Here is a 70773-nt window from a genome sequence, read left to right as displayed (position 1 = left end):
CTAAACACACACACACACACACACACACACCACTTATGTATGCACACACAGAGACATGGGCAGACACACACAGACACACATACACACATGCACATGCACACTCAAGCACACAGACATATGAACATGCACATACATGCTTATGCACTTGCACACATAAATACACATGCACATATACGTACACACAGACACACATGCACACAATGCACATGCACATACTTGCACACACATGCATATGCACATGCGCACGCACACACATGCGCACACACAGACATGCAAAGGCACACACCTGCAGTCTGCCAGGCAGTGAGTCAGCCAGGGCGGGCAGTGCTGTGAGAAGTGGCAACCCGGTGGCAGCAGGTGGCAGCAGAGGGACAGGGCGGGAGCAGCTGCTGTGGGGGCCCCTCCCCCGCCCTTCCTCTCCTACTCCTTGTGGGGGTGGGGGGGCTGGGCCTTGCCTCGGATGGGTTTTCCCCACCTGGGTCTCAGGAGAACCCACATAAGTCAGGACCCGCAGGGCAGCCAGGAGAGGAGAGGAGAGGAGAGGAGAGGAGAGGAGAGAGAGAGAGATAGACAGAGAGACAGAGACAGAGAGAGAGAGACAGAGACAGAGACAGAGACAGAGAGACAGAGGCAGAGACAGAGACAGAGACAGAGAGACAGAGAGTGAGACAGAGAGAGGCAGAGAGAGAGAGAGAGAGAGAGAGACAGAGAGAGAGAGAGTCCCCTCTGCATCCTGCCCTTTTGCTCCTCCCCTTCCCGAGCCCTGTCCCTCGCCAGGCCACATCCTTCATGTGGAGGGAAGAATGCAAAGCTTAAAAAGCAGGGGTGGGCAAGAATTGTAGAAACAACTACCAGGAGGTTGACTCCATGGCTAGGAGGCTGGCCTCACATTCTGGGGAAAAGGCAACTCAGAGAAGGGATCACCAACTATAATGTAGTCGAAGGCCATGTGGGAGAAGGGAGTTGCGGGCTGAATGAGGGCTAGAGACTGAGCACAGTGGCCACTCAACACCTTTATTGCAAACCACAATAGCTAATTAGAGGGAGAGAACAGAAGGGAATGCCCTGCCACAGTGACAGGGTGGGGTGGGGGGGAGATGGGATTGGGGAGGATGGGAGGGATGCTGAGTTTACTGGTGGTGGAATATGGGCACTGGTGAAGGGATGGGTTCCCGAACTTTGTATGGGGGAAGCATAAGCACAGATGTGTATAAATCCGTAACTGTACCCTCATGGTGATTCATTAATTAAAAATAAATAAATTAAAAAAAAAAAGCAGGGGTGGGGCAGTAGGGCAGCAGGTACAGCGCGGAGGGCGCCTGCCTGGGACGTAGCTGACCAGGGTTTGATCCCCAACCCTGCACGGTTCCCCAAGGTCTACCCCTGAGTGCAGAGCCAGGAGTCAGCCCAGAAACAGCACCCAGAAATGGATCTGCCAAGGCTTTCGGGTTAGGGGGACAGTGGTGGATGGGAGGGGGGGACAGGAAGGAACGCTGTATGCCTGAAACCTTTGCCCACTACTTTGTAAGTCACAGGGGCTCAACGAAACAGATCGACAGCTGAACACAAGCACAGACATGGACCCCACCCAGCAGCCTCAGGGCTGACTCTGGCTCTGCACTCAGGAATCACTCCTGGCGCTGCTCAGGGAAGCAGAGGGGCTGCCGGGGATCGAACCCGGGTCAGCTGTGTGCAAGGCAAGTGCCCTCCCTGCTGTCTTATCACTCCGGCCCCAACGACCAGGGGCTTTCTTGTCATCGGAACAGGGACAGAGGACAAAGAGGTGCTGGGGCAGGTCATCGGGGCACTGTGGGTGCCCATGGCATGGCAGCACACTTGGGGCTGTGCTGCTGGTCAGACTTGGCTCTTGCGTGCGTCTGCCTCCCAGCATTCCAGAGCCCCACTGCAAGGTTGCTGTGTTCACGTCGGACTCTGCCCCACGGGAACTTCTCTTTGTGCCCCAAGTCCTCATTTCTGGGGTCAGCATTTTGACCCACGTCCTTCCCCGTTTACTTGTGATCGGAATGAAGCTTCTGGTCTGCAAGACTTGGGGGGGCGAAGTGGAGAGGGGGGCTAGGGCCATCAGGAAGGGTGCCGGGAGGTCATCCTATCCTTTCTATTTATTAAAAATATTGGGGGGAAGGCCATACAACCAGCGATGCTCAGGAGTTACTCCTGGCTCTGCACCCCGAAATCACTCCTGGCAGCTTTCAGGGGACCCTGTGGGATGCTGGGGATCAAACCAAGGTTGGCCACATGCAAGGCAAATACCCTCCCCACTGTCCTATCACTCTGGTCCCACTCACTCTATCCTTGAGACTCTTTTGTTTGTTACTGAACTATACCTGGCAGTGCTCAAGGGTTACCCTCATCTCAGGTGCTCAGGGATCTTACCTGGTTGTGATCAAGGGACCTTGAGGTGCAGAGGCCAAATCCCAGGCCCCAGGCCCATGCAAATCCTATGTTTCACCCTTTGAGACATCTCCCTCATCCACAAAGGCCCTTTCCCTTTCTTAACTGACTTCTCATTGTGACTGGAATATAAAATCTCTCCTGAAGAAATGTGCAGGGCACCATTTTACAATGGGGAGATATTCAGAGTTTTAAGTCAGATTCCCATTTCAATAAAAAGAAAAGAAAAGAGAGAGAAAGAAAGAGAGAGGGGGAGGAGGAAGGAAGGAAGGAAGGAAGGAAGGAAGGAAGGAAGGAAGGAAGGAAGGAAGGAAGGAAGGAAGGAAGGAAGGAAGGGGGAAGAAAGGAGGGAAAAGGGAGAAAGAGAATGAAATAAAGAAAAAGAAAGAATGAAAAAAAGAAAAGGAAGGAAGGAAGAAAGAAAGAAAGAAAAAGAAAGAAAGGAAGGAAGGAAGGAAGGAAGGAAGGAAGGAAGGAAGGAAGAAAGAAAGGAAAGCGAGAGAGAGAAAGAAAGGAAGGGAGAAAGAAAGGAAGAATGGAAGAAAGAAAGAAAGAAAGAAAGAAAGAAAGAAAGAAAGAAAGAAAGAAAGAAAGAAAGAAAGAAAGAAAGAAAGAAAGAAAGAAAGAAAGAAAGAAAGAAAGAAAGAAAGAAAGAGGGACATCTGTGGAATATAAAATAACATAGTGGGAGACTAACACTCAGGAATTGTAGAGATAAGGATCAGGAGGTCTGCCCCACAGCTTGGAAACTGGCCTCACATGCTAGGGGAAAGGGCAGCTCAGATAGAGAAGGGAACACCAAGTAGAGGATGTTGGGAGGACCCATTCCAGTTGGTAGATTCGAGCTGAAAGTAGACTATAGACCGGACATGATAGCCACTCAATGCCTCTATTGCAAACTACAACACCCAAAAGGAGAGAGAACAAAGGGGAATGCCCTGCCACAGAGGCAGGGTGGGGTGGTGGGGAATGGGGTAGGGATGGTGAGAGGGATACTGAGATCATTAGTGGAGGTGAATGGGCACTGGTGGAGAGATGGGTAAATGATCACTGTATGAATAAAATGCAAACACAAAAGTTCATAAGTTTGTAACTGTACATCACAGTGATTCTCTAATAAAAAAATTTAAAAAAAAACAATAAAAAAGAAAAAGAAAGAGAGAGGGAGAGAAGAAGAAAGGAAGAAAAAGGGAAGAGAGGAAGGAAGGAAGAATGAAAGAAATAAGGGAAGAAAGAGAAGGAAGGAAGGAGAGAAAGGAAGGAATGAAGGGAGAGAAAGGAAGAGAGAGAGAAAGAAAGAAAGAAAGAAAGAAAGAAAGAGAGAAGAGAGAGAAAGAGAGAAAGAAAGAAGAAAGAAATAAATAAAGAGAAAGAAAGGAAGGAGGAAAAAAAGAAAAATAAAAAAAGCATCAGTTCTCCCCGAGTGGCATGTGGCGTCCGGATGCACAGCCCAGAGTGCTCCTCCGACTCCTCTGTCGTGCCAGCTGTAGGCGGTGGCACAGCTGGCCTGACCGGGACTCTGAGTTGACACCTGACATATTCGAGCACCGGGCACTCTGCAGGTCCTGGGGACGAGGAGGGAGTTTGGTTAATAATGAGTGGCAGATCCCATAAAATACCGCCACCCCACGCTCAGGGCCCAGGAATGGTGACATAATTATTCGGCGACAGGGAGATTAAGATATCATTTTGAAAAACATGACAGGGGAGGGTGTCATTGGGGTGACCGGAACACACACAGGAAGTTGGTAATTGACATGTCAAAATACCCTTTTCATGTTTTGATTGGATCAGACGGCGCCTTTCCACTCCATTTCCCCCCTCTTCCATTTGAGGTGGCCCAGATGACACCCCACGTCCCTCGCGGCTCATGGGGCTGGGGCTAATGGTGACCGACGGTGCAGAGGAGGGGGTAAAGGGGAGTGGGGCTCCCCTTTGGCCTGCGTTCCTCACTTAAGCCCCAATTTGTTTCCAGACAAGTTTGCCACTCAGGCCAGTGTGTGTGTGGGTGGGGGGGGTGGGTGGGTGGAGGTGTCTTCTGAGCAAAACCAGGTATGGCCCCTAAACAAAAATAAATGAGTAAAAGGACGCCTAAGTGATAGTATGGCAGGTAGGGTGTTTGTCTGAGCTCAGAACCACAAGTAATCCCTGAGCATTTGCTGAGTGTGGCCCCGAAAACCAAACAAAGAAATGAAAATGAAAAATAAAAGGGTGGAGAGAGAGAGAGAGAGAGAGAGAGAGAGAGAGAGAGAGAGAGAGAGAGAGAGAGAGAGAGAGAGAGAGAGAGAGAGAGAGAGAGAAGAAAAGTCCCTGCCATAGAGGCAGGCTGGGGCGGAGGTGGGGGTGGGGGATAGAGGGAGGGAAACTGGGGACATTGGTGGTGGGCAATGGGTGTTGGGGGAGGGACGGGTATCGGAACATTGTATGACTGAAACCCCATCAGAAACAACTTCATAACTGTATATCTCTTGAGATTTAATAAAAAATAAATAAAAGTAAAAGAGTGTTCAGGGGCTGAGGAGAAACGGCCAGCAGGGGCGCGTGCCTTGGGTGTCTCGGGGCTGGAGTTTGCTCCCCTGCATTGTGTGGTCCCATCCAGTATATCCCAGGTGAGCCCTACTCCCTCCGCCCCTCCCCCCAGCGCTGACCAGTCCCTTTTGGCTGAATCGAGTCTCCCTGGGAGTGATCGATCCCCTGATCACTGTTTGGGAGGCCCTTATACCCCCACATAATGTTAGAACAGCCTCTAACTTTTTTTTTTTCTGTTAACTGGCCATCTGTATTTCTCTCTGGGGTCATATGCACCCTATGTCTATGTTTGTTTTGGGTCACACCCAGCGATGCTCAGCGATGCTCCTGGCTCTGCTCTCGGGAATCACTCCTGGTGGTGCTCTGGGGACCCTGTGGGCTGCCAGGGATCCAACCTGGGTTGGCCGAGTGCAAAGGAAATGCCCTCCCCTCTGTCCTATTGCTTTGGCCCCCTATACCTTGTTTTATTTAAAAAATATTTTTTTAGGGGGCTGTAGCAATAGCACAGCAGGTAGGGCGTTTGCCTTGCACGCGGCCGACCCGGGTTCGATTCCCAGCATCCCATATGGTCCCCTGAGCACCACCAGGAGTAATTCCTGAGAGCAGAGCCAGGAGTAACCCCTGTGCATCGCTGGGTGTGACCCAAAAACAAAACAAAACAAAAATTGTTTTTAATAGCAGGTTGTTGCTTCCCCCATCCCATAAGCCTGTGGGGTGGCCCTTGAGGAGTGCAGGCCCCTCAGACACCCTCAGCCTGGGCGTGGGGACCCGTGCAGAGTCTGATGCAATGTGTGTCCCCGGGGTTGGCCTTTCTAGATCTTTCTTCTAGGGCCTGCCCATCTTTTCCCAGGTGAGACCTTTAGTCAGGCTCCCGGGAGGCAGGGGTCTGGATGTGGGCCCCCTGGGCTTGTGGGGGTGGAAGGGCGGGAAGCCGGGCCCTGCTGATGGCCAGGGGGGCTCTCAGACCTGGCACCCAGGAGTAGTGGCGGTGGAGGCACCTCTGGGTGTCATACTTGACAGGCTGCTCTGGGGTCCGTGTTCTGGGCTGGCGTCAGCCGTGGCCTCCAGAGGAGACTCACACAGAGGCCAGCCAGCCCCACGCCAGGGTGGACCTGAGAACAGGAGCATTTAGTTTAGGCGTCACACCCAACAGTTCAGTTCAGGTGGGGTTTCCTTAAAAAACAAAACAACACAAAGAGGGGCCAGAGCAATAGCACAGTGGGGAGGGCACATGCCTTGCACATGGCTGACCCGATTTCGATCCCCGGCATCCCATGACTCTGAGCACTGCCAGGCATGATCCCTGAGTTCAGAGCCAGGGGTGACCCCTGAGCAATGCCAGGTGTGACCCCCAAACCCAAAACAAATAAACTCTATCTCTCTATCTATCTATCTATCTATCTATCTATCTATCTATCTACCTGTTCTAGGCCTCAGTCACCCTCCAATAAATATTCTTTTTGTTTACTTGTTTGGGGCCACACCTGGTAGTGCTCGGGGCTGAGTCCTGGCTCTGCACTTTGGGGACCCTATGGGGTGCGAGGGATGGAGCCTGGGTGGTTAGGTGCAAGGCAAGCAAGCACCCTCCCTGCTGTACTATTGCTCTGCTCCCCCAATAAATACTCTTTTTTTTGCCATGCCTGGTGGTGCTCAGGGTTTACTCCTGGCTCTGTGCTCAAGAACTACTCCTGGCAGTACTACTCCCGGAGGACCCTGTGGGGTGCCAGGGATCAGACACATGCAAGGCAAATCCCCTTCCCACCATACTATCACTCCAGCACCCTCCTCATTCCCCGCCCCCCCAACTCAATAAACACTCTTAACTGCTCCCCCAGACATGGGCCCACTCCACTGGCACCATCACCATTGAGGCCAGTGGCTTCCAGATATGGACGCAGAGACCTGTTCCCCGGGGCTCAGCGTTGCCGGGGCCCTAAACTGCTCCCATCCTATCAGAGGAGCACCTTCGAGATCTGCCCCACCTCTCCGTGCCAGCCCCCAGGGGCACAGGCTGAACGGGGACCAGGGCAGCCTCCCCCAACTTGGCCTCCCCGAACAACAACTTAGGGCATCTGTGGCGAGAGGGGCACCGGGTCCCTGTCCAGCACCAAGACAGCCGGCAGGCCCAGGCCCTGTCTCTAGGGAAAGTGTGTGGCGGGGAACAGAGGTAAGGCGCCGGGGGTCCACAGCTGGCCCTTCTTAGACGTGCAGCCAGCCCGAAAGGCCCTCGAATGAGAAGTCACAGCCCTGAGTTTGAGAGGCGGATTCTCTTTCTCTCTCCCCTGCATGTCTCCTTCCTGGCAGCTCTGCAGAGACTCTTCAGTGAGGGCCACCGGGGTCCCTTAACCAAGCCTGAGCAGCCGCGACATCTCCGTGGCCCGCGTGGGGTGTGCAGGGGCGGGCGGGAGCGTGCCGTGGGAGCCGAGGTTCCACCACGGAGCAGCTTAATGAACCCATTAACGACTGAGCCTCCGCCGCCCCCGCCCCCGCCCGCCCCGCGAGCCTACCGCACCGTGTATAACATCGCGCCCTGAGATCTGCTTTATTATTTCTGTCTTCAATCAATGCATACCTAAGTTATTTGTGTCAAAACTCATTTATTTTCTCACTAACTGTGCTCCGTCGCACCTGACACCTCGCTAATAACACTCGGCGCATTTCCATATTCAAAGATGTCCCTACAGGAAGTGGGGGAGGGGAGGGCGCGCAGAGTCACCCCGCCCTGCGCGCTGGGCCCCCTACCCCCAGTGTTTTGTGCATTATCTGGGTTGCCCCCACCCTCCCCCCCGGAGCCCCGTGCCACAAATGATGCGCTGTGGATGCACACGAAGGGAGAAGGTCCTTCTGCACAGGAGCGTTGTCGGGGTGCTACCAGGGAGGAGATGGTTTCTCTTTTCCGTGGTGGGGGGGGCACCAAATCCATTTTGGGTTTCCCTGGGTTTATTCCTTTTCCCTTGCTGCCATCACAAATGATCAACGGGGCCGCAGCGGTTGGATGGCTGGGAGGACGCTTGCCTTGTAGGCAGCTGACCTGGGTTTGATCCTCAGGGGGCATCCCATATGGCCCCCTGAGCCCTGCCAGGAGTGATCCCTGAGCACAGAGCTGGGAGTCAGCCCTGAGCACACTGCTGGTTGTGGCCCCCCAGCCCCCCTCCGCGATGGTCAGATACCTGCAAACGCAGATGCATTGTCTGTGATTCTGGGGGTCTGAAGCCCCAACAGGCCTGGCATGGGGGTGACTGGGGGGTCTGGAGGACGTCACATGTTTTTTTCTGAGGCTCCCTGGGGTGCATCTGTGCCCCCCTACTACCTCTAGCTTCTCCAGGCCTCGCTCTCACTCTTGGGAAGAGACCCCAGATTCAGACGCAAGCAGGAGGCATCGAATCCCCACTGCCCGCCCCCGTCTCTCTGTGACCTCAGCCCCGGAAGAGATTCTTTGCTATTGCAAACTTGGGGTCCACTGTGACCACTGGATAATGCCTGGACCAGGGGCCTCAACTTGAATGGCATCTTCAAGATCCTCTTGGCCACGCAAGACAGCCTCCAGGCAAAGCAAAGGGTTCTGCTGTTAGCACCCGAGAGGACAAGAAAGGGGTGGGGGGGGGAGATAAGGAGCTTATTTGCTTATTTCTCCTTCACCCCATCATTCCACCCAGCCCAGGCCAAGCCAGATATTGAGCAGAAACCAGTGGGGTAATCCCTCATTTCCCCCTTTTCATTTTATCTCCAGGTCCCTTTGTTTGTTTGCTTTATGTTTGGGGCCACATCTGGCAGTGCTCAGGGCTTACTCTGCTCTGGGATCACTCCCGGCAGTGCTCAGGGCTTACTCTGCTCTGGGATCACTCCCGGCAGTGCTCAGGGCTTACTCTGTGCTCTGGGATCACTCCTGGCAGTGCTCAGGGCTTACTCTGTGCTCAGAGATCACTCCTGACAGTACTCAGGGCTTACTCTGTCCTCTGGGATCACTCCTGGCAGTGCTCAGGGCTTACTCCGTGCTCAGAGATCACTCCTGGCAGTAGTGCTCAGGGCTTACCCTTGATTCTGCTCTCAGAGATCACTCCTGCAGGGTTAAGTGTGGCTCTAGGGACCAAACCTGGTTAGCTGTGTGCAAGCAAGCTCCTCCCCCCCCACCACTGCACTGTTCCTTGGACACCCAAGATTCTTTTCTTTATCCCCTCCCCCCTCCTTCACTCACTCCCTCTCCTCTTACTCTACTGGGTTTTCCAGAAGATTGTCGGCATCTCTCACTCTCTGCCCCAGGATGTCTGTGTGCCCCGTCCCTCTCCTGCCCTCACCTATAAAACCTCTGCACCACTGGCCCTGTTGCACGTCCAGCGAAGGTCATTCATATCTAGGGGCACACGAGCAGGATCCGGGGAGGAAGATCCTGACAGAGCCCTTTGCTGTCCTGCCGTGCTCACATATGTCCCCTCTGCTCTTGCACGCATTTGCCTGAGAGTTTTGGCGGGGCCAGGAGCAGAAGGGGGTGGGCAGCACCAGGGAGCGGATGCCCCCACCAGCCTACGTCACCAGTTGGTGAACCAACACCCCAACTTGCTCAGTCTCCAAGGAGATGATTAGCCAGCGCCTGGCACTCCAGTGTGGGTTGAACCTCACCGGCCCGGGGTTGGAGGTCAAGCTGCTTCCCTTTCTGTTTCTGCTGCCCCTGCTCCCCCACCCCACCCCCAGCCCCCTGGGTGCTGCACGGGGTCCCAGTGTTCATAAGCGATTCGTTCATCTTCTGCTCTGGGGTCTGGTGTGGGGCGATCCTGAGGGGAAAGATGGGGTTCAAGTCTTGGGCAGAAGCTGACACCCCCAGACTCCAGCTGGCTGTGGTGTTTCCAGGATGAGCTCTGGGCGGCGGATGGGGGTGTGTGTGCCGGGCTGCAGGTCGATCAATTGGCAGCCCTGGGGGCTGGTGGGGTTTCAGTGTGTGTGTGGGGCGCTGTGAACCTCCAGCATAGGTGATAGGATCCATAGCAGGGGGCATGCCAGCAGGATGGGTGCTGTCTCTGGCCCCGCCTCACAGACGGGGCTGAGGAAACTGCCCAGGAGGAGCCGGAATGGGGCTAAGGTAGGGAAAGAAGTTGGGGCGTGTGGGGCTTCAGCAGAGGCCAAGAAGATGGGCCTCAGGGAGCGTTTACTAGCCTGGTGCCACCCCTTGCAGCACCATTGGCTGCAGCCCCACCCCCTGCAGCACCCGAGCCTGACACAGCCCTCCATGCCCCTCGCCATGCATGCAGCCGCGCACCGGGCCACTCTCCTCGCCTCGGCCTCCGTGGGCCTGTTAGAGCCACTCTCCCCCCACGTGGCCCCTGGGTCCTCTCTCTGCACGGTGGCCTGGGGTAGGTGGGCTTTGCTGTCCCCATGGGGCAGAGGGTAAAGCCGTCTGCCAGAAGCCCACCTAGACCACAGGAGCGAGGCTGGGGAGGACACGTAAAGCCTGTCTGTCCATCTCATCCACCGGCCCCGGTGATCCGCAGGGAGGTGGGTGCGGTCTGGAGCCCGGACGCGCTGATGGCCGTGGGGCCCTGGGTCACCACGTGGGAAGATGCATGAGCAGCCAGGGCTCACAGATGCCGCCTCCCACCAGGACGGGTCAGGAGAGGGTCCCAAGAAAGACTCTGCTGATGTCCTGCTGGGGGGATGGGACGCGGATGTCACAGTGCAGCAGCGGCGGGACAGAGATCCGTCTCGGAACCCAGGGATGGTGCTGATGGCGGGGACGAGTTTCCCCTTCCTTCCTTCCTTCCTTCCTTGCTTCCTTCCTTCCTTCCTTCCTTCCTTGCTTCCTTCTTTCCTTCCCTCCCCTTCCTTCCTTCCTTCCTTCCTTCCTTCCTTCCTTCCTTCCTTCCTTCCTTCCTTCCTTCCCTCCCTCCCTCCCTCCCTCCCTCCCTCCCTCCCTCCCTCCCTCCCTCCCTCCCTCCTTCCTTCCTTCCTTCCTTCCTTCCTTCCTTCCTTCCTTCCTTCCTTCCTTCCTTCCTTCCTCCCTCCCTCCCTCCCTCCCTCCCTCCCTCCCTCTCCCTTTCCCCATCACTTTGTAGGTCGTCATGAGGCAGGAGGAGATGTATCGAGTTGTCACAAGCATGCTCAGTGCTGAGGTTCGGTGCCGCTCAGTGTGGCACATCTCCTCCAGTTCCCCTGACATCTGTCTCCTCCCTACCAGGTCAAGAGGCCGGCTTCTACCCTGCGGTGCATAGAATGATGTGTTGACATCCCAGAGGGGAGGAGCGATGGACCTGCCCTCTCTTCAGGAGGCGCTCATACAGAGGAGGGAGTGTGTCCAGCACGTGGCTGACCCGGGTTCAATCCCCGGCATCCCCTAGGGTCCCCCAATCCCCGCCAGGAGTGATTCCTGTGTGCAGAGCCACGAGTAAGCCCTGGGCATCACCAGGTGTGGCCCCCAAAAGTAAAAAAAAAACAAAACAAAACACCAAGAGCTGCTCCAGGTAAAATCTTCAGCCTGTGATCAGGAAGTGTTTGATGACTAAGCTGGCAGACAGAGGTTCTAGAATGTTCTCAGGGGTGGCTGTAAAGCTCCCAAGTTCTTGCAGGAATGGTGTGAGTTTCCTCTCTGCCTTGTGTGGACTCCTCTGCAGCCTGCAGCTTGCCTGCGGGTTTTGGCGAAACCGCTTTTCTGTCTAATTATCCGCGGTGCGCTGCCTCGAGGGAGGGAACCAGGTGTCTCTGGATGTGTTTGCGTGGTGAGCTTTGAGCACGGCCTCAGAACATGCTGGCATGTCCATCTCAGCCTGTCCTGGCAACCTTGGGACGGGAAACAGGCCCGGGGTAAGTCCCCCCGGGAGTGGGCGGCCGGGAGCACCTGCCGCGCGCCCGTGCGTGAGGATTTACCTCGCGTCGTCGGGGTGGGTGTCACGGGGGTCCCCAGGTCTCCTGCCCTGAAATCCTGCTGGCGCGGAGAGAGGCCAGGGATGGGGTGCAGGGAACTTCAGGGACTGCGGATGCTGAGGGCGCCCCCCCAAGAGGAAGGACAGCCGGCGCGGGTAGGGGCGGGGGTGGGGCCTGGAGTTGGCGACCCCCCTCACCGCTCACTGGACCCTGGCGTGTCCTGCGGGTGCAACAGCCGCGCTGTGCCGATGAATCCTCCAGGGGGCGCCGTCGGGGCTTTTCTCAGCAGCCTCCTCAGCTGCGGCTGCCCTGGGGATCGGGATCCCTTTTCTAAGGTCTAGACAAGGCCTACCCCCGCGGGGTGCGCGAGCTCGCTGATTGTTGTCGTCCTGTGTGCGTGGATGTGCACCGCCCGGGCCCCTTGTCCGGAGCGTGGGCGCAGCGCAGGGGCGCCCGGGAGCGTGGAGGACCGGGATGCACAGAAGCACAAGTTTCCTACCCTCGGCGGGGAAGCCCCCCGCCTGCCCCCCACTCCCCAGTAGCCTGGCTACCCCAGGCCTGGCCCCCTCACTCCTCCCCGCCCCACCCGACGACAGGAGGGCACCAGGAGGGCACAAGACGAGGGGTCTCACACTCCAGCTGCAGGGCCTGGCGCTGTGACCACCAGTGACCACAGCAGCCAGGGCCAGCGTGAGTGCGGGGACCCCATCCCAGGCAGAGTAAGGGCTGGTGCCTTCTGAGATCAGCTTCTTATGGTTTTTGCGTGACGGGGAGTGACACAGTCTCTTCTCCCGACAACAGTGTCCCCAGGGAAGGGAGTCCCCCTCCACCAGCCTGCTGTCCCTGTACCAAATAAGGCCCCATGGACCAAGACGGAGTGTGGGTTTGTGCAGAGAACCCCAAGCACAAGTGCTTTTACTGGTACCCCCAAATAGGCCACACAGATGCCCGCCTCCAGCCTGCTCTTTCAGCCATAGCAGAAAATCAAAGACAAAGCAATTGATCAGGGTTTGAGTGTATGCTCAGCATGTGTGCACACATACACACACATGCGTGCACACACACAAACTTGCACGTGTACACACAGAAGCTATAGACATAGCCAACAGGTGTGTTTTAATTCTTAAATCTCAAATACAAAGAAACACACAGGACATGTGTGTGTGTGTGTGTGTGTGTGTGTGTGTGTGTGTGTGTGTTTCCCAGCTCAGATTTTGAAATTGACCATCATGCAAATGAACTGTTGGCAACAAGGGCCTGGGTCCCAGGTGGGAAGTACTGGAAATACCCAGGTATGTGTTGGGGAGTCTTCCTCCCTTCCCACTGGGTATCTTGAGCAAATGCCCCTTGCCTCTTGGCTTTGCCTGGGTAGAAGCAGGCAGAGCAGCGCCCATCAGTCTGGGTTGAATTCACGTGACAGGGGGTGATGCAGCTCAAGGCTGCTTCTGTCACCTCTAGGGTCACTGCCCAGGCGCTAGAGATAGCACAGGGTTAAGCACTGGCTTTGCCGGAAGCTACCTCCATTTGATTCCCTGAGCACCTCTCTTGGTGTGGTCCAGCCACCTCCTCCCCCTCCCACACAACTAGATCAAGGACGGTATTGGCCTGCATGATGCATCTCGGCCATCGAAGGGGGTGCCAGTGAATCAGCACCTCTCCCCACCCCCGCCACCCCAGTGTCTGTCTTCTGGAAAGCTGCGGGACAGTAGACAGGACAGCAAAGCTGCTATCACTGCTGGGCCCCTGGAGGAAGTTCGGGAAACGGGGGTGGGGGTCTGAGCCCTCCAGAGGATGTGGGGTCCAGAGAGGCCTCCCCAGGGCTGGGTTTCTGGAGAAGCCCCTGGGACAGACAGTCGGTCCTTGTTGTCCTTCCCCTCTGCCGAGTCACTCCTGTACCCCTCCTATTGGCAAGGAGGGTCCTGGGGGCCCAGAAAATACTTCTGGAAACTCTGCCCCAAAGGAAAAAGTGACCTGGAATGAGGCCAAGGTAAGGAAGAAAGTTGGGTGGTGGGGGGTTTCATCAGAGGCACTCAGGCACCCCTCTCCCTGCCCCCTCTGCTCCCCTAGAGATGAATGCTGTGTTCGCTGGTGCTCTGATGTGTGCAGTGCTGCGGGCTGACCACTGGGATGGAAACAATAATTACATTTTATCGTTTCATAGTATCTTCCCAGGGGACCACGGGGCTGGGTACCCAGGAAGGTAATTTTCACATGCAAATGCAGGTGGGTACAAAGGAGCTGCGCTGGAGCAGGCTGGGGGTGGGTGGAGACCAGGACTGGTCCCCAATCCATCAATGGGGCTGGGGGTGCCAGGGAGCAGCACAGCTCCCCAGGAAGGAAGGTTCTGACCCCTGGGCACCTTTGCCTCACCTCCCCCCACCGTGCCTGCTCCCAGGGATCGAAGATTCTTATCTTCCAACCCAGGGGCCACCCATGGTGCACAGACGCCTGAGGGGGACCTGGAGGTGGCACGTGGGGGTTCTGTGCCCAGGTGTCCCACACACCACAGGGAGAAGCCTCCAGTCTGACCCCAGCACTTTCCCAGTGAGTCCTTCGTCCAGGTCTTTCCTCCTCAGACTTCAGAAAGACTCTGGACTGGGATGCTGAGTTCAGCCTTCTGGCCTACCCTGCTGCCCCCCCCTCCCCTCCGACACCCCCTACCCCCCAGCCTTCTTTTTTTTAAAAATAACTTCTTTCTTCCTTCCTTTCTTTCTTTCTTTCTTTCTTTCTTTCTTTCTTTCTTTCTTTCTTTCTTTCTTTCTTTCTTTCTTTCTTTCTTTCTTTTTCTTTCTTTCTTTCTTTCTTTCTTTCTTTCTTTCTTTCTTTCTTTCTTTCTTTCTTTCTTTCTTTCTTTCTTTCTTCCTTTCTTTCTTTCTTTCTTTCTTTCTTTCTTTCTTTCTTTCTTTCTTTCTTTCTTATTTTATAAAGCAATTCAGCAATATTTGATTACATTTAATATTCAATCACCAATCCCACCACCATTACAACTTCCCACCATCATATTTCGGATGTTTCCATCCCGAACCTTGTTCCCTACCCCAAAACAGAACTGAAATAATATAATAATCTCCCTCTAAGTTTGGTTGCCTCCTATTTTGAATCCCATCAAATGTGGTGTGGTACTCTTGGAGTATAGGTAGGGTGTGTCCTATAAAGTGTCTGGTGGCTAAAAATGCAGCTGCGCAGCCCCTAGCCTTCTGTTTTACCTGGCTGGCCCCCAGCCTTCTGGTCTACCCTGCTGGCCACCCCCAGCCTTCCTGAAACTGTGAAAATTTCCAGGAGCCAAGCATTTCCCAGAGGGACCTTAGGCACACACCTACCTCCTTCCTTCCTCCCTCCTTCCCTCCCTTCCTCCCTCCATCCCTCCCTCCCCTCTTTTCCCCCTCCCCAACTTTTTTTTTCTTTTTTGGGTCACACCTGGTGATGCACAGGGGTTACTCCTGGCTCTACACTCAGAAATTACCCCTGGAGGTGCTCAGGGGACCATATGGGATGCTGGGAATCGAACCCGGGTCGGCCGCGTGCAAGGCAAACGCCCTACCCGCTGTGCTATTGCTCCAGCCCCCCAACCTTTTTTTTAAGCTTTCCAATGATCTGACAAAACTCCAAGTTAATCACCTAAGTCCAATTGGTGCCCCTAAATCCACATCTGCCCCCCATCCCCTTTTCCTTGAGATGAAGTGGTAAAACCAAATATGGGAGGGTCTTTAAGAAGCCTGAAAGTGGCCTCAGCTGCCATCTTGCCACGCTCAGCAGTGAAGAAACCCAGCGGGCACCACAACACCAGAGAGTCCTCTGGGCCCCATACCAAGCCAATATCTCCGGGATGCCCCAGATGGAGCAGGTGCAGCCTCCCAGCCTTCTCCAGATGGAATCCCAGCCACCAAGAGCTTCTACAATCATGGCTCCGGTATGTGGTTATCAGGACTATTCCTTTTTATTTTTTTTCTTTTTGGGTCACAACCGGCGATGCACAGGGGTTACTCCTGGCTCCTGCACTCAGGAATTACTCCTGGTGGTGCTTGGGAGAACCATATGATTGCTGGGAATTGAACCTGGTCCGTCTTGTGCAAGGCAAACGCCTACCCACTGTGCAATCTCTACAGCCCAGGACTATTCCTTTGATATGCAAAGTGATCTAGCATCTGCCCCTGCCCCAAACTAGAGAGAGAGTGGTGACATGCAGGACCTCACGGGGCAGGGGTGTGTGTGAACCGGCCCCTCTTCCCGCCACAACGAGGACCTGAGTTCATGAACGGCTCCTGGCTCCTGAACGGCCATGATCCCAGAGGCACACAGACCAATCTCGGAACCCAGCGGCTTTTGGCAGAAATGCATCTGGACTGAGCATTAAACTGTGGTGCTGTTCACCCCAGGTGGGGAAAGGTGTTTGTCCCTTCCACCTTTTCTCCCCAGCAGCACAGTGGCTGCCACCTTTTCAGAGCCTATTGGATAGCCAGGTATGAGACTGCAGTGACGTGACACGTGGGGCCTTACGGGATGGGGGGTGGAACCGGCCCCTGTCTCCGCCCTGACGAGGCCCTGATGTGCTGCCCACAAATGGCTCCTGGCTCCTGAAAGGCCACGATCCCAGAGGCACACAAACCAATCTCAGAATCCCGAGGCTTTTGACAGAAATCCCTCCAGACTTATTACTAAAATATCAGAAGTCCAAAATCGCGTGAATGCTTTGTGGCCACGTGACATCATATGTTCTTCATAATCAGCAATAGAAAACAAATTATCTAATGATGACTTTTTGGCAGCTCTGATTGTTGGGAAAAATTTCAAATAATAATGGTGGGTCTTTTGTCGAAATATTGAATGTGATCAAAGTGCAGAGACTGTAAAGTGGAAATCATCTGCCACATAGGCAGAAGGAGGGGTAAACTGGGATTCTTGGTGGTGGAAAATGTGCAATGGTGAAGGGATGGGTGTCTGATCATTGTATGACTGAGACTTAAATTGGACAGCTTTGTAACTGTTCTCATGGTGATTAAAAAATTAAAATATCCTCAATAATAGTTGAACTAATAAATTTTTTTTCTTTTTTTTGGGGGGTCACACCCGGTGATGTACAGGGGTTACTCCTGGCTCTGCACTCAGGAATCACCCCTGGCGGTGCTCAGGGGACCATATGGGATGCTGAGAATCGAACCCAGGTCGGCCGCGTGCAAGGCAAATGCCCTACACGCTGTGCTATTGCTCCAGCCCCTTACCTTTTTTTTTTAACTAATAAATGTTTATAAAAATATGAAATACATAGGGAAAAGCCTGAAAGCATTTCCAGTGTCCCAGCCATGCCTTTTGCCCTCCCCACGCCTTCCTCCCCAGCCACAGTCAGAAATCACCTCATTTGAAAATGCCTGGTGTGTATGAGACATCTGACACGTGTGATCGGCACAGAATTAATTCCTATTGGGGAAGCATTACTGCCCTCCTAATGAGGGGTGTGTGTGTGTGTGTGTGTGTGTGTGTGTGTGTGTGTTGTGGTGGTGGTGATGGTGGTGGTGGTGGTGGTGGTGGTGGTAGGATGTCCTGAGGATGTGAGAGATTCCTCTTCCTCTTCTTTTAACTCCATTGCAATGTGTGTGTGTGTGTGTGTGTGTGTGTGTGTGTGTGTGTGTGTGAGGGAGGGAGGGATGGTTATTGATTTTTCTACCCAGAGCTCAGGTGTCTATTGGTGATTTCTGTGAGGTGCAATTCTCCCAATGATCTGAAGGTTTGAACCTTTTTCAGCAAATGCCCATGGGTCTGGTGCATTTTCTTGATCTCCTTTTAATTGGAAATCCTGGGTGCTTGACAGCAACAACAACAACTTTAACCCCTCTAAATTACATGCCTTGTTTTGGTTTGGTTTGGTTTTGGAAGCCACACCTGGCAGTACTCAGGGCTTACTCTTGGCTCTGTGCTCAGAGATAACTCCTGGCGGTTCTCAGGGGACCTCATGTGGGGCTAGGGATAAAACTGGACTCAGCTGTGTCCAAGGCAAATGCCTTCACCCCGTCCTATCCTCCACTCCCTGAGCTAGAAATTTTCTCCTTCCTCCAGTGTATAGCCTTAAGTGGAAAAGGAATAACAGATGGAAATGGCTTGTTTCAGTTAATGAAAAATAGCCACTCACAACCACTCGCACCCCTGCGGTATATGGCGCATTTGCTAGGTGACGTGTTTCCTCTTTGGCTTTCTTTGTACAGACATGCAACTTTTCTTTCGTTAAAATCCTGCACGCCGGGGGCTGGAGTGATAGCACAGCAGGTAAGGCATTTGCCTTGCACGCAGCTGACCTGGGTTCTATTCCCAGCATCCCATATGGTCCCCTGAGCACCGCCAGGAGTAATTCCTGAGTGCAAAGGCAGGAGTAACCCCTGAGCATCGCAGGTGTGACCCAAAAAGAAATAAAGAAAAAAAAATCCTGCACGCTGTCCAATGTCTGCTTCTTGTTTTCTCTGTAGAAGAATAAAATTAGTATTTTTCCTCATTCAAGAGCATCGTGTTAAATGCTTCCACAAGATTGTCTTGTGTGAGTTGCCGTAACTTACGCACCACTTTCTCAGGGACTTGGATACTCGTTTCCCGCGTGCTGTCTGTGCTCTGCTTGCCTGTTCCTCAGGTTCCTAATATTGGGAGCAACTTTGTCCAAGCAAGTTTCAGATACATTTTAGGGTCCAGATAAAGATATTGATGCATAGGCTTTCTCAGGGCTAACAGAATTTGTCCAGGAAAAAACCAAATTCTTTAAAAATGAAGGATCTTGATTTATTCTCCAGATAAATGGAAATAGGTTGTTAGCTGAAGGCATGCACAGATTTCCCGAAAGAGGGAAAGTTGACTTGTTTGGAAGCAGAGAATTTTATCTTATTTTATTTTATTTGGCTTTGGGGTAATAACTGGCAATGTTCAGGTCTTACTCTTGGTTTTGTACTCAGGAATTGCTCCTGGTGGGGTGTGGGGGACCATATGGGACTCCGGGGATCAAACCCAAGTGGGCCGTATTCGAGGCAAATGCCCTCCCCACTGTACTATCTCTCCTGCCTCGGCAGAGAATTTTAAGGGAGAGGTGGGAGGTAATGGAACTGGAAGAGAAGTGGAAAGTGTTCACTGTGAAAGTAATGTTAAGTGAACACGAAGTGTACAGATAGTAATTTATTCTTGTTTTGCTCTGTGGTTTTGTTTTTGCCATACCTGACAGTGCTCAGGGCTTACTCTTGGCTCTGTGCTCAGGCTCACACCTGGCAGTGCTTGGGGGACCATATGCAATGCCAGATATTGAACCTAGGTGGGCCTTGTGCAAGGTAAACACCCTCACTTCTGTACTGCCTCGCTGGCCCTGTACAGATGACGATTGAAAACACACAAGAGATAAATACATCACACACACACACACACACACACACACACACACACACAAGTGACTCAAAGGGCCAAACACGTGCTTTGTAAGCAGGAGGTTCCTGTTTGATTGTATCCCCAGTACCTCTGGGAACAGTCCTGCACTACGCCAGCAATAGCCCTGGAGCATGGCCAGGTGTGGTCTTGAAAATAACAACAACATAAAAGACAAACCAAACATCCCACAAAAGACAGAGAGAGATTATGCACTCTGATGTAAAGCCTTTGCATCCCCCCCTTCCTTGTTAAACGTTTAGTAAATCAAGATTGTACTCAGTGATCACTTTGTAGCTCTTTGTGGGAAGGAAACAATATTGTTTCCTCCAATATTCCTTCAACCTCAGGAGAGAAGGGAGGGGATGCCCTGCAAATGAATACATCCTCGCTTCAAAAAACAGGCAAGAAGCGCATTTCAGACATCTAGGCTGCAGGGGGGGGGAGGTGACAAGCGTCAGGGGCTTGGGAGAACCCAAATAGCATGGATGTCAAATAACACAAGGGGACAGACTTGGTGAGAGTGCAGAAACCTCTGGGACTGAATAAGAGAAACCTCTTCATCTGAAGATCCCCAAGAAGTGAGAGCGTAACAGAGAGGAATGGGATAAAGCCAGTTCGAGGAGTTCCTGGAGAGAAGAAGGAGGTCCATCTGCCACAGATTTGATGCTGCTCAGGTTGTGTACGAAGAGAATCACGTCAGCCTCTAACAGCTGTGCCACTCTGAACGCACCCGATGTCGTCTGACCTCGGAAGCCAAGCAGGGTGGGACCTGGTTAGTACTTGGAAGGGAAAGAATCACATCAGCCTCTGCGAAGCAAAATGAGTGGAGTTAAAGGCAAGATGGCAAAGAGTCCTAACCACAACGGCTAGTTTGGTGGGGGTTGCCCTACGCAGCAGAAAAGGCAAATAGAACCAAGCCACGAGGGGTGTCTACACTTCGGACAGGGCATGTCTGAAGGAAGGACATGCCACTTCTGGAAGGCATGTCCAGACTGCTGAGCAAGGCTGACTGACACACAGACCCTGATGAGACCCCTGGAGTTCTCAGATGGGACTTTGATGAACCAAATCACCAACCAATCAGTACAATTGATTAGGAAGGCCCACGTATGTGGGGGTGGTGTGAAGGATCTGTGGTCAAAGGTGAAAAATGGTAACTAGGAAATGTCAAGGGATGGGACCAGCTGGAAACAGTCAGACTCCCCTATGGGCACGGGGTGGGGCGTGGTCAGTGTGACCCATGACCTATTAAGGCAAGCACCAAAAGGGTCAGAGAGATAGCACAGTGGATGGAGTGCTTGCCTTGTCCTAATCATCACATATGGCCCCCCTGAGCCCCACCAGGAGTGGTCCCTGAGTGCAGAGCTAGGAGTAGTCCCTGAGTATCACAGGTGTGAGCCTCAAAACAAAACAAGCACGACCGAGAACCCCAGATTTCCCAAAGTTGAGTAAGGCACATGTGCTGGCAGGATGTGGGGGGACCCCAGAAGGATGTGGGGAGCAGGGCAAACAGACCAGCCAGCACCAGCACAGTGCCGCTGATGAGCCGGATCTGGGACTTAAGGGAAAGAGACACAACTGCATCCTTGAAGCCACCTTTCCCAAGGGGGGAAGGCAAATATGATTTCTAGGAGAAGCACCTATCATTTATTCCTGCCTGCTGAAGAAAACCTTGGTGTATACATTTGATGAAGTGTGCTCAGGGCTTACTCCTGACCCGGCTCCGGGGAACACATGGAGGAGCCAGGATTGAACCTTACCAGCTGTACTGTTGCTCAGGCTCCCCCTTGATACATTGTATTTTGCTTTGTTTTGTTTGGGGGCAACACCTGGAGATGCTCAGGAGTTACTTCTGGCTCTGCACTCAGGAATCACTCTTGGTGGTGCTCTGGGGACCCTATGGGATGCCGACAAGTGAACCCAGGTCAGCCATGTGCAAGACTGTGGTATCACTCCAGCCCCAAAGATTAGAGGCAGTGTTTTGTTTTGTTTTGTTTGTTTATTTTGGATCACACTCAGTGATGCTCAGGGATAGCTCCTGGCTCTGCTCTCAGGAATCCTGGCAGTCTCAAGGGAACTACATAGGATGCTGGGGATCAAACCCAGTTTGGCTGCATGCAGGGCTAAGTGTCCTCCCTGCTGTATTATCTCTCCATCCCTGTATACATTTTGAATGGATGTTACTTGTGTCTGATCTTTTCGATGTCTGTCGAGATTCCATTGGCTCTGTTAAAACAGAACATATAGTTTCATTTACTTTTTTTGATGGGAGAAGAGGTGGGTGGGTCTTGGGTGAAGGCAGAGACCAGGGCAGCCCAGGGCTCTAGGGAAAGGATTTAGGAGCCCTAGGGGGAGGCCAACACAGAAGCTGTCTCCAGCAGGTATTTGAGTACTTTAAACCTTTAGTTTGAGGTTGCTTGGCTGCTCAGTTGGTGAAGAGGAGACTCTTAAACTGTTAGCTTGAAATCCTGGGACCAAATATTAGCCAGGGAGGGACAGGAAAGGGGGAATTTGCTTTCAATTTATTACTTTTACCAATAGTAATACAAATGCAGAAGGGGTTATCAGAACCTCACAGCCTCTTCCCTGAGACCTGGGCACTCTCTTGCCCTTGATTCCATATTCTAGAAGCGTCCAATGCATTGTATTCCAAAGCTGAAAGGATTATCTTGTTTGTCTCTGAACTGTGCTTCTCTGCCCTGCCTAGTCACCCAGCTTCAGACCGTTCCCCCCCAAGCACACACACACACACACACACACACACACACACACACACACATATTCACACACATGAGCGCATGGCCTGGCCTCTGTGCCCAGCCTCTGCACCCTGTCTCCAGTTCTCCTAACTTCCTGTCTTCCTTTGGAACCCACCTTTTCCTGGAATGCTCCCCAAACCTGCTGTCACCTGGCCAGTTCTTACTCATGTCTCAGGTATAAATGGGTGTGCCGTGTGCGTGTTCCCCCCAAGGGCCTGGGCATTGCCCTCAGTCCCAGAGTGAGGCGGACTGAGGAGGCTGGAGTCGAGTTCAAGATGATTGACAGCCTGCACACCGCCCTCAGCAGATACACACATACCTACACACATACCTATAGCACAGACACACATGAACACACACACCCACACCAAACATGCACAGTAGGTGCTCACATATGCATGCATACACATATACCTATAGCACAGACACACATAAACAACCCCCCCCACCATAGCAGGTAGACATGCACAGCAAGTACACGCATATATGTGCACACATACAATTATAGCAGAGACACACACATGAATGCACACAGCTGGTACACACGTATATATGCATGTGTACATAAACACAGACACACACATGAACACACACGCACGCCCACACAGACCCACAGCAGATACTCACATATATGTACATACACAGCAGACACTCTCATGCACACACACACACATACACACACACACACGCAAGGTGGGTACACACACGTGTCCACAGCAGATACTCTCATGCACATAACAGCAGACACTCTCATGCACACACACACACACACACGGCGGGCACACACATACACCCATCACGCACACACCCACGGTGGGTACACACATGTTTACATAACAGACACTCTCACACACACACACACACACACACGCACATACACGGCGGGTGCACACACTGCTGACTCAGCGTGGCTCTCAGGTAGAGCTGCAGACTTCCTTCCTGCCTTTCCCGACCAGTCCTCTTGACCTAGCGGGGACAGAAACACCCTGCAACCCTGGGTTCTCTCCTTCCTCCAGTGTTAAGGTTCCGGGAAACCATCGGGAGACTGAGGGCTGAGAAGGATGTAAATCGGTTGTTCAGTTACAAAGGGGGTACGGGTTCTGGCTGGGATGCCCTAGCTCCCATCCCAGCAACAGGCTTTTGATTTCTTCCCCACCTGTTGGACAGGAAATACTTCCTGTGCTGGCTCCCTGCCCAAAGCCAGAGCTTTAGGCCCTTGGGAATTCCCGGGGATTCCCCTGGGTTCTTGATCCGCCTTTGCTTCGAGTTGCACTGGCCCCAGCCAAGCCAGACTGGTGATATCTGTATGAAGGTCAAAGGGCTCGGCCCACCCCCAGAGATGCCCACGGGCCCAGGTTCCAAGGCTTACACCCTCACCCCCAAGATACCTACTTCTCCTGGGTTCAAGGCTCGCTCCCACCCTCAGAGATGCCCACTCCTCCTAGAGTTCAAGGCTTGACCCACCCCCAGAAATGTCCACTCCCCCTCGAACTCCTGTTCATGACTTGCTCCCACCCTCAGAGACGTCCACCCTTCTAGGGTCCAAGGCAAGCAGGGGGCTTCCACTGGCTGTAAGTAGACTCCTGGGCCCCCATATCCACCTTCACCTCTGCAGAAGACACACCTCACATCCTTTTTGGAAAAAAAAAAAAGATAAACGTGGCTTTGATTCTTTGTGTGCCCTTGGCAGAAGCACCACCAGTATTTCCTGAAAGCCGGCCCTGGGCCCAGGTATCTGTTAGAGTCAGGGCAGGTGAAGAGTTTGACTTCTCAGGGCCAGAGAGACAGTACAAGGAGCAGGTGCCTGCCTTGCAGGGGGCCAGCCTGGATTCAATCCCTGGCACCACATAGGGTCCCCTGAGCACCACCAGGAGTGATCCCTGAGTACAGAGCCAGGAGCAAGCCCTGAGCACTGCTGGGTGTGGTTCCCAAGCCAAAAACGAACATTTAACTCTACTACTACTAGTAGTACAGAGTTGGAGCAATAGCACAGTGGGTAGGTTGTTTGTCTTGCACACGGCTGACCCAGGTTCAATTACTCCCTTAAATCGTTTTTCTCAGAGAGCCCGGCAAGCTACCAAGAGTATCCCACCCACACGGCAAAGCCTGGCAAGTTACCTGTGGTGTATTTGATATGCCAAAAACAATAACAACAAGTCTCACAATGGAGACTTTACTGGTGTCCACTCGAGCAAATAAATGAGCAACTGGACGACAGTGCTACAGTGCTACTACAAGTACTACTACTACTATTACTAATAAAGCTACATGCAGACTATGGAGAAGTGACCCAGACAAGGTCACTCTGGCTGAGCCAAAAAGCAGATACAAGCCCTGTAGTTGCTGTCAGCTGCTTGCTTCTCTCTGGACTGTGTCTTTCCATATTTGAAGAAAGGTAGGAGTTTTGTAACCTTTTCTTGCTTCTGTTGTTACTGCACTGCCTTTGGCCACGTCCCTTGAGTTCCCATAAGGCTTCACTGGACAGACAGGGCCCCTTTCCCCCTTCAGGAGGGCATTTCCCAGAAGATCCAGGAGGGACCCATGAGCTGATAGAAATCCAGGGAAGCCTGTCCTAGGGGAGGGTGCAGGAATGTGCCAGCGATGTCCACTACACCCTCCTATCTGGCCACACCCCTCTCTGGCTCTGGACTGGCCTTTCCTCATGTGCTGGAGAGACCCACGGATGTTCTGGTCCATCCTGGACACTAAAAGAGCCTTGGGCAATGCCAGGAAAGGCCTGAAGACAAGAACTGGAAACTAAGAGTAACAAAGGCCACAGCATTGTGGCGGCATTCACTGCTGCCCTCCTCACACCCACACACACTCAGAGTCGGGATTGTGAGATGATGAGAATGTAGACAAGGCAGCCATCAAGTCCGATACTGTGGTTTACTCCAATGACAGTGGCCTGGCCGAGGGATCTTTGACACCATCTAAAATTTGTTCTCTGTTTAGACAAATTGACAGCAAAGAGCGCTGAGGGATTGAAAAACTGGGTGTTTTAGGAGGACTGTTCCATTTTATTATTTTTTTGGGGGGGGTGTTTGAATCACATATGATGGCTCTCAGGGCTGATTCCTGGCTCTTCATTCAGGAATCTCTCCTGGTGGTGCTCAGGAGACCCTATGGGATGCGGGGGGTCAAAGCCGGTTGGCCACATGCAAGGCAGACACCCTTCCCGCTGTGCTATCCAGCAACAAGTGTTCCATTTTTGGTCTCAGTTTGTAAACCAGAAATAGTTCATCATCTTCAGTGTGGGTTCAGGAGTAAGTGGGCGACACGTTCAGTGGCAGGGAGCTGCCTCCTTAGCAGAGAAACAGAGACATGGGCACCACAGACTGATGGTCAAAATGGCCTGTTTAATGCAGAGCTGTTATCACACTTATAGAACTTCTGGGGGGGGGGGGAGTTCAAGGTATAGGACTGCATGTAGGTGTGATTAATCCTTTTCAGAGGTAAAGCAGTTTTGAAGGAGGCAATTCTCTTGGGGGGTTAATTCCAGGAGACACTCTGTCTCCCAGGGGCTATATGGAGAGATTTGCCCAGGGGCGACAAGCATTAAATTGCTTTTCTCTTTCCATTGCTACATATTAAACAATTACGTTTACTTCTTAATTGTTTGGACTGGAGCACAGCAGGTAGGGCGTTTGCCTTGCACGCAGCCAACCTGGGTTCGATTCCTCCATCCCTCTGGAAGAGCCCGGCAAGCTACGGAGAGTATCCTGCCTGCATGGCAGAGCCTGACAAGCTCCCCGTGGCATATTCGATATGCCAAAAACAGTAACAGCAAGTCTCACAATGGGGACGTTACTGGTGCCTGCTTGAGCAAAATCGATAAACAAAGGGACGACAGTGCTACAGTGCAAGTTTACTTCTTATTAATACTTCAGGTTATTTGGATGAACACAGTAAGAGATACAGATTCCAAAACTTATTTCTCTGGGCTCTGAGGGCAAGCATGGCTTTTACCCTAAATCCCAGGCTAAGTCTTCAGGCTGATTTAGTTTTCCTTCCCCATGGGGGTCATGTCTCTTAAGTCATAACAGCTTACATTAAGACCATGCTTTCATGCTTTCTAGACTGTCCCATTTCGATGCCAGGGTAGCTTTGCCACTCATCACAGGTTTCATCCAAGTCCCATGGTAAGGGGGTATTAAGAACTTTTTTGGGGTATATAATGCCCTTTTGGGGGGGTATTAAGAACTACAGCAACCAAAGCCTGAGTCAAGTAATTATGACGGATGCCCAGGAGTAGATATATTTCAGATTCAATCAACTCCCAAATATTGGGAGCATTAACAGGCTTTCTTTGTTTAAGCAAAGAACATTACTCTATAGTAAAATATGAAAAAGGGGAAATAGCAAAGCAAGTGATTCACTACACAGTCCATAATCACCAGGAGGTTTGACTTATAAATAACCAACCCTGACTTGGGGAATTGTGACAATGAGAGGTAAAACACAAGGAAAGACTATGGATAAACTGGGGGATTAGGGATGCTCAAAAGAGCTCTGTAAGCTTCTGTGGCAGGAGAAAAAAGGGGGCAACCCACTGATGAAGTCTGAAACACTTAGGGTTAATATCCGACGTTAAGAATGTAAAAAAAAACATTCAAACACCCGTGGCCTGGGGACACAGTGAGTCACCTCGATAGAAATTCAGGTTGGCCAAACACCAGCTCATGTAAAGGAGTGACCTTGGCCTAGGAGCTGCTTCTGGAATGTTCTAGCACTAAGCTGAAACAGAAGAGGTGTGGCTTGATGGCTCTGTAAAAACGCACACTATGATCCTGGACATCTAATGCTTTATGGGAACAAAACCAAAATAGCCCTCATTTCCGAAGCTTTCATTTGGCATCAGAGATGAACTTTCCTCGAAGGTGACTGCAGTCACCTTTTTCCCTTCTCTTGTGCCCAGCCCAGATATCCTATCGTCTTCTGATAACACCTCCTGGTCTTCACTGCTGAGTGCCAAAACCCTTCGAGGAAACAGCTCTCCCCAGGACCAGATGGCTCCCACTACTCCTGAGAGTTGGCCCCCACCAGCCCATACTCCAGTGCTGGTGTGGGACAAGCAAACAGAACAAGTCTGGTGGCGATTAGACACAGGTGGGGTTGGTCCAGGAAGGAGCTCTGGGAAGAGCTAGATCTAATTCAGGTCATCCTTGAAGCAAAAGCAGTCTTCCACTCGATGGAACATTGACTGGGCAACCACTGGGCTGATCCACCATCCATGTGTCCTAGTTAGGGATGGATGCTTTGGGGGATACGTAGTCATCATTTTCCTCTTTGTTCCTGGACTCTGTCTTGTTTCCTTTTTCTAGAGAAGGTGGCTTGGGCCTGAGGAAGTTTTGTGATGGCTGAGCTTGTTTGTGGTTGTGGGTACCTGGGAGGGTAAGGCTCTGGTTGAGCTGTATGTCATCTCTCTCAGAAAGAAAGCTGTCTAAGCTGTCTCCCATCCAAGTACTAACCAGGCCTGACTCTGCTTAGCTTCTGTGCTCAGATGGGATTGGATATGTTCAGGATGGTATAATCAAGGAGGGGAAGAGGAGAATGGAAAGTAATGGGTGAACAGGCAGTAGGGCCTCAGTTAGACCAGTGATATGGGTGAGTGGTATAGTCATGGGTCCCAAACAGATTCAACAATGCTGAAAACATGAGATCTAACCTGCAACCACTGGAACTTTGTAATGTGCCTGTCAAGTTGACAGGCCGGGAGTGGGTGGGAGTTGAGGTAAGGAGGGAATCTGGGGACACTGTGGAAGGAAGCTGACACTGGTGTTGGGGTTGGTATTTAAACATTATATGCCTAAAATGCAACTATCAATAACTTTGTAAGTCACAGATCTTAAATAATTTTTTTAAAAAGAAAATGCTTTCTCTCGCCCCCAGCCATTTATCTTTGTTGAGGAAGAAACTATCCCTTGTCCAGGAAATGTTCTTCAACCACCTTTCAATATGCATGTACAAATGGGCTGGAGAGATAGGGCGGAGGAGGGTAGGGCGCTGGCCTTGCATGCAGCCAACCTGGGTTCCATTCCTAAGCCCTGCCAGGAGTGATTCCTGAGCACTGCCAGGTATGGCCCCCAAACTAAAATAATAGCAATAATCATATATTTGTGGAATAGCCATGCGCTTTATGCACTACCATGCTTTTGTGGACTCCAAAAAAGATGGCTTTCTTGGGGATAGTCTGACACACCCTGGAAGGTGGTATATTTCATTCCAGGGGCAGCAGGGAAAAAAATCCTCAACCATTAGACACTTGTTAAAAACCAAAGGATTGGAGCTAGAGTCCAGGGGTTAAGACACTTGCCTAGCATCTAGCCATCCAAAGTTCAAATCTCTGCTACTCCACAGGGCCCCCCAAGCACTGCCAGGAGTGACCCCTGAGCACAGAGGCAAGAGTAAGCCCTGAGTACTGCTGGGTGTGGCCCAAAACACTCCCCCCACAACCAAAAGAGTATCAAGTACCTGTCTTCAGATCATGTGGTGGTTTATTCTGGGCATTAGGGATGTAGGGATCGGTTAGTATTATTTCCCAGGATCAGAGCTATATTTTCTGCATTGTGCTTTTGGGCCCATGGGGTATATTCCCAGGAGTGGAATTGCTCTCTTCTTTTAAAATAAAGTTTTGACACTGTGGTTTACAGTTCTGTTGCCAATAGGGTTTATGCGTAACACTTTCTACCTTTCAGCCTTCACTCTTACTCTTCCCTGGTTCAACACTTCCTCCTGCACACTGTGTGATTGACAGTGGGCTGGTTGCAATGCCCAGATTTGAGGTTCATGTGAACCACTTCCCTGACCCTTCTTGCTCCTGTGTTCAAAGGCCCAACCCAGGTACTCTGAAAGATGGAAAATGTTGTTGATTGTTCACAGCTTCTCAGTTCTCGTTCTGAGTCTCCCTCCTCCCACCCTCCACTATGGGATCTGGCGGCTCTAGTAGCCTTTTGCGCTGTAAAAGCCAAATGAGAGCTTTTCATTGATTTCTGCCACTGCAGAAAGAGAAAATATTATCCACAGTGACGAAAATCATCAAATTTTATGGTGCTCAAGCCAGGGCCATCCATTTCCAAGTTGTGCTTGAAAGAATATCATTTAGACAAATGGGGCAGCTTTCCACGGCCTGGAAGTTTCTATCGTCAAAGCATATTACTGGCAAAGTACAATATGCTGTAAAATTGTAAGGAACTGAGACTCAGCCCGCTTCTGACTTTATTTATAAAAGGCAAATTAATAGCAAATGAATAAAAGTTCTAAGCCATTATCCAAGTAATAATACTAAACAAAAACAACTAATAAAACAGTCGCAGCCCAACAGCTGTTTAGGAAAAGCCAGTGATATTTCATCCATTGTCAAACATGGCATTTGGGCAAAATAAAGACCCAAGTAAATATTTATTGATTCATGTGAGAGCCCTGGAAATTCCTCTTTTAAAAGTAGAGTAAGCAAATAAACCATGATTTATAAAAAGCCCGACTAGCTAAATCAGCTAATGGGTCTATTCAGAAAATTCCTACCATGTAAACTGTGAACTGACAATTATAATTGAAAATTACCAGTTTCTCTATGAATTTAATATACATATAGTTAACCACCTGCTTGGCGGTTACACAGCGCCATTCAAACGTGCAAATGGCTGTACAAATGTTTGAAGGCTTTTGAACCAAATGCATTAATTGCCCGTCTGTGTTAATGGAAAACCCGGCAGAAATGCCGCTTGGCAATAAAATATAAAATTTCCCTGGGCATCAGAGACTGCAAAGTGGAGGTCGTTTAGAGAAGGAACTTATTGGAGAAATGGGCGCCCTCCATCCACTGCAGTTGGTGGAAGGGAGGCAAAAAAACGTTCTGTCCCCCAGTCTGTGACGAATGTCAGACTCCTGCCTGCCCAGAACGTCTCGGGATAGGGCAGAGCAATTCCAGACACCTGGGTGCCCCTGGACCTTACAGGCCACGCCCACTCACGTGGTCCTGTGCTTTCCTAGTGGCCGGGGCAGCCCTGGGCCCGCCCCCAGGGGCGTGGCTCGCAGCCCAGCCATTTGGAAGCTGGCACAGCCTGGTGCCTTTCTCCACCCTGCCACTTCCCAGACTACTGGGCTGGCTGGGAGCGATGGGACAGCGGAGAGGGCGTTTACCTTGCTTCCATCTTCTGCATCCCGTAGGGTTCCCGAGCCTTGCAAGGAAGCACCCCTGAATGCAGAACCAGGAACACCACCGCGTGTGGTCCCAAGACAAAATAGAAAAACCCAATGGGTGGCCTGTGTCCTGTTACGGGGCGTGGGGGTGGGGAGCCTCCAACTTGGGCATTCTGAGCCCTGAGCTTTGTTGGGAGTCGGGAGGACTTCTGGGCGTGGGAAAATGCGCCTCCATATGGAAGAGGACCTGAGGCCACCTCCGAGCTTGGGAAGAGTCCAGATTCCTGGGACAAGCTTTGCCAGCAGTGGGTCCCTCCTCCGCCAGGTCTGTCAATGAGAAACAGGGCTGTTTTTACTGAATATTTCTCAATCGCCCGAGAGATAGGACAGCGAGACGGGTGCTAGGCTGGCGTCGCACACAGCTCACCCTGGTTCCAGCCTCCTGCATAGGGTCTCCCGAGCACCACCGGGGGTGATCCCTGAGACACAGGCAGATAGTCCCTCTGAGCACTGCTGGGTGGGGCCCACCCTCATCCCACAAAAGAGAATGTGTTGAAGGGCTGAGCATGTGGCTCTGAGGGGCACAGCACATGGTTGTCACCACAAATGGGGGAAGACATTTGCACGTTGTCTATGTCAATTTGCACATTGCTGTCCGGGACACGCAACCAGCAACAGAGCAGCAGTTTGGGTTCCAAACAAGAGGTGAGTTTGAGGAGGTTAAAATGCAAGATCGAGTGGGGTCTGTGACATAGAGAGATCATTACTGGGGGGTGATGGGGTGTGAGTCACTCTGGCTCAGGGCTTAAGAGACACTCCTGGAAGTGTCCCGGGGGTCAGAGCTATCCCTGACAGTGCTGGGGGACCCCATCCTAAAGACATTTCCCCAGCCCTGGGAACTTATCTAATGATTCTTCGCTGTTTTTGCCACTTAGGGGATATTTCTGGGATTCTGGATCATCATGGGTAAGGGATAGGCTGGGGTATGTGGGGGGCTGGTGTTAGGGTGTTTAAACCCTGCATGTGGCTCCTGAGGAATGTGAAGCTGATTCAGACTCCACTGGGACCCTCCATCCTGGCAGAGCTGAACCCCCCACCCAGGGGGCTCTATTGGCCTATCAAGGCTGTTTGGTGGCTGACAGCTGAGACTTTATATTCGTGCGGCCAGTGAAACCCCAGAGCCCCTGCCCTGTTCTGCATCTGGCCTGGAGCAACCCTGGGCAGTGGGAATCATTGGTGTTTTGTTCCTGGGAGGACGCAGCCTGTCATTGTGGGCCAGCACCCCTCCTCACCTCCTCCACACACCTCCCTCACCAGCTGTCACTGTTTCCAGCCTCTAGGTTGCTGCAGGCTTATCTCCTGGTATCAGTATTGGTGGCTTTTTGTGCCTTCGGATAAGATAAAAGTTTTATTTGTGGCTCCTGGTTCCCCCGGCACCCCAAGTTCTGGCTTTATCTAGCCAGGCCAGCTGTTGAATTAAGGCCAGAATAACAAATAGCAAGATTTGCTTTGAAATCCTTCTTGGCCGCAGATGGAGGTTCTCTTGGAAGGTTTACCTGGAACCTGGGCTCTTGCTCCCACAGGGCCTGGACACACCGTTTGTATGCACAGGGGCGCTAACTTTCCTTTGCATCCAGCACGGAAAGGACATTTTTCAGCGTTCCGTCCCTACACTTCCTCCTGCTGGTGCAGCTCTGAGGCCTCTGTAAACTGATGACCACCAAGATTTTGAAGAATGAGGGTTCGGTCTTCTATTTCTGTAGACTTTTTTTTTTCTTTTTCTACTTTTTCTGTCTACTTTTTCAGCTTCTAGAACCTTCTTTTGGATGCATCTGTTGTGAAGTTACGTTTCACTTTTCTGTCCTGCAGTAATTTCAAGGGTACACGAGTCAGAAGTGTTGGTGTGACCCTCTCCATATTTCCAACCCCCCCTAGGGCCCGCCCCCCATTCTTAGGGGGTGGATTGGTCATGGGGATGGGCCCTCTCTGGAGCCTTCACGTATAGAGTAAGTTCTGCTGTGTGTTGAAGTTTGGGTCAAGAAATGAAGTAGTGTGTGTGTGTATGTGTGTGTGTGTGTGTGTGTGTGGTGTGAGGGGTATGTGTATATGGTACGTATGGTGTGAGAGATAGGTGTATGTGTTGTGTATATGGTGTGTATGTGTATGGCGTGAGGGGTATGTGTATATGGTGTATGTGGTGCATGTATGTGGTATGTGACATAGCCATAGTGTGTATAAGTGGGTGTGTGTTTATATACATGTATGTGTTATTGTATATGCCAATGTGTGCTATGTGCATGTTGGTGTTTTTATAGGAGTGTATGTGTTGTATAGATGTGCATGTGTATGTGTGATGTGGTAAATGGGGAATGTGTGCATATGGGTGTTTGTGGCATGTTTCGTGTGAATATGTATTTGTGGTAAGTGTGGTGTATATGCCTGTATGTGTGTAAGTGTGGTATATATGTGTATGCCTATGTGTATATGAATATGCCTATATTTGTGTGTCTGTGTCTATGTGCATGCATGTGTGCATATGCCCATATGTGTGCATATATCTGTGCTATATGTATGCCTGTATGTGTGTATGTGTTATATGTGTCTGTATGTTTGTGTGTCTGTCTGTGTGTTATATGTGTCTGCTTGTATACATGTATGCCTGTATCTGTATGTACATATATGTGTGTATGTGTCTGCCTATATATGTGTGCGATATGTGTCTGCCTGTATTTGTGTGTTTGCCTGTATGTTTCTTGTGTGTCTGCCTGTATATGTGTGGGCCATCTCATCACCCCCACTTGTAAACTTTGCCTCACTGCTCAAGTCACCATCTGACCCAGCGCAGGCAGGTCTGAATGCCTGCAGTGATGGCTGATAAAAATAACTCACAGATTTGATGTTTGTCACGTGAACTCCAGATGGGTTCTGGTGTCCTCGACTGACACAGGCTTTCAGATGGTGAGTGCATGCTGCTGGTGGCATGGTGTTTGTGTGTGGGGTCTCGGGTGGTGCTCTCACAGTCACCTTGTTCTGGATTGCTCTCTTGGTCCCGCCACACAAGGAGCTGTGGGCAGTGGATGGAAATGACTGTTGCACAATGTTGGAAATGTTTGGGGCCTCCCAAACAGTGCTCTGGAAGGCAGGGGATCCCACTGGTGACTCCTGGTCAGCTGGGCCAGTGGCTTGACACAGAGGATGCGTTGCTGCTGTGCCCTTTAGTGCTGGGGACAGCCTGGATATCTGGCCACCCCAGCACTGTAGACCTGGAATTGGTGGTGCCAGGAATTGAACCTGGGTTGGATTGTGCCCTAGTCCCTGTACTGTTTCCCGGCCCTGTGTTCTGTCAAACAGCATCAGCTAAGACACAAAGAACTGATGGCTGATGAGGTACAAGGGTCTTTGGGGTGACCGAATGCTGAGTGACAAAGTGCATCTCAGACCAGTGCATAGTGGCCGGTGTCCCTAATGGGCTGGACAGGACAAGGCCCAGAGATGGGGAGCCCCTCCCTGAGAGGCTGGGGAAAGGGCCGGGGGCCCTTCAGTTGGGGTTGTGACTGGAACCCAGCTTGGCCCCAAAATGTCAGAGCACTGTCCCCCGTGTCATGCAGGAATAAGCCACGCACTCAGACCCGAGCTCGGGCTGTGCCTTGCATCCAGGCTGGCTTTCTGATGTGATCAGCTTCAGGGTCGCATAAGTTTGGGGCCATGCGGGGAGATGGGGGTGAGGGGCACCCCCGCTGCTCTTTGTGGGGACAGAGTGACTTCTGGATGCAAAGACAGAAACAAAGGCCGGTGATGAGAGGGGCTTCCACCTCCTGGGCGGACAGATGGACGGGACGGGATGCAGGCCCGGCTGGAGGCCTGAAGCAGGCGGGCAGGGCTGGGAAACAGCTGCAGTGACGCCGCCGATCCTGTCAGGCTCCATCTCTTGAATTCTCAGCCGAGGCTCTCTCTCTGGCTTCTGTTAATGCTGGAGCTTTAGGGAACTTTAGCCAGCAGGGACCTTCCAGCAAATGTAGGTCCGACTTTCAGGTTATCCCCCTGGGCACTGCTCCCCTTTGTACTATGAGGCCCCTGTCCCAAATTCTCACTCACATCCAGTCCTGTCTAAATTTACCACCCCGGGGCAGTAGAATGGGATCTTAAAGGGCCATCTGATACCTTGTTCCTCTCTTAACAAGACAAATCATCTGGCCTTAGGGGGGCTGCAGCAATGACAGGCTTGTTATTTAACACCGTGGGGAGACTCAATCCTGGGGGTTCGTTTTCATCGCTCTGGTAAAGCTGGTCGGTTTCCAGGACTGAGTGGGTGGGAGGAAGCCTCACTTGGAATGAAGATGACGGACCACATGTGGTTCTTGGACAGCACTGACGATTTGCACCTGTGCTGGGAAGACAGCGATAGTGGTCCTGGGTGTGGGGACCGCCCTACCAGACCTGCTGAGTGAATCCAGGGACACGCAGGCTACCATGCACTCTTAGCTTGAAGAGGGGGTAGCAGGCTGGAGACATGTACCTTGCATGCAACTGGGCCTGCTTAGATCCTGTGAGCGCCGGTGGGTGTGGGCCCAGGGATTCCCCTGAGCACTGCTGGGCTCTATAATCAAACGGAGGCCAACGCCTGCATGTTGTGTGGGTGCATGCGTGCATGCTCTGTCTGTCTGTCTGTCTGTCTGTCTCTCTCTCTCTCTCTCTCTCTCTCTCTCTCTCTCTCTCACACACACACACACACACACACACACACACACACACACACACAGAATCATCACTGGAGATGAAGACAGTGCTTTTCCAGCAACCAACACTCATTCACTCATCTTCACTACTTTTCTTTACGGAAGGGAAGAGAATCTTGTGGAAACTGAGTTTACTATAAAGAGGGATTAGAAGCCAAGGAGACAGTACAGTGGGTAGGGCACTTGCTTTGCATGGGGCTGAACTGGGTTCTACCCCTGCCCCGGCCCTCCGAGGAGTGATCCCTGAGCAGATCCAGGAGTAAATCTGGAGCACTGCTGGGTTAGCCCTCTGAACCCCCAAATCAAAACAACAACAAAAACCAACAGTCTCAAAAAACAGCCTAGAGATGGAGGAAAAGTTCGTCACTTCAATTCCTGAAAGTGGGGCCTAGAGCGATAGCACAGCAGGTAGGGCGCTTGCCTTGCATGCAGCTGACTCAGGTTCGATCCCCCCCCCACCAGCATCCCATATGGTCCCCCGTGCACCTCCAGGAATAAACCCCTGAGCATCACTGGGTGTCACCAAAAAAAACACAAAATTCCTGAAAGTGCCTAACAATTTAAGTCACAGTCTTCTTGCCAAAGACACGGGAAACCCAATAAAGCAGAACCCAGCACTCAGGCATCCGTGTGAGCGTTTTATTAACAAAAGGAACCCATGGGGTTCAAACAAGAGTACAAAATACAATCATTATTCATTTCCCTGTGGCTAAACTGTTACATTCTTTAAATAATAAAAATAAAAAGGCTTTCATCTGTTAACTTATGCAAAAGAAAGAAAAAAAGAAAAACCATCCCAGCCTACCGAGTTTTGTGGTGTGCAAGACCAACCAAGCCAGACCCGACCTGAAAAGGTTAAGTCCTGTCCGGGGGACATTTCCTGTGCCCATTTTCAATTTTGAATTTTTTTTGCATCCAGAGAAAACTACTTGAAGGCCACAGTTTCTCTGTCGACAAAACAGACGGGGCTGACATACATGTAGTGGGTAGCAGCTCAGTTTTTATCCTCCCCCTCCTCCCTCCCCCACCCGGAAGTTGTTCCAGTCTAGAACCATCCACACTTGTGAAATCAGCTCCTGATTCTTTTCCCGGCCTGCACTGCCGCTGTCGGCTGAGGGTCAGGAACAGGCCTGCGGTCCCAGGCTGTCGGCGCTGGGCCTTCCTAGGGGCTAGGAAGCAGCCTGGCTTCTCTGGCTGGGCCCTGCTCTGGATCGCTCTTAGGATGTGGGGGAGGCACAGCGCTGCCTCGGAACTTGGGGGCCAGGCCGTTGGGCCCCCTCCCCTGGGGTCTGTCTGTCTCTCTCCCTTGCCTTGTTGGTACCTCGGGGACAGCCCTCTCTGTTTCTTCCAGATAAAAATAAATAAAAACACTTGAGCAACGCACACCTGCTGGAAACAAAGACACACAAGACAAAACTGAAGTGCAAGGCCCACCGGGCCCCCGAGGGAAGGAGGGAGGGAGGAGTTTGGTGACCGTGTTGGCTGTGCCAGGGCTGAGGGCCGCTGCCTTCGCACTGAGTTTCATCAGGGGCTCCTAGTGGAGGGGACTGGCCCCCTAGCCACAGCCGGGGGTGGGGAGAGACGCGGACATTCACCTCCTGTCCGAGACAGATCCCTGATGAGCAGGCCCCATCCGTGGCAGGCCTGAAGCGGGCAGGGCAGAAGGCCCGTTTCTGGCCCAGTCGGAGGATGATGACATTTGTCAGAGTCCAGTGCCCTGCCGGTCTCCTTGTCCACTCCCGCCCCCAAGGGCCCTTGGACAGAAGGATAATAAGCAAGTGGCCAGGGCTGGGGACCACGCAGTTGTGTAGGTTATTTTTTTTTTTTTAAGATCCTGAGGTTAAATGATAATTAAATATTGCACCAAAATCATAAACAGAGTCACAGTTCAACAGAGTGGGGGCTGGGGTGGGGCTAGGGGCGTCAGCTTGCATCTCTCGGGCTTGTGCGAAAGGCTGTGTCCATCCTCCAGGGATGCTGCGTTTGTCTAGAATACTCTCTGGCATGTCCATCCCTTGGCCCACACCCAGGGCCGGATGGCAGCTCCCTGACCAAGTCTGACTTAGGGCGGTGGTGGGGGCCAACTCTGCCCCCACAGGGTGGCTCGGGCCTGACCCAGCGTGTACCACAGAGGCAGCCTGAGGAGCCTGGTCCCAGCACTGTCCACACCTGAGTCCTAAAGATGAGGACCCCACCCCCGCAGTTTGCAGCTGTGTTCCTTGGAGAGGTGGTGAGGGACCTGGCCTCAGCGGGGGACAGAGGGGGACGTGACAGGCTGTCCCACGCTGAACTGCCCCTTGGGCCCACCAGCCTAATACTGTGAAGCTGGGGGTAGCGCAGCCCTTGAGGGTGGGGGAACTTCCTTTCTAGAACCTTCCATAACCTGGGTGTGGGCTGAGATCAGGAAGGCCCGATGCCAGGGGTAACCGATAGTGACAAGGGTGTCTTCTTACTCAGAGTGTCCCCATCACCCCCATATCCAGCCTTCCGAGGGGGCCACGTGGCAGGAAAATTCCGGGCCTTCTTGAGGCTGCCCGGCATGACGGTCCTGCCGCCTCCTTCCCCGCTCTCCCCACAGGGGTGTCCATCCCCACGCAGGGGGGCGTCCTCCACACCCCCCTGCTTTATTCCCTGGGGCCACAGCCCGGAGCGCGACCGTGTGCCTGCACACCCCTCCCCAGGCTCGGTGCTCCTCAGTCTCACGTTTATCTTCCTTCCGTCTTCCCCGCAAAGGTAGGGGAGGGCCCGGCGCCCCACGGGGGTCTGTTCGGAGCACGGAGGAGCCTGGCTATGAGTCTTCTATGTCGCCAGGATGGGGGTCGATCTGTGGGGAGGTGCAGGTGGTCACCAGCGTGCCCTGGAAGCCCCCGACTGGAGAAGGGTAGTGGAGAAGGGACCCTCCCCGAGTACGCCACCCCCCACCCCCACCCATATGGATGCCATAAAGGCTTGGGGTCTTGGTGCCCCCACCACTGCGCCAGGCTGTGTTTGCCCAACCCCTGGCCCCTGTGCTCTCCCCCGCAGACCAGCTGTTGGTGGTAGGCAAAGGAGCCTGAACACAGAGCAGGGAGGGGGTATGGCCGGGGCCCCTTCCTCTGCCCCACTCACCTCCGAGTAGAGAGGGGGTGGCTGGAAGCGGAACTCTTGGATGCAGGCCAGCATGGGGCAGCAGGCGTCCTGCTCGGGCCCGGCCGGCGGGTGTCTGGAGAACTCCTCCTCCGAGACCACGTCGGCGTAGTTGGGGGGCGCTGGCACGAGAGGGACGGGGGGCAGTGAGCGGCCCGCAGCCTTGGGGACACGGCAAGGCTCTGCGGAGCTGTCGGAGCCCTCAGTCTGGAGGAGCTTCACTTGGGGGCAAAGAAGGGCACCCCCCACTCCTGCCAAGACCCCCTACCTCCCGCCGCCCAGGCTTGTCTTCGTGTCACCAGGAAAACTGGGTAATAGAATCTGCCCGGCTCAGGCGACACTGACCCGTTTCTGAGGTGTCGTCAGGGTTGAGATTTAAAAAAAAAAATTCATCCAAATGCGTCTGGAGCAGGAGAACAGCTCAAAAGGCTCTTTCTTGCCTTGCACATGGCCGAGTTTAACCCCCGGGACCCCACCGGCAAGCCCTGAGCACCGCCGGGTGTGGCCCCCCCCAAAAAACAAAGTGGCTACTAGAAATGCTCTTCTCCTGTCTCTCACTGCTTCACGAGCCAACAGCTGGAATCAGAAGAGGCCCCCTCAGCTGCTGGGGGCCGTCAGCAACCCCCCCCTTTGTGTTCCAAGGTCTGAACACCCAGACCCGGGGCGGGAGCAATGCCCCTACCTTCGGGCTGCTCAGGCAGAGCCAGGGCCAGCCAGCTCATGTCCATGAGGAAGTGGCTGGCCAGGCTGGAGTTCCTACTGTCCAGGCCATTGTAGGGAATGGTGCCGATGACGAGGGGCAGCTCAAGCATCAGCTTTTTAGCACCAGGGATGTGGATGTAAACCTGCCGGGCCGAGGGGAGGGAATGTCGGTCAGACCTGCTGCAGCTCATGGAAACCAGATGCTTCTGTGGCCTGCTGCCCGCCTCGGATGGACCACAGTGGATGGAGAGCAGAGCCAGACTGCTGGGCCACGGGCACCACGGCCTGTCACTGACTCCCCCCCTGCCACAGGGACCACGGCCTGTCACTAACTCCTTGTCTGCCACGGGGACCACGGCCTGTCACTGACTCCCTCCCTGCCATGGGGACCACGGCCTGTCACTGAATCCCTCCCTGCCACGGGGACCACGGCCTGTCACTGACTCCCTCCCTGCCACGGGGACCACGGCCTGTCACTGACTCCCTCCCTGCCACAGGGACCATGGCCTGTCACTGACTCCCTCCCTGCCCTAGGACCACGGCCTGTCACTGACTCCCTCCCTGCCCCAGGACCACGGCCTGTCACTGACTCCCTCCCTGCCATGGGGACCACGGCCTGTCACTGACTCCCTCCCTGCCATGGGGACCATGGCCTGTCACTGACTCCCTCCCTGCCATGGGGACCACGGCCTTTCTCTGAATCCCTCCCTGCCACGGGGACCACGGCCTGTCACTGACTCCCTCCCTGCCACGGGGACCACGGCCTGTCACTGACTCCCTCCCTGCCACGGGGACCATGGCCTGTCACTGACTCCCTCCCTGCCACGGGGACCATGGCCTGTCACTGACTCCCTCCCTGCCCTAGGACCACGGCCTGTCACTGACTCCCTCCCTGCCCCAGGACCACGGCCTGTCACTGACTCCCTCCCTGCCATGGGGACCACGGCCTGTCACTGACTCCCTCCCTGCCATGGGGACCACGGCCTGTCACTGACTCCCTCCCTGCCCCAGAACCATGGCCTGTCACTGACTCCCTCCCTGCCATGGGGACCACGGCCTGTCACTGACTCCCTCCCTGCCATGGGGACCACGGCCTATCACTGAATTCCTCCCTGCCATGGGGACCACGGCCTGTCACTGAGTCCCTCCCTGCCCCAGGACCACGGCCTGTCACTGACTCTCTCCCTGCCACAGGGACCTGTCTCCAACCTCCCTCCCTGCCTGGGATCATGCTGACAGAGCGGCCCCAGGGAAGAAAGCTGTGCAATGCACCCTTCATGCGTCTTCTCTTTCTTTCTTTCTTTCTTTCTTTCTTTCTTTCTTTCTTTCTTTCTTTCTTTCTTTCTTTCTTTCTTTCTTTCTTTCCTTCCTTCCTTCCTTCCTTCCTTCCTTCCTTCCTTCCTTCCTTCCTTCCTTCCTTTCTTTCTTTCTTTCTGTGAGGGGCTTCTAAACAGTGCTCAGGGGACGAGGGGGCGAGGGGGCGAGGGGGGCACTGGTGGCTATATTTGGCAAACCAGCCTAACGAATCAATACGAGGGCCCAAGGGAGCAGTGCTGGGGACCACCAGGGCCACACCCGACTGGTACCTGGGGGCCCAGGGGGTGGCCCTCATGGGGCCCGTTCCCACTTAGCCCTCTGTCTGAGTGGCAGTTGGTCCCTCAGGTCCCTCAGGGAAATCATTTTGGCGACAGACAGACCAACCAAAAGCGCCTTGGCTGTGGCACCACCTGAGAGTGTCACTTCCCAGCACCCGTGGCTGTGGACGGGGGTCAGGGATGTGGCCCCAGAGCCCCCTTTGCTTACGGCCAAGGAGTAGTCGACTCTGATTATGCAGCAGTCCAGGATGGATGGGGGCACAGGTGGGATCTTGAGGGTCTTCCCGTTCCACGTGTCGGTGTTCCCGGAGGCAATGTGGTTCCCACGCACGTTGGCCACCATGTGCCGGACAGTCTTGGTCCGGCCGCTGGCCAGGTACGTCTGGGTTTGGAAAATAGCAGCTTTGGGGACGATGAGGCGGGACGAGCAGTTCTCTATTTCCGCGTAGATGGGGATCGCTTCCCCTAGAAGGAGAGCAAGGGCACCTCCAGGAACTTTCCAGAACCTTCTCAGTTCTAGCAGGATCAAGGCCCTGAAACTTCCCCCCAACAACCTGCCAGAATGGAGTGAGGCCACTGTGTCCCAGTCACCACCACAGATTCATGTCTGATTCTTTGGGTGCAAAAAGTGGGGCCCCAGGGCCAGAGCCATAGTACAGTGGGGAGGGCATCTGCTTTGCATGTGACCAACCCGGGTTCGATCCCTGGCCCCTGATATGGTCCATTAAGCCCCACCAGGAGTGATCCTTGAGCACAGAGCCAGAAGTAAGCCCTGAGCACTGCCAGATGGAGGGCAAAAACATAATGAAAAACCAAGAATATGGTGTCCTGCCATTATGTCTGATTATGCCTGGATGACTGAAAAGACAAACTGTGAAGTGCATTTGGTGAAATCTGGGACTGCATTGAAAGCCTTTGCTTGTGCCATGTAACAATATTAGCAATTCTTCAGACATGCAGATGACCAGGATCTAAAACTACTGCTAAGGCTGAATCAGGTAAATGAAAGGCAAATGATATAATACCAAGGTTAGTCCAAAGGTCACTCACAAACCCCACTGTGCCTGTGTTCAAATTAAACTGCTCTGTGAAGACACGAATAGAATTCTTTTATATGGAACTGCTAATACTTAGGTACAAATAAACTAACAGGAGAGTAGGAGTAGGTGAGTTTTATGCCTGTGTCATACCTCTCCTACAGGCCGGAGCGTGGGGATGGAGCAGGTCCCGAGTGTGGGACTGGCTCTTCCCTCTGTTGGCAAAGGTGGCACATGTGCTGTGTCCTAGCCCTGCAGATTTCTAAGTTCCCAGCTCAGGATCCAAGTGCCTCCCCGGATTCTCCCTCCTGGGCAATACTGCTCCAGACCTTCTCTGGTGACACTGATATAAAATGTGGTGCTCCCTCACCCTTCTGGGTGAAGCCTTTGGTCCCAAAAGAACAGGACTGAGTCAGAGTTGTTTGGGACTCTCCTTAACCACTTAAAAGGCGAACTAATCAGGGGCCTGAACGATAGTACAGTGGGGAGGGGGTTTGCCTTGCACACCGCTGACTCGGGTTTAATCTACAGCTTCCCACAGGGTTCCCTGAGCACCGCCAGGAGTGATTTCCGAGTGCAGAGCCAGGAGTAACCCTTGAGCATTGCTGGGTGTGCCCCCCCCCCCAAATTAGCCAACCAAACACTTGATAATTATAATGCACGCTTCCCCCTCTGAAATGACAGTTGTTCCAGGAACATCATCTCTGGGGTGCTGGCGAAGGGCAATGCCCCCGCCGGGACGGACAGAACGTCTGCTTACCATTACAGTAGCCCTTCCTTTCGATTTTGGCACTCAGGGAGACTGGACCGGAGGTGAAGAACCAGCAGCCCACCATCTTCTCTTGCGTTTTCAATACAGGGCTCTGGAAAATTCCAGGTATCTGTGTGAGGGGCTGGAACCAAGGCCCCCCTACAAGTCACACAAGTCCCCTCCACCACCCAGCTGGCAGTCAGCGAACACAGCTGATGTCTGGATGAACAGGGGTTAATGAAGGTGCTCGGCCCTGGCTCCATCCCTGGCACCCCACCGGAGTGACCCAGCACTGGCAGAGGGTGCTGGGGAGAGAACCCAGGTCAGTCACAAGCCAGACCAGCGCTCCACCTGCGGTTCTATTGCTCCTGCCCCTAGCCTGGCAACTCAACTCTTTTTTTTTTTTTTTTAATATATTTTCACCCTTCCATAACCTTAAAAAACATCAGCATGAAAAAGCAGCTAGCCTGGTTCTTAAAAACTCTCCTTCTAACATCAAGATCCTGGCGCAGAGTCTCAATGATCCCAGTCTCCCACCTCTCCCGGCGCCAAAAAAATTTCATTCACTCTTTATTTAAGTGAAGAACCAGTCGGGCTCTGGCAGCACTTGGAGAGCACGAGGTATAATTTGATATTATTCAGATAATACGGTTTAGATAAAAGAACCCCCCTGCTCATTAGCACCCATCTCGACTACAATGTTGCTTCTCACCGCCCAGTCTCTCGCCGGCTGTTCTGGGGATGATGAGAAGTTCAATGCTTTAATGTGGCCAAATCTGTCCCAAGGAAATGAGCCGGACAGCTGCGCGCGCTTCGCTAATGTGAGGAAATGGGCGCAGAGTGGAGCGTGCGGGTGGGCGCATAATAGTGCCCGCCTCAGTGCAGGCGGCCCGTGAATGCTCGCCCGCAATTACTGCCCCTCACCCTGCTATTACAGGCGCCTCGAGAATCCCGCCGGCCTGTGAATGTGGCCGCTGGGGGCCCGGGAGCCCCCCTGAGGGGACTGGGGGGGTGTGTTACGCGATTACTAGGAAGCCTTATTAACGCCTCTCAAGCCCTGCGCGCTTTTTTTGGACAAAGGCTGCCGTGAGCGAGGGCGGCAGAATCCCTGGTATTAACATCTGGTTCAGAATCTGTCCCGGAGCGGATGCCTGTGGCGGGACAGATGGACAGATGGACGGACAGGCAGGGGTGGCCCGGGGGAAGGAAGGGGGACGGGGACTCACGAGCAGTGCTGGGGTGTTGACATCCACGTGGCTGATGATCTGCAGCTCCCGCCGGACGCTCTGCGCAGGCGCCGCGGGGCGCTCCAGGACGGCCCGCACACAGTACTGGATGGCCCCGTACTTCCCCGTGAAGGACGTGACCAGCGGCCTGCAAGGGGCCGGGGGAGAGGGGATCCATTGGTCTCCCAGGTCAGTCTATCCCGGGGAGGCTCCATCCCGGGTCCGCTGAGGGCGAACAGAGGTGCTAGGGGGAGCCTGCAAAGGGGCTTGGGGACGGACTTCCAGGCGGAGGGGCCCCCCGGCGTGCGGATGGGGGACCTTGCACCCCACTTAGGGGAGGGGGCAGGTCGGTCCACTTACTCAGATGGAAGTTGGAAACTGAACGGAAATTCGTGCTTGCCGGGCTGCAGTAAGAGGGTGCCGTGGCCTGGAAGAAAGAAACCAAACAGCTTCATGGTCCCATGCAGCATTTTATCCCCAAAGAAGGTCTTTCTGGTCGTCAGATCCACTTCAGCCCCTGGAGATCCAGAGACGGAAAATCCTTTGTTAAGTTTTGCTTGTTTGTTTGTTTTTACGGGGGCACCCTCAGAGCTGACTCCTGGCTCTGCACTCAGGAATTACTCCTGGTTGGGCTCAGGGGACCCTACGGGGTGCTCGGGCTCCAACCTCGGTCAGCTGTGTACAAGGCAGCCTGCCCTCCCACTATCCTATGGCTCTGGTCCCCACATGGAAAATCTTGTTTGTTCATAGAATGAAAATCAGAATCGGGGTGTGGAAAGATGTTTCAAAGGGCTGAGAATGGGGTCAATCTCTGGCACTGCCTGCTCCCTGAACCCCCCACCCCGCCCCCCCAGCCACTGTCAGTTACATAGAAGCCGCAGGAGCGCTGCAGGGACTCAGACCAAACCTGGAACTTGAATTTGTTTTTTTGTTTTGAGGGGTGGACACTCAGTAATGCTCAGGGTTACTTCTGGCTCTGCACTAGGAATTACTCTGGTGGTGCTTGGGGGACCATATGGGATGCTGGGGATTGAACTCAGGTTGGACGCATGAAAGGAAAACACTGCACTATGGCTGTACTATGGCTCTGGCTTCAAGTCCCTTAAAAAAAAAAAATCCAGTTGAACCAGCTTCAAACTACACAGAGCCTCAATCGCCAAATGACCCAGTTATACAATTACTAAAAAGTGTCAGAGTCCAGAGCTCCCCGCCATGTGTGGGCAGAAACCAGGGCACGCCGCAGCCACCTGTGCACCGACACACACACACACACACACACACACACACACACGTGTACGCATTTGTTTGCCCTGTCTCGTACATGGGTATAGACTGGACGAATATTCCTGCACCATGCAGTTAATAAGCCAAGATGAATCTGAACCTCAGAGCTCAGAGTCACTTTGCCAGATGAGATCTCCTTAATTTGGTTATTCAGGGGGAGAGGGAGGGCACACCCAGCAGTGCTCAGGGCTTACTCCTGTCTCTGTACTCAGGAATTACTCTTGGTGGTGCTCAGAGGACCCTATGGGATACCGGGGATGGAACCTGGGTCAGCCATGAGCAAGACAAACACCTTCTCTGCTGTTCCATTGCTCAGGTTCAAGATCTCCTTAATTGGGCCTATGGCACAGAGGTGACTGTCTGCCGTGGGCAGCGTGGAACGGAGGGCAGTGTATGGACATCACTGCCCAGTCAGCAGATGGGTCAGTAGCTGGGGGCCAGGATGGACCCTCCAGGCTCAATTCTGGGCTGGATGATAGCTCTGGCCTGCTTGCTGGGGTCCCCATCTTCCTGCTCTGGGTCGGCCCAGAGAGCGTGTGGATGGGCCACTGGCCCTCCAGGGCCACTGAAGGTACAAACTATGTCAGACCCTCCGCTCATTCAGAGCCAATCCAGCTGCCTGGGGCTGTTTGTGGCAAACGGAGCTTTGAGACAGACCACCCCGATGGTCAGGGAAACATAGCTCTGATGAGAAATTCCTTCTTCATTGGGGAGAAATCCACTAGAGAAAAAGGCACTGGAACCCCCGCCTTCTAAGACCCCCAACACTGAGGTTAGCATTCTTAACCATGAGCTCGGAGACAGCACAGTGGGGAGGGCGCTGGCCTTGCACGCAGCGGACCTGAGTTCAATCCCCGGCATCCTATAGGGTTCCCCTGAGTCCCGCCAGGAGTGATCCCTGAGTGCAGTCAGGAGCCAGCCCTGAGCATCGCCAAACCACTAAATAGAAAGCAGAAAGGGACCAGCCTGACTTTACAATGGGGGGTGTATGGGGTTGGGGGCTTAGCACAGAAGCTCATTTGAATAGAACTATTCCCCAGACGGCCACTGGAGGCCCCTGGGAAGGCTCAAGACAGAGATAGGGACAAAGCGTGTCCCAGCTGGAGTGTGCAGAGGCCACAGACACCCTCTTCTACACCTGGTCCAGAGATGGGTGCAGAGCAGGTGTCCAGAGCGGTGTCCAGGTGAGCCAGCTGGAACTTCCGGATCTTTTGGATCACAGTACTCTCAGGACGAGCTCAAGCCACAGTGCTCATTTTGAGTTCTCAGTAGATGGGGGACAGAAGGGGATGTTCTCGAGCACGCCTGGAGTCGTGGGTGTCCATGCATGGACGTTGGGCGTGGTGGCTGCAGAGGAGTATCTGCCCTTTCCCACACAGACGCGGCAGGAAAGGGCTGCAGGCCCTGGAGATGATCAGGCTGTGCTGGAGCCCGCAGCGGGGCCTGGCACGCAAAGGGCAGATGCAGATGGGGGGCAGGGGGTCCAGCACGGGTGTGTCTGGCTAATGCAGAGCTGAGAGTCACCGGGAACGTGGCCCCAGAGGAGGGAGGATGCTCATTCTTCACAGAATAAGGCACACCCCAGGGCTGGGCATTTCCCACGGAAGGTGCTGGCTTTGCAAGTGACCCGCCCCAGGGCCCTCCCTGCATCACACTGGCTTCCCCGAGCACAGCGAGGGGTCACTCCTGAGCACGGAGCCAGGAGAAGCTCCCAAGCACCACCAGGTATGGCCCCCAAATCACCAACCTCCCACTCCCCGGAAAAATCGCCAAGACTTTTAGCTATTTCCAAAGAGGAGGGAAACGAAGGAAGTTGATGAATCGGAGTACCGGCATATGGTTGGAATGTGTGTGCATGTGAGTATAAATGTTTGTGACTGTGGGTCACAGGGGAAAAACTATCATCTTGCTCTTCTACTACACTGAGCTCCAAATTGTGGGCCCCTGGCAGCCAGGATTGTTAAGGGCCCTTCTCGGGGGCATGGGAGAGAGGGGTGGCCCCCAGAACCCTGCAGGTGGGCCGGCAGGAACCAGAAGCACCTTGTCATTTGTCTCCTGCCATTGTTAATAGCCACCAGGAGATAGCCAGTAGCTGTGTGATAAGAATTCCTTGGTATTAGATGAACAATTCCAAGGAATTATTCAGGGAGAGCTTTTGGTAAACATCACAGGCTCACAGGTCTTGCAAATGTGAATTTTTCCAGAGCTCAGAGTTGGAATAAAATGAGCCAAGGAGTCTACTACTCTATCAAGTGGCTCTCTTCTTCTGCTTCCTTTGCTACTCCTTTTATTTTATTTTACTTTTTTGCTTTTGGACCACACCCCGTGATACTCAGGGGTTACTCCTGACTTTCACTCAGTGATTAATCCTGGCCTGCTCGAGGAACCCTATGGGATGCCGGGGACCAAACCTGGGTCGGCTACATGCAAGGGAAGCTCCTTCCCGTTGTGCTACAGCTCCTGCCCCAAGATGCTCACTTCCAAGTGAGATACTTATAGGTATGGCTTTCCTTCAGCAGAATCAACTAGTAGACAACATTGTTTAGGCCAAAGGCAACTCTTGACGAAGTTACATTTTGGGGTTCTGGTTTTTGGGTCATACCCGCGGTGTTCAGGGCTCTGTGCTCAGGGCTCCCTCCTGGCAAGGCTCAGGGGACCGTATGCGGGACCCAGGATCAAACCAGGGGTGGTGGTGTGCAAGGCAAGCTCTGTATTCCCTGCCTGACTCTCGGGTTCCTTGTTAGTTTAAAACAGGCTGAAGGTCTTCAGGTTTCCTTGGTTTAGAATAGGGGTTGGGGGTGGGGAGAACCCAACCCAATAAGGCACAATCTGACTTGTAACCAGCACAAGTTTTCATCACAAGCCTCAGCTCCGAACCCTCTTAATCTCACCTCTATTGACTTGGGAATCACAGGCCCAGAGTCCAAAGTCCTGGACAAAAACCACCATCTCTGTGGCTCGCAAGGCCCCGTGCCACCATGAACATCTGTGTGGTGTGTTATTCTTGGGCGGGAACGAGTCCCGGAGCAGACAGAAGATAAGGGCAGCTCAGCTACGAATCTGTTTTGGGGGTTTCAGAGGCCCCTATGTGGTGCCGGGGATGGACCCAGGGTTGGCCACATGCAAGCCGAGCACCTCCACCCCCGCTGCCAGGTGCGGTTTTGGGGGATGTGGCTCCTTGCTAGTTTCTGGGCTCTGCTCAGTCTCTCCTTCCTCGGGGATCTGGCTGTGGACAGCCCAGTCTCTCCACAGTGGGAGGCAGCAAGGCCGGCTGCCCACTGTACTGATGGTGCCTCTGAGCCAGCGAGGACTCAGGGCTGCGCCCCACCTCAATCTGCCCGGGCTGGGGTGGGAGAATGACCCACAGCAGCTTCGTCCTCTGTAGAGAAAAGCCAAAGTGCGCGAGGCAGAAAAAAGTAAACCTTAGCTCCTACCAACTGTGTGAGGATGGAGCTTGGGAATGACTTCCTTGCCATCTCCTGGTCACGGGAATGAGTCTGCGCCCTTTATCTTAATGGGCCACCACCGCATCCTGGCATTCCTGCCCAGGCACTATTTTTTTTCTTTTTGGGTCACACCCAGAGATAGTCCTGGCTCTGCACTCAGGCATTTCTCTTGGTGGTGCTCAGGGGACCCCAGGGCATGCCAGGGATTGAACCAGGGTGGGCTGTGCGCAAGGCAAATGCCCTCCCCTCAGTACCATTGCTCTGGCCTGGCCACTGCTGGGAAAGCCTTGGTCCATTACTGGGCTGGACAAGGTAGACATGTGTCTTAAAGGCCTCACTTATCTTATGGGGGTTGAGGCCAGGATCCAGGGGAAGCTTGGGGTGACTGGTATTTCCAAGAGAGCTCCAGAAAGCAACTAAGAATAAACCGGAAGAATTTAAAGAGTGGAACCAAATTCAAGAAGTTCTTCCCTTAGCGCGAGGAAGTCCTCTGGTTAGAACCCGGGAGCGAGGTTTTGAACTTTGTATTGGTTTGGGGGTCAAGCCCAGCGTGGATCAGGGCTGACTCCTGGCTCTGTGCTCAGGGAGCTCTCCTGCTGGGGCTCCTCTGGGGTGCTGGGGATTGAACTCGGGCTGGCGGCGTGCAAGGCAAGCACCTCCCTTGCTGTCCTATGTCTCCGGCAGGAGTGACGTTTTGCCAATTCATCCTGGACCCAGCGGAATCGGGGCCTCTAGGACAGAAGGAGAAGGAGGCGCGAGAGCCTCTCCCACAACCCTGGGCAACACCACCACGGGGGCTCTCAGAGCCTGGGAGGGGGGTGCTCCCCATCTCCCTGAGCCCCCACACTCCCGACCTCAGCTATCATCGCCCCATCCGTTCCCATGGCAACGGCGCACACCCAGGGCCGTCCTAGAAATCGGGGACACCCGGTGCAAGTCAGGCCTCAGCTGGGCGGGCACCCAGCGCCCCCCATCTCATTGCACCAAGCAACTGAGGTGGGAGATGGGAACGCGCAAGCATTGTGACCCGCCGCACCACCCCCCTCCCAGAGTCAGCTGAGGCTACACTTCCCGGGGGCCCGCGGGTCCCCGGCCGCCCCCCAGGCTGGCTCACCGTCCGGGGGCTCCTGCAGGCTCAGGCGCACGTTCAGGTACTCCACCTCCGAGGCGGGCGCGGGGCCGGCGGCGCTGCCCGCGCTCGGGCCCCAGGCGGCCGTGGCACGGCCCTGGGCCTCCAGGCGCAGCGCGCGCACGGCCAGCGGCTCGGCCGCCTCGAGCAGCACGTGGCCGGCCACCGTGTCGCCGCTCGCGTAGCAGCCCCGGCGCTCGTCCTCGAACACCAGCCCTAGGCGCTGCACGCGCCCCTGCGCGCCCGCCGGGGCCCCCGCCTCGCCCCCCATCCCGCCGGGCCACGCGGCCGCGCCGCCCAGGACGGCAGCGGCCCCGAGCCGGGGTCACGGGCCACGCGGCGCCGCTGTCACGGGCGCCCGCCGCACGCCGAGGGCCACCGCGGCCGCTGTGCGGTGCCCCCGTGGAGCCCGAGCCCGCCGCGGAGTCTGTCTCTTTAACAGACTCAGCTGGGTCTGGAAAGGGGCGGGAAAGGCCCGCCCTCGGAGCGCGCCCATTCGCCAGCGGGCAGCCGCGCGTGCTGCCGATTGGTTGTGAACTGCGCCCGAGTCATTTCATTGGCGCCCCCACGTAGAGGCTGGAGCAGGAAGGCCGTGCGTGATCAGGACCGGATGGCCAATCGGGAGACGCGGGCGTGCACGTGCACAGGCCGTCTATTGGCTGGGGCAAGGCACGGTCCCGGGACACTGACCAATCGCGAGGCGGTGCGCCCACGTGGACAGATAGTGGGAAACAAAATTTGCTCGGGAGGGGGCGGACCCGACGAAGCACCGGACTCCCGGCTTGTCAGCTGTTCCCATAGCTACGCACGCGGGCGGGGTATCGGGCTGCTCCCGCCGATCTGGAGTCGCCGGTGGGTTCCTCCGGAGCTGCGGCCGTGGCTGGCTGGTGACGGCTGCAGGACTCAAAGGAATGCAACCCAGAGATGCTTCCTGGGGAGAATCGGGGGACGTCGCCACCGCCCTCCCTCCAGCCACCACTGCCTTGCCCCTCCAAGATGTCAACATTCCCAGCGGCAGAGCTTGTACGGGCGTGGAGAGTTCAGGCACCCAGGCTGAGTTCTGCACGATCCGGGGAGCTGGGAACTGCTCAGCAAGGTCATGAATCAGTTTGCTTCCAAACTCCCTTCTGCCACCCAAGTTTCTGCCCCACCCAGGGATTTCCTGGCTTCCGTGTCACCTCCCAGAAGGTTTGCGGTCTAGGTGTTGTACCTTGCAAAGCTGTCAGTGTCTGGCCAGTGTTTCTCAACCCTTTCAAGTTTTTTCCCCCTTCTGTGCATTCCAAGCTTGTGAACTGTATCACAGCTTGATGAAGCTGATGTTGAGTTTTGAAAAGATTTCCTGATGATGAAATAGATTTCCTATTTCTGTTTTTTTTCTTTTTTTTCTCCTCTTACCCTCCTTTAAAAAAAAAATAAAGGAAAAAAAAGAAAAACGGATCCCAAACTCTGATTTGTTCTACTGCCCCCCAGATTTTTGTGATTCAAAATCTGGAACATTAACAGGGCTTCTCACAGGTCAAAGTTTCCTGATATTTTTGGAAAGGAAAGATCACTAATTCTGATCTGCATAAAGTTCTAAGTGACTATTATTCTATTATTTACACCCCCGCCCTCCCCCGCCCCCATGGACTAGGGTCCCAAGTCTTTGTGACACAATCTCTTTCATTCTTATTTGCATATCCTTCATCACCACCCTCCCCGTTGAACCAGACTTGCCCCCGTGGTCGAAACCCTGGAATCTAGCACAGCAGAATGTAGCAAGCAAGAAGTGCTCTGTGATGACTGATTGAGCGACAGAGCTCGTACCCATGCGGGGAATTTAGTCTTGCAATAAATACCTGATCCTCTGGCTCTTAGTTCTGCCACACCTGCATCCCTTGCAGTGACCTTTCTTCTCCATCCTGCTCCTGGCCAAATGCAAGTCTGGGATGAGCAGAGATGTCCCCATGTTCCTAGGGGAGAATGGCATGGAGGCTTGGGTGCTGTGAGAGGACCAAAAAGAAATTTGCATATTTGTCAGTTGTTAATATTTTGAGGACTGATAGTAGAGATATAAAGAAACTGTCACTTCAGCTCAAGGACTATATTTCTTTTCTTTCTTTCTTTCTTTCTTTCTTTCTTTCTTTCTTTCTTTCTTTCTTTCTTTCTTTCTTTCTTTCTTTCTTTCTTTCTTTCTTTCTTTCTTTCTTTTTTTAATAAACCCTTTGTTGTTTGTTTGGCCACACCAGACAGTGCTCAGGACTGACTCTTGATTCTCTGCTCAGGGATCACTCCTGGGGGGCTTGGGGGACCATACAAATTGCTGGGGATTGAACCCTGGTTGCTTGCAGGGCAAGCACTTTGCCTGCTAACTCAGTCCCTAAACGTTGTATCTTACACCAAATCACAGAGAACACAAACACACATAAAAATCAGTAAACAGGAAAAAAAAAGATTAGAATAAAGTGATTCTGTTTCTAAGGGAGCAAAATAGCATTATAAGGGATAATGAAATTGGTACACTAGATACTTATTTTTCATAGTTCTGTTTCTGAGATTATCTCCTTTAAAAAAATTGTATGTGACCAATACCTGTGGTTCTTTTCTGGTCATTTGGGGTCACATGCAGATATAAACATTTTTTTTTCTATCATCTTATTTCAGTTCTCAAACTGTGAAGAGTCCTTTCTTTGGCCTCATTAATGTCGTGATTTCTTGGTTTTTGTTAACAATTTCCCTGTTGAAATGGATTGCTAAGTCAATGTAAATTCAATGTGTTCCCATTTGTCCCCTCTGGGTCTGTGTATCTGAGGGAGATGTTGAGATCAGCTTTGTTCTGGCATGAGTTATTCTAACACAGTTTCCTGTTTCATATTGATATAGGTGTTCAACTCCATATTGAATAAGGGGTTTTACTTAAGTCCATCCTTGGCTCATTCAGGATTAGCTTTTATATAAAATGCTCTTTCCCAGTGCTCCTAAGACTTTGTCTTTTTGACCCATTTTCTTCCTGTGTGTGCACCCCCCATCCTACCAACCTCCAAGTCTCATGCTACGGTCCTTCCATTTCTGTGATTTTTTTACAACCCCTTGGAATATCCTGAGGACCCACAGGGACCTTCCTGACCCCAACTGAGAACAGCTGTCTGCTCTGTTCAGCTCCTTTTTCTCTCAGTGCTAAGGCATTTTGTGCTCAGGAGTTTCAATAAAGAGGCAAAGGGGGCCAGAGCTATAATGCATCAGGGAGGGTGTTTTTGCCTTGCAAAGAGCCAACCCGGGTACGATCCCTGGTATCCCATAGGGCACTGCCTGGAGTGATTCCTGAGTGCAGAGCCAGGAGTAACCCCTGAGCATATCTGGCTGTGACAGAAAAAGTCAAAATAAATAAATAATAACAGTGTCTCTATATTTTTAATGATTGCTTCTTATTTTTTTAAATTTATAATTGGTTGACAAGATAAAGGAACTCCAGGGGTCTAGCTTCCCCCTCAAACTCCAGTGCCATCCTCCCTTCCTCCCAAAAGAAGGCCCCTCTTCCCATCCCTCCCGCCGTATAGCCTCCTTTGCTGGCTAGCACCCTGATTTTCACCGAGTCTGGGAGTTTGTTGTATTGTTTCTGATGGTTGCGCAATTCTACTTATGAATGAAACTGGAGGCAGGTAATTGCCTTTTCCCTCCTGGCTTAGGACACTCATCGAAATCTCCTCTAGTTCCACTTCTGGTATAGAATTCCATGGAGCTGACAGACCTCACAGCCTCTTAATCCAGGTGAGCATTTAGACCAATGGCATGTTGATGATTGTTTACAATATTGCTAGATAAGGGTGTTTCCATATCCCTGGGTTGAGTGCCATTGCTGGGTCCAGTGGAATTTATCTTTCGTTGTTGTTGTTGTTTGGGGCAACTGGTTGTGTCCAGGGCTTACTCCTGGCTCTGCTCTCAGGAATCACTCCCGGCAATGCTCAGGGGGACCATCTGAGGTGTCGGGGATCTAGTCTGGGTTGGCTGCCTACCATGCAGATGCCCAAACCCACCCTAGCCCTGGAAGGCCCAACCTGCTCAGACCCCTGGAATTTCCCTTTGCTTTTTTTTTTTTGATTATGAATTTTTTTAAAGTAAAAAACTTTGATTTACAAAGTTATTGATAGTTATGTTTGGGGCATAAAATATTTCAACACAATCCCACCATACTGTTAACTTCTCTCTACCAGTGCCCCCATATTCCCTCCCCTCCCCAACCCTCACTCCACCCCCACCTGTCAACTTGACCAGCACATAAAAATTTCTGCTGGTTGCAGCTTAGATCTCGTGTTTTCAGGGTTGTTGAGTCGTGTTTTGGATATATGGCGGTAGCCTTCACTCATATCACCAGAATAATTGAAGCCCTGATTTATTCAACCCATTACTTCCCCATTCTCTTCTTTGTCCTTGATTTCTTTCCTCCTCTGTCCTTCTCCTCCTCTTCTTTGTCCTTGATTTCTTTCCTTCTCTGTCCTTCTCCTCTCTAAACCCTGGGGTACAAGGGTGATCTAGGCACCCCCCCTTCTATACAGGAAAATCACACTTATTTGTAGCATATAGGATTTCCCTTTTTGAAAAAGAAAATGTTTTGAATGGAATTTCCATACCTTTCCCTGCCTCCCCTGAGGTCACACTGGTTCATATTTCCACTAACAGGGAATGAGGGTTCCTCCATCACCCCCCATTAACACTCTATCCAGACTTGCTAGAGACCATTCTGTCATATAGGAGATGGTATTCACTGTCACTATCACTGTCATCCCATTGCTCATCGATTTTTGTTCGAGCGGGCACCAGTAACATCTCTCATTGTGAGACTTATTTGTTACTGTTTTTGGCATATCCAGTACACCATGGGTAGCTTGCCAGGCTCTGCTGTGCGGGCGCGATACCCTGGGTAGCTTGCCGGGCTCTCCGAGAGGGGTGGAGGAATCGAACATGGGTCTTACTCTTAGTTTTCACATGCATTTTTAGTGACGGGCATTTTCAGTCCCCTAGTTCTCAGTGACGTGCAGTATTTTGGGGGGAATGTCAGTTCCTACAAACTGTGCCCTAGAATATTCAGACTGTTTTTCCATGTGTTCCTGCAAAGGGTCAGTGGTGGGAATGAAGGGGTGGTGCTGCTGTGATCAGGATTGGCCTCGTTCTTAGTCCTTAACTCCTTACACCGTTTTCCTGGGCCTCAACCCAAACCCACTACTCCTAGCTGAGTAAAATATTTTTAAGTCTCGGTGCGATGCAAAATCTCATTTGCCCTGTGTCTTACACAGACATTTTCACAAAGGCTTCGAAGTAGGCCCAGTTCGGGGTTCTGTACCTTGTTTTTCTTTGCTTCAAAACAGGCTGGGTCTCTCTCTCTCTCTCTTTTTATTAGCACATAAAATTCTACCTCGTCGTTTTCATGAGTAACTTAGGATTTTATTGTGTGACTGTGCCATTGTTTGTATAATCATAGCCCACTAATAGGTATTTTGTCTTTTTTAGATTTAGGGCTATTAATAATAATGGTGATGCTATACGCCAGCAGTAAGTCTCTGTGTATATACACATAATTATTCCCTCTAGGATAAACCCTACCGTGTAATAGCTGAGTCAAAGGGTAGGTCGTTTTTAATTTAAATAGATACTGCCAAATTACCCTCCAAAAAGATTATATCCTCATTAGCTGTTCACAGGGTCATTTCTTTTCTTGCCAACACCCAAGTTAATCATTCTATAATCTTTGCAAAGCAGATGGGCAAAAAGGCAATTCTTTGGGGCTGTAGATTTACCTTTTGATAAATCTGAGTGAAATGAAACTTTAAAAAAATGTGACATGTGGTTCTGTGAAATGGCAGTTCATCTTGCTTGCTGGATTTTCCTCCCCTACTCAGTTATTTATCTTCTGACTTGTTGATCTGTGATCTCTGATTATACTTAAGGTACTGGAGGATTGATTTTGTTTCTTTTGGTTTCAGGCCACATCTGACTGTGCTCAGAGCTTATTCCTGACTGTGCTCCAGGATCACTCCTGGCTGTTTGGGGGACCACATGGGGTGCTGGGGATCAACCCGGGGTCTGCTGCATTCAAGGCCAGAGACTTCCCTGCTGCATTCTCTCTAGTCCACTGATTATTAATGTTTGTTTGTTTGTTTTTGAACCATATTCCGTGGTCTCTGGTGGTGCTTGGGGAACTGTGTAATGCTAGGGATCAAACTGGGGTTAACTGTATGCAAGGCATGTACCCTAAGTCTCCTAGTGTCTTTCTGGACTATTTTATTAAATATTAAAATAAACAAATGATAATAAATTTAATTTTTAAAGTAGGCCCTAAACTATTCTCTTCCTGCCATTCTTAATTCTTTCACCAAATAAATTTTGTTTATTCTATTTTTTTATATTTTTATCTTTAAATAGAGTAAGTTTAACTCAATTTTGTTTATTATATATATATGTATATATATATGTATTGCTCTTTTTGGGGGGGAGGTCACACCTGGCGACGCTCAGGGGTTACTCCTGGCTCATACACTCAGGAATTACCCCTGGTGGTGCTCGGGACCATATGGGATGCTGGGAATCGAACCTGGGTCGGCCGCATGCAAGGCAAACACCCTACCCGCTGTGCTATCACTCCAGCCCCTATATCTATTTTGTTGATTTTATTTTTTTATATCTCTAAATCTATTTTGTTTATTCTATTTTTATATCTTTAAATAACTAGAGTAAGTTTAACCTCATTTCTATTCTAGGCATTTTATTTCTTTCTCCATAAGTTTTTCTCTTCTTGAAAAAATTCCAGAACTCATTTTTCAGGTTCTTATGAAAATAAGAACTGAATTCTGGGAAAAAATGAAGCTTATTAGTGATCTCCTAGAACACGAGGCACTATCGCCTCTATTCCTGGGCATGTCAACATTCTTAACAACAAAAAAAAGTCAGATCTTTCTTTATAGGGGTCTTGCCTATTTCCCATGAAGATTGACTTTCCCTGTTTTCCTGGATGTTGGGAAAGAAAAGGGATTCCTGTGTGCCCTGACCTGAGTCTTCCCAGAGGGACTGTTGCTACAGTGTGGGACAATGGAGGCTCCTTAAAGAGGAAGACTCAGTTTACCTCTTTTTCACTGTTGCTTGCAGCTCCATCTTAGCTGACTCACTTCTACATGTTAGACATTCCTGCAAAGTCCTGAACTCTGTTTGAGACTGGATAGTTTACACTTCCCCTATAAATTCTGCCACAGCTCTTGGGCAACACCTAGCATGTGATGAAATATGGACCCTAATAGGTCTAAAATAAACAGCCAGGCCCCACTAGCCTATGTGGGCATAATATGTTAATCTCATTTTAGCACTGTAGCACTGTCGTCCCGTTGTTCATCGATTTGCTCAAGTGGGCACCAGTAATGTCTCCACTGTGAGACTTGTTGTCACCCTTTTTGGCATATCAAATACACCACGGGTAGCTTGCCAGGCTCTGCCGTGCAGGCAGGATACTCTCGATAGCTTGCTGGGCTCTCCCAGAGGGACAGAGGAGTCGAACCCGGGTTGGCAGCATGCAAAGCAAACGCCCTACCCGCTGTGCTCTTGCTCCAGTCAACCTCATTTTAGAAACACAAATAGGCCCTAAGTTAGCAAGACATCTCTGGGAAACTATGCGACTCCTCTGCTTTTGTTTGATAAGTAACACAAAGCCCCAGATTTCCTATAAAATCCACACAAAAAGAACCATACTTTACTTAGTCATATACAAAGTTCCTCCCTTACTGAGTAGTTTCTTTCCAATAAACTTTTATACATTCTAATCTTGAGTATATTATTATTATTATTATTACTATTACGACAGTACTACAGTGCTATTTTATTTTTGGTTTTGGGCCAGACCCAGCAATGCTCAGAGGTTACTCCTGAAGTGCACTGTACTAAAGAATCACTCTGGCAGTGCTCAGGGGACTACAGTGGGTGCTAGGGATGGAACCCGGTCAGCTGCATGCAGGCAAGCCCCTCCCCACTGTACTATCTCTCTGGCCCCTGAGCACTTATATTATTAAGTATGTTAATTCTTGAAGTGAATGAAAGAATGATAATATGAAGAGCCTGGGAGCTGCGGACAGACATACGGACCGCTCCTGCCTCACTCTGGCGGCTGGGTCCTGCCCTTCGGCCTTGGGCAGACTGTGACAGAGGGTGGACCTGAAAGAAGAGCCCTTACTTGGGTTTCCTCAAGGGTCAAGCTGATACTAGGCAAACGGAGGCAGTAGATAAGGCCTCAAGCAATGAGGAGTCTGCTCCCAGTGTTCAGGTACCTGGCTCTGGGGTGCCAGGGATGCTCAGCTTTCACCAGGGATTACTTCCTGCTTCTCCTCCAGCCACCAGGTACCAGACCTCCTGCCCGGGGTGTGCTGGAGGAACTTCCCTCTGTGGAATGGCGACTCAGGCCTCAGCCTCCTGTGAATTGCCCGGGCCTTTGGTTTCTAGGTTCCCATCTTCTGGAAGGGGCCAAGCTCTCTAGGCCAGAGTTCCTCAACCTTTTAACAACCATGGCCCCTTCTAGCTCCTGGTCCTTCCTGTGGCCCCCACATCCTTGCACTTGGCCCCTTGTCTCCTCTTGTGCTTCCCTCCCCTCTGATGTGATTTCCACCGGGATCCCTTAGGGCCATCCTGGAGTCCACAGGGTACATGTGGTCCCTTGGGAAATGCTGCTCTATGCATCCGAGGTCCACTCCCTCCTCGGGACTCTGTTGCATTCCTGAGGTTCTATCTTCTCAGTGCCCCGTAGCTGCTGGTTCCATGAGGTGGCAGTGGAGACAGGCTGGTGTCCCAGAGGCCTGCTTTGGACCCACTTCCAGGGTGCCTGATAGTTGACAACAGCCATTCACCCTCTAGTTCCTCTCCCCCACAAAGTCAGGCTGGCCCTGGTTACACAATTCAGTGAGAAACACACTCAGCTAGTTCTTTTGAAACAGTCATAGTTTGTGTCGCTGAGGCTGAAAATCATTAGTTTCTGTTAGTCTTCCCTCTTTGGGCAAGAAAACCAAATATTCTCACTGAGATTTAGGTGGCACCCTTCGGACTCCTTGTATCTGGATGTCCGCATTCTCTAGCTCTGGGAATTTTTTAGCAATGATGTCTTTAATGGTGTTTTTTTCATTGGGATTGGTTCCGTGTGGTTCCGGCACTCCCATGATTCTTATGTTGTTTCTCCTGAGGTCATCCCCTAGGACTCTAACTCGCTCTAGAGCCATTTTGAGGTCTTTTGCCATTATTTGTTGTTGCCTATATGCTTTGTGCAGCTCATCTTCAAGCTCACTGATTCTGTCTTTGGCTGTAGTCATTCTACTACTGAGGGCTCCTACGGAGTTTTTCATTTCATCTACTGATTCTTTTAGTTGTGTGACTTCTGTTCGTAGCTTTGAAATTTCTGCTCTCATTTCTTCCTGGATTATCTTGGTGGAGCGTTCCAATGCTGCATCCATATCCTCCCTTAATTTATTGGATGTTTGTTCCATAGTTGTGTTGAGTTCGTGAACCATCCTCACAATTTCCTCTCTGAATTCTTTATCTGAGAGGAGGATGTATTTCTGGGAGGTCGCTGCTGAGGTTAGTGAGATGTTTTCTTGGTTCTCTCCTGGTGGTGGGAATTTTCTCTGTTTCTTCATGTTGTTATGGGCTTTACTGTCTGGAGCTCTCGTTAGCTTGGGAGGAACCTCAACTGAAGATTTTGGGCTATGCTCCTTTGACAAAGGACTTTTGTATGCAAGTTGATGTGTTCATTGACAGTTTTCGTGAAGTTAGGATAGGGTGGGTTAGTTGAGCATTAACATATAGTAACTAAGATGATCAGGGAGTTCTTCGGAGGAATGAATTCTATCAATTGTGGCCAAAGGACAATGCATGGAATGGTAAAAAAAAATAACTGCGGCCGCGTTAGCAGCCTGTGCTCTGGAAAGAGGCCACGCCCACTTTTAAGGCCACGCCCCCTAAGATGAGGACACGCCCCTAAGCAGCAGAGTGGGGATTGGTCAGGATCCGACGGCGGCGCAGAAAGGTGCCAGGCAGGGGCTTCAGGAGAAGCCCCGAGCCCTCTCACTGAGATTTAGGGGGAAAATGTTTTCCTGGTTCACCTTAAGATCCTATTTATGGTTACAATACTTAAAGGGATCTATAAAATCACTGGACATAAATTATATATATACATATAGATATATATTTGGCGGGGGGGGGTTCCCTTGACTTTGGGAGTTTCTAGGAAACAACAGCTGTTTCAGGGGATGGGGGGCAGGAACTGAACCCGGCTGTCAGTGCCAGCCAGGCATGCCCTCTTGCCCTCTGAGTTATCTCTCCAGCCCCAATTTTAGGATTTTGAAGGACTGTGATAAACACCTTGACTCAATCTCTAAGCCAGTGACTCAAAACCACAGGCCCAAAGCCAAGAATCACAGGAGTTATCAAAGTCTTACTTATCAAAGACATACCAAGGGCTGGAGAGATGATATGGTGGGCAGGGAACTTGCCTTGTAGATGGCTTACCTGGGTTGAGTCTCCAGCATCTTATATGGTCCCCCAGGCACAGCCAGGAGTGATCCCTGAGTACAGAGCCAAGAGTAAGGTGGATGCCACCTGAGGTGGATGCCCCCACCCCCCCCAAAAAAAAAATCAAGCATCTCAACAAAACAAGGAACAACAAAACTTAAAAAAAGAAAAAGACACAGTATGAGACTATTCCCCAAGGACAATAGGAGAACCAGGATGACTGGCTCACAGTTGGAAGCTTGTCACAAGTGGATGGTGGAGAGGGAAGTTAGGACAGAGAAGGGACAAGTATGACAATGGCAGTTGGAAATGATCACTTTGGACAAGAATTGTGTGCTGAAAGACGGTAAAGGGATGCGCATGATAACCTTTCAGTATCTATCGCAAACCAAAATGACCAAACTGGGGGGTGGGCTGGAGGGGGGGACAGAGAGAGAGAGAGAGAGAGAGAGAGAGGGAGAGAGAGAGAGAGAGAGAGAGAGAGAGAGAGAGAGAGAGAGAGAGAGAGAGAGAGAGAGAGAGAGAGAGGGAGAGGGAGAGGCCGACTGGGGTGGAGTGTGGAAGGAGGAAAATTGGGAACATTGGTGCATTGGCGGTGAGAAATATACACCGGTGAAGGGACAGGTGTAGGAACATTGTGTGACTGAAACTCAATCTCAATCATGGACAACTTTGTAACTGTGTATCTCACTGTGGTTTAATAATTTTAAGAAAAGACTCAGTGGTAAGTGGGCTCCTCATGGATTATTTGGGGGTGATAGCCAAGTCATTTTAGTTGCGTGGGGTCCAGTGACTTCCCAACTCTTCCCAGAAGAGTAGAAAATCCTGTCAATTATTTGTTCCATTCAAGTTGAGCTGAGTGAGCAGCTTTATCAGGTGACGAGGGGCATCCAGGAGGGTGAGTCTGGGGAATGACTCACCTGCTCTTGGAAACTGTCCCAGATCCTTGAGGTCTGAGGCGTCAGAACAGTTGGGGGGGAAGGAAACAGTATTGCCAGGACTTTGCTTTTGCCCAAGTCTCCTGTCCAGGTGAATCCATAGGGACCAGTGGCTGATTCGGACCTTCTGGAGGGCAAGCCAAGGGCTGCCTGTGGCGGCTCTGCATCCCAGCCCTGGAAAGCCAACGGCTCATTGGGAAGGAGCCGTGGGAAATGGGGAGCTGGGCTAAGCCATCCCGTGAGATTCCCCAACTCGACACCCTGCCGTGTTCCCCATCCCCACTGATTGCTCAGTGAATCTTCAAGAACGCCATCGATGGGTTTGTTCGAAAGACTGAGTCGCCTCTGCTTGCGAGGCTTCTGTAAGTACTTCGCATGCCCGTGGTGAGGCCGGGTGCTTGGCCCACGCCTGGGGCCACTGAGCTCTGTGCAGGTTTCACAACCATGCATGGCGAAAGGCACGTCCAGCCTGTGAGACACAAGATGTGTGTATGTGCTCCTGGCAGGCGAGGTCACGGCCGCCACCCATGAATCCTGCCTCCTGAGGTCTGCCAGTGCTTTTATTTATTTACCTTGGTTTTGGGGCCTCACCCAGCAGTACTCACTCAGGCATGACTCCTGCCTCTGCACCCAGGAATTACTCCTGGCGGCACTCAGGGGATTATATGGGGTGTCAGGAATGGATCATATGGGATGTCCGCTGCATGCAAGGCAAACACCCTCTCCACTGTGTGATTGCTCCCCTCCGGAGTCTATTGTTGCTTTTATTTACTTATCTTGGTTTAGGGGTCACAGCCAGAAGTACTCCTGACTCTGCACTCAGGAATAACTCCTGGTGGCACTCAGGGTATCATATGGGATGCTGGGGAATGAACCCGGCACTCAGGGGATTGTATGGGGTGCTGGGGACTGAACCTGGGTCAGTTCTGTGCTAACTATAGGATCGCTCACCTCTGGAATCGGTGGTTGCTTTTTTTTTTTTTTCCATTGAATCACTGTGAGATACAGTTACAAAGCTTCCATGATTGTGTTTCTGTCATACAATGATCAAACACCCATCCCTCCACCAGTGTACTTTTTCCACCACCAGTGTCCCCAGTATCTCCCCCATCTCACCCCTCCCCTTGCCTCTACGGCAGAAATTTCCCTCTTACTCTCTACCTTTGGGCATTATGGTTTTCAGTACAGATACTGGGAGGGCATCATGTTTGGTCCTTTATCTACTTTCAGCACACATCTCCCATCCCGAGTGATCCCTCCAGCCATCATGACTTAGTGATCCCTTCTCTATACCATCTGCCTTCTCCCAGAGCTCATGAAGCAGGCTTCCAAACATGGAGCAGCCTTTCTGCCCTTGTCTCTACTTACCTTGGGTATTAGTCTCATATTATTTTTGTTTTTTGGGATTTTTTTTTGGGTCACACCTGGCGATGCACAGAGGTTACTTCTGGCTCTGCACTCAGGAATTACTCCTGGCAGTGCTCAGGGGACCATATGGGATGCTGGGAATCGAACCTGGGTCGGCTGCGTGCAAGGCAAACACCCTACCCGCTGTGCTATTGCTCCAGCCCTGTCTCATATTATTTTATATTCTACAAATGAGTGCAGTCATTCTACGTCTGTCCCTCTTTCTGACTCATTTTCCTTAGCATGATACTCTCCATGTCCATCCACTTATAAGCAAATTTCATGACTTCATCTTTTAACAGCTGCATAGTATTCCATTGTGTACTGAAGTTTCTTTAGCCAGTTTTCTGTTCTTGGGCACTTGAGTTGTTTCCAGATTCTGACTATTGTGAACAGTGCTACAATGAACATATAGGTACAGATATCCGTGGGATATATTCCCAGAAGTGATATTGCTGGGTCATATGGAAGCTAAATTTCTAGTTTTTGGAGGAATGTCATTATTGTTTTCCAAAAAGGCTGGACCAGGGGCTGGAGAGATAGCACAGCGGGTAGGGCGTTTGCCTTGCACGTGGCCGACCCGGGTTCAAATCCCAGCATCCCATATGGTCCCCTGAGCACGGCCAGGGGTAATTCCTGAGTGCAGAGCCAGGAGTAACCCCTGTGCATCGCCAGGTGTGACCCAAAAAAGCAAAAAAAAAAAAAAAAAAAAAAAAAAAAAGGCTGGACCAGTCGGCATTCCCACCAGCACTGAATAAGAGTCCCTTTATCCTCACATCCGAGCCAGCACTGGTTGTTCTTTTTTTTTTTTTTTTTTTTTTTATGTGTGCCATTCTCTGTGTTGTGGGATGATATCTCATTGTTGTTTTGATTTGCATCTCCCTGCTGATTAGCGATGTAGAGTGTTTTTTCATGTGCCTTTTGGCCATTTTTATTTCTTTTTTGAGGAAGTTTCTGTTCATTTCTTCTCCCCATTTTGTGATGGGGTTGGAGATTTTTTTCTTGTATAATTCTACTAATGTCTTGTATATCCTGGATATTAACCTCTTATCTGATGGGCATTGGGTAATTAATTTTTCCCATTTCATGGGCTCTCTCTGTATTTTGGTCACTGTTTCTTTTGAGGTGCAGAAGCTTCTTAGTTTAATGTAGCCCCATTTGTTTATGTTTGCTTCCACTTGCTTGGTCAGTGGTATTTCATCCTTAAAGATGCTTTTAGCTTCAATGTCAGATAGGGTTCTGCCTACATTTTCCTCTGATATTGAGGTCCTTAAGCCACTTTGATCTGACTTTTGTGCTTGGCATTAGGTAGAGGTCTGAATTCATTATTTTTGCAAGTAGCTGCACAGTTTTCCCAGCACCACTTGTTGAAGAGGCTTTCCATGTTCCACTTCGCATTTCTTGCTCCTTTATCAAAGATTAAATGAGAGTCTGTGACAGTATATTCAACTCTGTTCCATTGGTCTGTGGGTCTGTTTCTAGCCCAATACCATGCTGTTTTAATTACTACTGATTTGCAGTACAGTTTGAAGTTGGGGAAGGTGATGCTACCCATCTTCTTTAGGATTGCTTTAGCTATTTGTGGGGATTTATTGTTCCATATGAATTTCAGGAGTGTTTTGTCTATTTCTTTGAAGAATGTCATTGGTATAGGGACCGCGTTAAATCTGTATAATGCTTTGGGGAGTATTGCCATTTTGACTATGTCAATCCTCCCAATCCATGAGCAGGGATGTGTCTCCATTTCTTTATTTCTTGAAGCACTGTTTTGTAATTTTTCTTTGTATAGGTCCTTCACCTCTTTAGTTAAGCTGATTCCAAAGTACTTGATTTTTCTGAGGCACTATTGTGAAAGGGACTGTTTTTAAAATATCTTTATTTTTAATTATTTGTATATTGAAAACCATGGACCTTTGGGTATTGATTTTGTAACCTGCCACTTTACTATACAAACCTATTGTTTCTAGGAGCTTTTCTGTAGAGTCTTTAGGATTTTCTAAGTATAGTATCATGTCATCTGCAAATAGTGGTAGCTTGACCTCTTCCTTTCCTATCCAGATGCCCTTGATGTCTTTTTCTTGCCTAACTGCTATGGCAAGAACTTCCAGTACTATATTGAATAGGAGTGGCGAGAGTGGGCAGCCTTGTTTTGTCCCCGATCTTAGAGGGATGTTGTTGCTTTTTATTTATTTATTTTGGTTTTTGGGGCCACACCCAGCAAGGCTTGTGGCTCTGCACTCAGGAATAACTCCTGGAGGTGCTCAGGGGACCCTGTGGGGTGCTGGGGTTGAGCCTGGGTGGGGTGTGCTATCTCTCCCCGCTATCATCTCTTTATGGGATCTCAGGTTTAGGGCACAAGTTGGCTGAACCTGAGGGTGAAGGATGCAGAGGCTGGAGGAGCAGCTTGTGCAAGCCCCTCCATCCCAGGGAGGAGAAAGGGGAAGGGGTGTCCTCCTCGTTCAACCTGCTACCAGCAGGCTTTGCTACAAGCAAAGCAGCCTTCGCGTCTTTGCACACAGATGGTTCCCTGTGATCCCTCTGGAGATGCTTGGGGGTGGCAGGGGTCTAGAGGGCCCCTTGGAGAAGGACTTGGCCAGGATCCTGCACCGTGCCCACCGTAGGGCTAGGGGAGGGAAGGCAGCGTGCCAGAGGCCCTGCAGCTGATGTGTGGGATGGGCACGGGAACCTCAGGTTTCTGCAGTCCTGTGCCCCCTGCCTGCAGGGCACTTGGAAGTGGGGCTCCATTTTGTCTTTATTCCTTCCTGCTGTGGCAGAGGGGGACAGTATTAGCCCTTTGGGGTGGGAGGACCAAGAGGGAGAGGGAGAGACAGAGAGGGAGAGGGAAGGAGAGAGAGAAGGAGAGAGAGGGGGGAGAAGAGATGAGGGAGAGAGAGGGAGAGAGAAAGAAGGAGAGAGAGGTGGAGAGGGGGAAGAGACAAGAGGGGAAGAAGGAGAGAGAGCGAGTGATTGGGAGAGAGCTACAGGGCAGAGAGAGGGAGGAGAGGAGAGAGGGAGGGAGTGGGGGGAGAGCAAGACAGGGAGGGGGGGAGAGAAGAGGCCAAGGAGGGGGATTGAGGAGGAACTGAGGAGGCCATCGAGAGAGACCCAGTGCCCCTTTCATGGCTCAGGTGGACCTGGACAGTCTCTGCTGCTCCCCCAGCACAGGCGGGGACGCCCTGACCCTCCGGGCTCTCCAGTTTCTGTCTGCCCAGTGCCCATCCATTCTCTGATGGGTCTGGAGCCCAGCCCTGCCCCGGCTGTGTGTGCCCATATGCTCACGCCTACCTTGTGCTGGCTTCTGACTCGGCAGCCTGGTCTGCCCACATGGGGTCGAAGATGGCCCCCCTTCTCTGGGTACAGGGAGTAGACTCTGAGTCGGGGCAGCCGGATGGGCATGTGCCCTGGGAGGTGGATGCCAGCCTTGCCCAGGCCACCATTAGCCCCGGGCTGTTAGCGTCACCATTAACCACTGACCTTTATGGCCCCAGCCCTGGACACTGTAGCCGGATCAGTGGTTACTGTGCTTCAAGGGCTTCATGGTCCTGAGTTTTGGTCCAAGTGCATCATGGTGGTTGTACTGATGGTGGTTCCTTCTCTCGAGGATTCTGTTCCAGCAGAATTTTCCCTGGGAGCAATGGAGGCCCGGCGGAAGTAAGACTTGAGTGACTTCTCCAAGGTCTCTCAGACAAACTCCACCAGATGAACTTGGAATAGAGCATCTTTCCCTTCAAAGGCGGGGCTCGGGGGCCCAGCAGATAGTACAATCCTTAAGGCGCTCTCCTGGCATGGGGCCAACCTGGATTTGATCGCTGGCACTGCATGGGGTCCCCAAGCTTGGCCAGGACTGATTCCTGAGCACAGAACCCTGTGCACCACAGGTCTACCCCCCAAAATGAAACAAAAATACAATAAAAATTAAAAGGAGCCTTGAACCTGAGGATTACCTAGTCCAGAGTAACCACCCTGAGTAACAGCTGTAGAAATTTCCACCTAATTGGCATTGAAATATTGAACACCAGAAAGAAACAAATCATCATGAACAACTTTATAAACAACAGCATTTATATAGTGTAGGGGAAAATTTACATATGTAGGCCTTACCTGTTCCATGTAAACTCCAGAATACATCAATATAGAATTGCTGTTATTAATGGCAGGTGAGACATGATTATTACCATAAGGAGATCCAAGTAGAAAATTGAATTTAATGTAATATAGTTTAGATCCCAGAGTTAACAATGTATCACTTGTCACTTGTAGTCCCATTGATCTTCAATTTGCTCGAGCGGGCGCCAGTAACATCTCCATTTGTCCCTGTTGCGAGCTAGTGTAGCCCAATGATACCTGCTCACTCCAGGAACAGAAAGAGCCTCAAATCGTTCATTCAGAGATTTGATGAAGAAATCTGACCATCTAGTTGGAGGACGGCCACGAGGTCTTCTGACGTCCCGTGGAATCCAGTCTGTAACAGCTCTAGTCCAACGGTCGTCTCTGAATCTCATTACATGACCGGCCCATCTGATTTTTGGTGCCTTGGCAAACGAGACAGCATCCCTGATTTTTGACCGTCAATGGAGGTCAGAACTCCGGATTCCTTCTCTCACTTGAGTGAGATATGATATTCCCAGCATAGCTCTTTCGATTCCTCTTTGGGATACCTAAGAGCAACCTGGGGGGTGGCGGTGTCTGGGTAGTGGATGTAGTGGGGGTGGGCCAGTGAGGTATTTATCTTGGGTAGGGTGGGGCATCTGGGTTGGACCCCTCCCTCAGATGCCGGGGATTGGAGGAGGCAGACAGAGGATCTTGTTTCCAGGTCTCGTTGAACCTAGAGCTAAGGTCACAAAGTTCTGCTTACCTGGCTTTGCGGGGCTTCACTCATGCGCGAGGTTCGGCCCAAGTGTCCGGGAGCAACCTGGAGGGTGGTCTGGGTAGAGAGACATTTGATTATGTTGTATGAAATGGTTTCAATTTTATTTAAATAGGTCAAAATCAAATAGTAATCACTAATTGGCTCTTACTGACTTATTTTTCTGAGCATTCCATTTGCCATTTCATAAAGTTTTGTTGAAATAAGCAATATAAAGTAAATTTATTATATACCTAAGGGGGCAGGTTAGGAGGTTGGGATCAGGAGGGGAACTGGGGACATTGGTGGAGGGAAGGTCACACTTGTGGAATTAGAACACTAAATGCTTGGAACAACTGTATCATGAACGGTTTTGTAAACGACGGTGTTTTTAAAAATTTTATTTAACTTTTTAAAAATGTTTTGGTGATGCTCCGAGGTTACTCCTGGCTCTGGACTCAGGAATTACTCCTGGCAGTGCTCAGGGGACGTATGGGATGCCAGAGATTGAACCTGGGTCGGCTGTGTGCAAGGCAAACGCCCTCCTTGCTGTCCTGTTGCTCCAGCCCAATCACCGTGTTTTTAAAAAAAATAATAATACCTTATAAATAAAATCAATAATAATATTAATAATGATAAAAAGAAAATTCCACCTAAAAAAATCACAGAGGGCTCCTCACCGCAGTGAAAGCTGCCAGAATCAGCTACAGGAAGTGAGGGCAGGGATGAAGGGGGCGGGGCCTGGGTGAAGGGGGCGGGGTTGTGTTGTTTTCTGCAGCGTTTTTTTCTTTTTCTTTTTCTTTTTCTTTCTCTTTCTCTCTCTTTTTTTTTTTTCCTCAGGGCTCTGCAACCTTCAGGTTCTGGAAAGTTCGCACGCCTGGCACTCTGCATATAGATGACTGCTGAGGGTTTCAGTCCCGAGAAGGGCCTCCACACCTTCTGTCACCGGCCCCATCAGTGGCACGAATCCGCCAGAAGATGGACCCGCAGACAGTGGGAACCTTTAAGCGCCCAGTCCCTGCAGCGATGGTAAAACTGCGCAGTCCTAGACAAGCGGAGAGACCCGGGGCCCCAGCTGCCATATGTCGGCGGGAAGTGGGAGGCACCGGACAGTCGCTGCCTAGCCTGGACAGGGCGATGGTGGTGCAGCTGCATCACTCCCTGGCATGGGCGGGCCCTGGCACACAGCAGCACCGGCCGGCAGAGATGCTGGGGCAGAGTAGCGCCAGGTGGCCTGCAGGGTACTTTGCATCTGGACTAACCCCTGTCACTGCATAATCCTCACAGGTCCTATGCCGCCCTTCCCCCTGGGCCCCCCAAAGCAGATGCAACCAGGTGTGGAAGCATCAAATAAAACTGCCTGATGGGACCAGAGCAATAGTGCAACGGGCCAAATTAAAATGCAGTAGGCCAAATGGACACGGCCTGGAGCCCACAAAATAATTTTTAAAGGTGCCCTAGGATTGGGAAGACAGGAGCTGCCCGTCAGCATATTGCTGGCTGATGCGCAGTCCAGCTGAGTTTGTGAGTTGTCACAACAAAAGGTTTTTGGACTGAAAATAAATACAAAGGCGCCTTGATTTTGTGTGAAACATGGTGTGTTTGCTCTGCAGGATGTCAACAGAGTTTTAAGGGGTAGTTTCTTGTTTGGCTTTTGGGCCACATCTGATGGTGCTCAGGACTTACTCCTAGCTCTATGCTCAGGGCACTCAGGGGACTGTAGGAGGTGCTGGGAATTGAACTGGGGTCAGCTGTGTGCAAGGCAAGTGTTCTCCCTGCTCTACTATCTCTCCAGCCCTTGAACGGCATATATATATTTTTTAAATGTGGGAGTACTGCTCTTTGTTCAGCTATTGATGAAGCTGATTGAAGTGGGCATGGTCTGCACATTTCTTTTTTATTTTATTATATCACTATGAGATAGTTATAAAGCTTCCATGTTTGAGATTCAGTCATACAATGATGGAACACCCATCCCTCCACCAGTGCACATTTTCAACCACTGATGTCCCCAGTATCCACCCCCCCACCCTGCCTCTTCACGTGTATCACTTGTCATCCCATTGTTTGTTGATTTGAGTGGGCGCCAGTAACATCTCCATTTGTCCGTGTTGCATGGTAGTGTAGCCCAGTGGTGTCTGCTCGCTCCAGGAACACAACGAACCTCAAACCGTTCATTCAGGGTCTTGATGAAGAAGTCTGACCATCTTGTAGGTGGGTTGCCATGCATTCTTTTGATGTCCCGTGGAATCCAGTCAGTAACAGCTGTAATCCAGTGGTTGTTTCCAAATCGCATTACGTGTCCGTCGCATCTGATTTTTCACACCTTGGCAAATGAGGCAGCATCAACAGAGGTGGGAACTCTGGATACCTTCTCTCACTTGAGTGAAATGTGATACTCCAAGCATAGCTCTTTTGATTCCTCTTTGGGAGACCCGGATAGCGTTCTCATCCTGTTTTCATAGGGCTCAGGTCTCTGAGGCGTATGTCAGTGTAAGAAGAACGGTGGAGTTGGAAAGATGTGCCTGGAGCCGGAGGTTCTTTGTCCTCTTAACAACTTCTTCAACGCTCTTGAAGGTGTTCCACACTGCTCTCCTCCTCCTGCACAGCTTTGGTGCCAAGTAGTTCGTCATGTTGAGTTCTCGACCCAGGTACACATAGCTGCTGCATTCAGAGACGTTAGTTTCGTTGAGAGCAATGGAACATCAGAAGCTATCCCGTTTCTCATGAGCATTGTCTTTATGATGTTCAGCTGTGGTTTGACCTTTCCACACTCACAGTGGAAGTTGGCCAGCATTCATGCCACTTGGCTAATGTTTGGTGTTTATTAGAACGATGTCATCAGCGAAGTGGAGGTGGGGTAGTTGCCAGCTGTCTATCTTCACTCCCATTCTTTCCCATTCCAGTCATCGTATAACATTCTCGAGGGTGGCACTGAAGAGTTTCGGTGAAATGGTATCACCCTGCCGAACTCCTTTCTTTACGTTGATGATCACTTCCTTGTAGAATGGTGAGATCCTGGTGGTGAATCCATAATACAGCTCACGGAGGATACTGAGTACTGAGTTTGAACCCCCTGTTTGGCTGGGGCTTCAATGACCACATCAGTCTCAATAGAATCAAAGGTTTTCTTTATATTGAGGAATGTTAGACAGAGTGGCATCTTGAACTCTCTCGAAATCTCAATGAGCTTGGTCACTGTGTGGATATGGTTTATTGTGCTGAATTCTTTTTGAAACCTGTCTTGCTCACATGGTTGTCCTTCATCTAGTGTTCTACCAATCCTATTCAGGATGATATGAGTAAACAACTTGTGGACGATAGACAATAGGCAGATTAGGTGATAGTTGCTGATGTCATGGATATCTCCCTTCTTGTACAACAGAACGGTCCTGCTGGTTTTCCATTGGGATGGAACTTTGCATTCAGATAGGTAGTGTGTGAAGAGCTGAGCCAGTGTATTGACAAGTACTGGCGGCAGATTCTTCAGGTGTTTGAGTCTGACCTTGTCTGGACTGGGTGCTGTACGCTTCTTTACCGACGAAATGGCATGTCGAATTTCAGAAGGGAGAACACTGGGAATGACATATCCATCCTGCGGAATTTGGTATGTGGGCAGGTGGGCGTGGCTATCAAAGATATCCGAGTAGAAGTCATAGATAACCTTCTCCATTGCCCTTCTAGAAGATGTAATAGACCCATCAGGACGTTGAAGGGTAGTCATCTTGGTCTTATAGTTGGTGGAGGACAGGTGGGCATTGTGAATTCTTTTCCCAGCTTCTGCTGCATCAGCCAACACTGCTGCTATTCTCTCTTTCAGGTATTTTTTTAAATTGCGTCTCTGCACAGCTTTGCAAGCTCGAACATTAGCTTGTGATTGCCTGAGGCTCGAGCCAAACCACGTTGGCGAATGAGGTCGAGAGTTTCCATAGACAGACGTTTTCTCACTCTCAGCATTCTT

General features: G+C 51.5%; 1 protein-coding gene across 2 annotated transcripts; it reads right to left on the bottom strand.

Moving 5' to 3' along the window:
• Positions 1–35441: 35441 nt before the first annotated feature.
• On the bottom strand, positions 35442–49520 carry ARRDC4 (arrestin domain containing 4). Of its 2 annotated transcripts, XM_012934787.2 has the most exons (8): positions 49098–49520; positions 43614–43680; positions 43254–43401; positions 42037–42139; positions 40448–40704; positions 38625–38787; positions 37925–38064; positions 35442–37640 (listed from the first exon to the last, which is right to left on the bottom strand). In XM_012934787.2, the coding sequence occupies exons 1-8, from the start codon at positions 49381–49383 to the stop codon at positions 37605–37607; spliced, it is 1200 nt and encodes a 399-aa protein (XP_012790241.2). In that variant the 5' UTR covers positions 49384–49520; the 3' UTR covers positions 35442–37604. The 2 variants fall into 2 exon arrangements, with proteins under 2 accessions (XP_012790241.2, XP_054999856.1); XM_055143881.1 differs by lacking the exon at positions 38625–38787.
• Positions 49521–70773: the final 21253 nt, after the last annotated feature.

Source organism: Sorex araneus, chromosome 6 (assembly GCF_027595985.1).
Source record: "Sorex araneus isolate mSorAra2 chromosome 6, mSorAra2.pri, whole genome shotgun sequence".
Lineage (NCBI taxonomy): Eukaryota > Metazoa > Chordata > Mammalia > Eulipotyphla > Soricidae > Sorex > Sorex araneus.
The sequence above is the reverse complement of the archived record's forward strand: the minus strand, read 5'-3'. Positions and strand labels throughout refer to the sequence as shown.

Coding starts and splice junctions, on each gene's coding strand:
- ARRDC4 (XM_012934787.2), bottom strand. CDS start 49,383: ATGGGGGGCGAGGCGGGGGCCCCGGCGGGCGCGCAGGGGCGCGTGCAG. Junction 43,402..43,613: donor AGTTTCCAACTTCCATCTGA/GTAAGTGGACCG, acceptor GGCCCCTTGCAG/GCCGCTGGTCACGTCCTTCA. Junction 40,705..42,036: donor AAGGAAGGGCTACTGTAATG/GTAAGCAGACGT, acceptor CTCTCCTTCTAG/GGGAAGCGATCCCCATCTAC.